Genomic DNA, 60561 nt, shown 5'->3' with positions numbered 1-60561 from the left:
TTGGTGCGATTTCAGCGATGAACACCGGAACCTGTGGAATAAACGATTTTGGAACCTGTGGTCGATCGCGTAATAATGCAAGTTTGGAAAATCAAAACAGATGGTTGTTACCACAAAAGAAAATATCCCTATGCCATATCCTGTGCAGAACCTCCCAGTATCTAGCCACCAGGCCCCCTGCATCAATATATTCGATGCCGTGAGCCGCCATTGTGTAATCATAGGCTACTAGTGTAAACTCACAATTTGCAGCAAAATGTAACTGTATATTCATCGTACGTACCTTGGCAAAATAGACAGCTAACCATCCTATGATACAGAAAGCAGCCGACATTCTCATTGCCTGTTACATAATTTTTGTAAAAAGATAAAATAAAGATCATATTTTTACATCTAAAAAAAATATTCAACTCTCTCTTTTTTTTTCTTCTTATTATTTTTTTGCATACCCCTTTTCGACCAATGAAATCTGCAATTCTGCCGCTGGAAATTGCTCCAAGCATAGCACCGATTGTGATTATTGACCCAAACATTGCGTACTGTAGATTATATAGCAGAAAACAAGAATAATTTATTGGATTGAGTTCAAAATTTGAACTAGTATCAAGCTACCATTTTTTGTAGAGTTCCATTCATCTATATGTATTATAAAAGCTCTCCGTATTCACACATCTTAATCCAAATTAAATTATAAAACAAACCAGTCCCTTTTCAGATTATCAATCATGCATAATTAAGATCGAAAGAAACTAACAAAAGAGAGCCAAAATCAAGATCACTCAACAAATATTTAATTCCGGTGAGATGCATGATCTGGAAAATTTTGTACCTGAGATAGAGTCAAGTTCAAATCTTCTCTTATTTGTGCTTGAGTAGGTGAGGAATAGCCTACCTGCATGTACAAGAACATGGCTAAAACCAAAAAACTCCTACGTAATATAATCTGACACAACAAACTTACACATGATCCGAACTCAAAAGACCCACAAACACCAACAGCTGTGCTCAACAGAACCATCGAAATCGACCCGTTTTCGAGCCCTCGGACGTCCTCGATTCCTTCTCCACGATCTACACATGAATCCTCTTCCGGAATAAAGGGTCTCTCCAAATCATAACCCTCTTTCTCAATGCGGTATTCACCGATATTAGCCATGGCTACTTAATTGTGTGACTTTTGCCAAAGATCAAATCAAGATTTTTATCGGATTAATGAATGTAGCAAAGAGGACAGTGCATGTAAACGATGTTATGTAAAAAAGCCTTACAGCCAAATCAAACTCATGTAATGTAAGTATTCTCTTCTATATATTTGTGTGGGGCGTGGTTAAGATTTAGATTAGGATTCATGTGAGCGAAAGCTGTCTCTGACGTGTAATTGTCACTATATATCGTGTATTAGAGTCCTTGTAGTAAAGTGTTTTTTAATTAATCGGTGAAACGAGCTAATTATTAGGTAGATTATTTACTTTATATGGATTTTTTTATTCATTTTTTATTTACTAAAATAACGCTTTCTTTCTGCTTTTAGGTGTTTTTTTTAATTTACAAAAATATCACCCAACTTTGTAAAATTGATTAGGAATAACAATGAATCGAGTCTAAACTCGACCTGACGGCGACAGGGTGGGTCTACACCCGGCCAAGCTGTCCAAAAGCGAGTTCGGGCCGGTCCGAGTTTGGCCAAACCCGACCGTCAAAAAATATATAAAAATCTGTGTGTGTATATTAATAATATATAATTATATTTTTAAAATATATATAATTATATTTTTAAAATATATATAATTATATTTTTTTCTTATATTAATAATTAAAAATCTATCCATAATTTGAATTTATAATATTTTTATATTGTATTGATTTTATTTTATTATGATGAATTTAATATATAGATATATCATTATAAATTTTTAAATTATTAATTAAATATAAGTTGATAAATTTTAGGTTTTAACTTGTGAAAATATTATTTTTGTATAAATATTATTAATATAAAATTGAAAAATAAATTAAATGTTTTTTCTTTGTCGTCCCTAAAATTGATATATCTATTCTGCTTGATGACCATCACGATACAAACAAACCACTTGTTTACCGAAACACTTGGAATATATATATATTCATTCTATCTATCTATCTATATTATTAAAGTTGAGGGGTTGATATGAGTATGACCAGCTCCTCTTTATTTTACCTTTGTATATATTTAATTATCAAATTTTTATTTTATTTTGTTCATTGATAAGTACTTATTTACAAAAATGTCACGTTTATAAAATTAATTAATTAATTTACCAAAAAAAAAAAAACTTTTCAAAAACGTTCTCTATTTTTTTTGGGTTTTTATTTTTAAAAAATATATATATTACATAAACACGCAACACGTACTCCCAAGTACTAGTATATACTATATAGTATATATGATGGAATGGGACTGAAGTTTTGGTAGATGAACTTTTATTTTCGGCATGCTGATTAGTTAAAAATGGTCCAAATACATAAAATGTTGTTACTTGTTACCCTCCACCCAACTGGCGTCTCATAACGCATATCATATCCACTTTTTTCTCAAAATAAATAAATAAATAAATAAATTGAAATTCACGAAAAGGTTCACATCACAAGAACATAATGTATAAATAATATTGTTAGTTGCAATTTTAAGTGATATGATTATTTAGTTTAAAATTTAAAAATATAGATAAAGATAAAAAGATATTTTATTAAGATATTATAGATACAGATAAGATGCAAAATTATTAAAGCATGTTTAATGACAAATTTTATTAAATATAAATAGAATATTTTATAATTTAATTGAAATGGATTTTTGGTTAATCTAAAAACATATCAAGATACCAATGTTTGTTATTATACACTATATACTAATAAATGTGGTACACATGATGCGTATCCATAAAATATAAAAATAAATTGAATAGAGTTTTATAGAACTACAAAACAATAAAATCAATTGTTATTTTTGGTGGATTTTTTTGTTTTGGAAAATTTTGTTGAGTATGACAAGAAAGAAATTGAAAAATGACTTGCACAAAAAAATAAAATTAAGTGTAAAAAGACAAAATTAAGAACAGTTTCGGAATATTGAAAATATGAAATGAATAAAATTCATAATTAAGTTGAAATTGCAAATGATTAAAAATATACTTAACTACTGTAATGGTATAATCTGTGTTAATAAATATAGTTTCTCTGTGCATGTGACGTGTAGGTACACATTAAATTTTTTGATTGAAATAATTTTAATAATATAGTAAGTATAGAAATAATATAGATGGTATAGATATGTTACAATTTATAAAGATATAAATAAATAAAATTCACTGTAGTGTGGATATTAAAAAAACAAAAAACAAAAAACAAAAAAAAACTGTATGTGAAACACACAAATTCTGTGAAACCATGCAAATAACGCTGGAAAAATATTTACAAGCTACACAACAAATGCATTATTCATCAGACAGAAAGAATAATGAACAAGAAATTAACTGAGAATATTTTCAAAACAAAATTTCATGCAACAAAACTAGGGATTGATTTATCCCCTACCTGGTTTCCATTCATCAGGCGGTCATGTTAGTGTCAAGACTTGTCAAGCGAACACAATCTAATAGTCGTGGCGATCTGAACGACCCTGGTACGATGGAGGACGACTACACATACTCCAAGACAAACACCAATGGCAACTATTGCCATAATAAGAGTCCGTCGGGGTACAAAATTTGCCAAGTGGCTGCAAGATTTTATCGGCCTTTCTTGAAGATTGACATTCATGACCACGTCGTCTCGGTTTAAGAGAGGAACTGATAGGCCTTCATCTGGCGAAGGAGAGATGCCTGTGAGCCCATGAATATTCTCCACTGGTCTGTGTACAAGTACAACCTGCGGAGGAAGAACGCTTACGCCATTGAATAGAACAGGGTAGACTAATAAAAGTACCCTTCTAATAAAATGCAAATCAAATTGCTATGTACAGTTTTTTTTTTTTTTTTTTTTTTCTGAAAATGTAAGTCCCTTGGCTGGCTTTTTGATGAAATTTGATGCCATCAATAAGAATATACTGTTTTTACCTGATTCGTGACTGGGACAACAAATCGACTGACGTTTTGGGAGCTTTGACTGTGAAGAGTTCCATTACTTGTAGGTGTCACCGAAAAATCATTCTCCTGTAGTTTGATCAGGTAAAGCAAGTTTTGTGCAGTGTCCATATTTTTCTGTAACAAGCTCCTATCCGCATTCGAAATACCGATAACCGAATTGTTGTCCAATGCAGATTTCAAGGAACAAAATACTCTCTCCAATATAACAGAAGACTCTTTTTCTATCAAAAACTCCAGCAAATGGTTGTATCTTAACACTGACAAAGATGGCGATGGCTGCCGTGATATGGGATTTCTCAGCAACCATGCTACATCTAAAACAAATTCTGAGAACCGTGCTCGTCTTGAGGCAAGAACCTTACATTCAGGCCTCAGACAAGATAGTTTTGGTTCTTGGGAAGAGAGATTGGCGTCAAACTTTTGTAGCAAGATCTCCATCTCCTCGCAAATTTCTTTGTCACCCACAAGAATTGGAATGAAGTTGGATAATCCAGACTCATTCTCAACCTGTTGGAAGAGCCCAATGTAAAATGAAAACTGCTCGATATTCTACATTTTTCTTGAAGCAACACACGCATCAACCCCGCATAGAAAGAAGAGTGGCGGATCTCACCTCAATAAAAGCTGGACCAAAAAGATTCATTTTAGTTTCCGGGACACGTATCTTCAGTAATTGGTGGTCAGAACTTTTGGTGCCTCCCTTTTCACAACACAGAGATGTAACGGAAATATTTGACGACAGGTATCTTCCAGCAAAGGAAACAAGAAACCTGTTATAGGAATCAGATATCATTTAAGATCTGGAAAGTATTTCAATTTCCCTACAGGCATGAAGAAGAACATATATAGAGGAGAACAGGGATTGTTAATTTGTTAGTACTATCCACGGCATGAAAAAATTCCACAAAGGGTGCTGCTTTCCTTGACGCAACATACAGCACACTAGAGTCGACTAGTCTCTTTTCCTATGTATCAATTTACCATTAAAATTAACATCTGGCATCCTAAAAGCATTTATTCAAAATTTTACAAACAATTTTGTAGACAAATCCATTATCTTTCACACCCAACAAGTATGCCACACCAAATAAGGATGAAAATGTTGAGGTTTTGGGCAACAGATCCTGCAGCAAGTGTGGTAATACCCAAGTTAAGGAACAAAAAGGAGTTCAAATCTGAATAATGATGGCAAACTTGGGAATTAGCAAAGACAATACTAGACAAGTAAAGGAAACTCAGGGAAATAAATTATATTTTAATATAGTATGTATCACATCATATACCGAAATTTTGGTTGAAGTAAATCACTTCCACAGGCAACAAATTCCATTGGCTTGCCAGACTCAAAGCAAGTTGGATAGATATAATGTAGCTTTGGTGCTCGATCCTTCATTTCCATTTTCACAATTGAATTTGCATCTGTTTTCACACAAGGATCCAGCATATGTAAAACGTATTAAGGTAAACAAAAAGGTAACCAATAAATTCATTGTAGGGCATGAGTAACAAAAGCATTCTTTCTCTAGGGAAATGAATGACCAGTGAGTTTTTCCACTAGCTAATAATTTCTTCTTCATTGCCTCGCATTCTCAGGACATGATAATACACATAAACTCTTGATGCAAAAACAGTTAACTCACAGAGTACGATATTTTGTGAACTACATAGTAATATCATTGTTAAAGGTGTAAACCGAATAAATTTGACCACACAAATTTAACTCCATAACTTGGCATTTAATCCATCATATACCATTCCAATTTTCATCAACATAACATATTAATATCTCTCATCAATATAGTTGCTTAACCACTAAGTTTACATTCATTCTGTCACCATTTTCGTTTTGTGAAGAATTGTTATTCTGGTCGAGCAAATCGACCAAAATAACTGAATTTAAATCCATTTGGTCAGTTTGATTTTGAATTACAAATCGATCAAGTTGGTAGTCTTGAAAATTATTTCACATCTATTACGATTTTTAGCTTGGGTTAGACAGAAGTTGAACTGACCAAACACTCAAACCCAATCATTGTATTAAAAATTCAAAACCGCCATATCCACTGAAAATGTTAAAATGATCAACATGCAACAATAAAAGGCTAAGATGACTTAGTCCAGAAAGAAAACAGAAACATTAAATAAAAATTAGTAGTGACCAACCAAATTTAATATGCAGTCACATGATTGTTCACAACGCCAAAAACTTATGGACACACTTATATAGACACATTCCTAATCTGTAAAAACCATGGAATTAGAATGTGAAATGAGACTAATATTGGAAGTAAAAACTGTAAGTAATCGTGCATTAAGATGCCCACTAACCTTTGGTGACACGATACACCATGTCATTTAAATAAATGAGTACGGTGCCTCTTCCAAACAAAATGCTTTCATGTGGGGAAATAAGGTCTTTTATACAAAGAGATGGTTCCTCAAATATCTGTTTGATGCAATAATATTTAACAATTAGGTCATAAAGAATCTACAAGGGAACAACAATAAAAAGTTACAAACCATGCATAACCAAGGCATATAACTTACATCAATAAGTTTTTACTGTCAGCCATATACTTAGTTGTAAATACAATGGCCAAAATGAACTAAAAGTTTTCAACTAGTATTAATTTACTCGCTGAGGTTTGTAACAGAAATAGCAAGTGAACACCCGACAGGCAGAGATGAAAAATCAGTTAAGTTTTAAGTATCATGGTAGACCATTACAAAACATTTAATTCATTTCACACACACACTTGTAACATTCAATAGATTTTCAATTATGACCAGACTAAATTCACAGTTATGAAAAGGGTAAGATCCTGAGCACCTTAATCCACATTGGCTTTGGCATTGCAATAAAAGCCGTCAAAATCGTGCAACCTGGACGAATATACTCCTCCAATTCAACAGGCATGCTAGCCAACCAGTGAAATATCTGTTGACAAACAGTTACTGGTGCGTTAACAAAAACCCATCACGATGATCATACAAAAAATATTAAGTTTTCTGCCTTATATACTAAACTGCAACAATAATCTTTAGAATACTTGATGTCGAAGTCGTCGAGGAAACTCGGCTGGGTTCCAGTTGTAGAGCTTGAAGGAGATTCTGCTAGACGGACACTGAGATGTATATTAAAGCAATACTCATCAAACCAATCTAATTTCATCAAATAACAATAATAAGAGGGCATAATACAACAATAAAGTGTTGGACGTACCAAAGAGGAAAAGGTACTCTTGTCGTCACAGAAGGACAATGATTCTTTGAATTCAGGATTCTGTTTCTCCTTAGTCGGAGCAAAGGATACAAAACTATCACTCTGGAGACTTTGGGAGTGTATGGTTGAGCATGGTGTGGAGAAATGTCCATCTAACTCTGGTAATGCCTCAAATTCTTCGTTCTGACAGCTAATGGATACGTCATCTGGACCATCAAAAAAATTGTTACAAGAGGCCAACCAAAAAGTAATACTTTCTGTCAAACGTTCAAAAATAACAAAAGGTAAACTGACGCTCTGGAAAAAATTCAAAGCCAAAAATCAACTCTATTGACTTGTTAAATGGGAAAAATTAAAGAGAGACCAAGAGGAAGATTGTTATATGGAATGTTTCTAGCAAAATCGTTCAATACATAAAAGGTAGCTACACCTTTTCCAGCAGCATCATCACCACAAACATCATCAGTCAAGATAATCTGTTGAATTTCCTTTTCTGTGTCTTCTTTGGAATCATTAGCTTTTCTTCGACGTCGATTGTGTCGTTCTAATTTTCTCCGACAACTACGTTTACCCTCATCAAAATCTGACAAGATATGAAACCTGCCGAAGTTGTTAATATATTGCGATGATAATCCCAGATACTAATTGTACATCAATTTTCATACGTACACGTTAAGGCAGACTTAACATTCTTTTTGAAACAACATAAGAAAATAGAGAGGAAGACTGTCATTGTTTCCAAATATTATCTGCACTTACAAGACTCCTGAGAAAACATGAAATGTATGATTTTTCCAGCTAGAAAGATAATTCATTTTACGTACATTGCATCAACCAGAAGGTGTGCAAGCTTCTAACTTGGCACTACTGCCTTTTATTTCATTCTTTTGGATAATTCAAAAACAGAAGATTAGTTAATAGTGACAACATGGTCACCCAAATCAAAAAAAAACATAAGCTAATTTCTCCAATTTCCATTTCCAAAAATCAAGTTGCCAAAAGTTCAGAATTCATGTACAGACTGGGTAAGATCTTCGATCATTTAACAGATGATTAGACATTAATAAGCAACATCACTAAAAACTCAAATACTGTGCCTCGAGACAAACTTTTTTCCCTCAATGAATCATAAATATTAGCTTTAAGAGATCCCAAATTTCAATATGATCTCAATTTTACCGAAATCCACCTTGTGATCTAGACCTAGGCCTAATGCAACGTAAAATACTAAATTGAGCTTCTATACACAATAAGTGCAGTAGCACTTACACCTTACTGTCCGAAGGAAAGTTATCATCCAATATGCCCCCAACACATAGACCATAAGAAACCATCCCATATAGATCACTTGCTAAAGCTAACTCAAATACTTGACCTAAACATCAAAAGGTGTTTCATCATCAACTCAACAAAACAAAACCCGAGTCTAAATGACCAACAACTTCTCTATGGAAAATCTAGTCTCAAGTCAAATAAACTCATTGAATTAGCTGAATCTTAAGAGAAAGAAACCGACTTTCGGCTATTTTGAGAGGAAGAAGCTGACTTTCAGCTATTTCCATAGACACGTGGGCCAACAAAACACCTAAAATCTATAAATATAGATTGACCAATCTTATAGATTTTAGAAACGATTGTAAACGGAAACTGAAGTTACTCTTAATCATCATGACAGAAGAATATCGGTCGATCATCTAAACATCAAAGAGATCCATGAATGCAGTGATTGATCCGGAAGAGAGATGAAAAGAAAAGCCAAGGGTTGAAAAAAAAACGAAAAGAAAAGCTTACTTTCCGCACTGCTGGCAGTACCGCTTGCTCACCCCTTCCAGCACCACCGCACTCGCATTTGCGCACTGCAAACAAACCCGGTGACGCTTATGGTACCCTTTGAGCTGACTAATATCCGCCTCGCAGCCCGGCACCTGACATCGCACCATATTCCCGGTCGGTGCCCTCACCGCCCGAAGCCGCTTCTTCCCCGGAAGCGCCGCCTCCTCCTTCTCCTCTTCTCCCAACAGCAAATCAAGTTCCGGGCATGCGCACGGGATCCTGCCCGCCAAGAAATTGGAGCACACCAACCTCGGATCCCTCTTCCTGACCCGACCCAGAATCTCCGATGGTTGACTTTGACCCGTTTCGGGCTGCGGGAAAGAGATATTGAAGCTTTCATCCAGGTTGAAGTCAAGAAGATCAGACCAATCGAAGACAGACGAGGAGGAAGGGTCATCGGCAACAATCTGAGTACTGGCGGCGGACGGCTCATACGGCATCCCGGCTATGTCGGCTGGTTTCGAGTCTCTTGGTATTGGGTTTTGCTGCATATTTTACCAATTCTTCACCTTCCACGGAATAAATCGTGACCCGGAAAACTGGAGCCGACCCAGTAAACAAAAGCAAAGAACTGAAGGGGACAGCAGTATAAAAATCGTCAGAATGTGCGAGTTTGTGCGTATGCATGCACACAGAGTCAATGGAGGTGCGTGGGTTGGTGACACGAAGCCGCAACTATAGACACAGGATGATCTTCGACCACACTCTGATCAATTTTATTTCAAAAACAAAAATTATTCGACAATCTCTCCCCTTACATTGTCCTTTGTCTTTCTTGGTAAGGATGTGCTCATATGGATGACAACATATCATGAAATTTCCCCAAAATTATTTATTATATTTTTCACTCACTTCATTCATTTCGACTGTAAATGTCACATCATTAACCTCATGGATTTCTATACGACACTGATTTCTTACAAAAGTGTGCGAAATGTGTGAAAATTACTTTTACACCCATGATCTGTAGGTGATATGGTGATTCTTTTGGAGTTAAATTTATATTTAATGAAATTCATACTTCAATCTTTTTTGGCACAAAAATAGGCACGTATTTTATTGATTTTTTAAAGGCATTTTATTGAAAATTTTTATTAAACTTGAAACGTATAATAAGACGGAGAAAATAACAGATAAGAAAGGGATGGCTGCTAATTTCCCGGCCCCATTCTATGTTTGGGCGGTATCGAGTCCATCAGGCAAACACGTTTTCATTGTTTGTTTTATTTCTTTAATTACTATAATAGTGGTCCGAAAATTTTGTGCGCTGGGAATAACAACAATTTTTTTTATTATTTATATTTTTTTTCATTTTAAATCATGTTAACGGTAAATTTGTATTTTTAATCATGTAACTTGCATGTTTTTTTTTTTTGGTCATATTACTTGAGTTTTCATTTGTAGTCATCTAATTTGTGTATTATTTTCGTTTTTTTTAACTTGTATTTTCTTTTATTTTCGGTACAGATACAAAAATCAAAAATAAAAATAACTACAAGTTAAATGACAAAAAATGCAAACAATATACAAATCACAGAACTGAAAATGAAAATTCATCGTAACATGACAAAAATAAAAAACATGCAAGTTACAAGATTGAAAATACAAATATACCATTAATAAAACCAAAAATTGAAAAAAAAAATACTTACAAAAAATATAATTATCCCGACCCAATAATCTGTATTGCTTTTGCATGATGGAAATATGTATGGATTAGGAAAAGTCCAAATGATCACATCCAAATTCTGTAATGGTGCTCGAAAGGGACACCACACCACATTCATAATCATAATCCCAATTATTCTAAAAATAATAATAACCATTATCATAATCCCAATTAATAATGTATTCAGTGCTGTCAACCGTCCATTCCATTGGATTGGCAACTCTTTGACTTTTCCTATTGTGGGCCGATGTTCTTAATAAAATTGGTTAATTAATAAAATTGGTTAATGTATGATGTTAGTAGTATCATCATACTACATCCGGGGTGAGTCTATGTTGGCAGTCGGGCACTGTCCGATCTGCCAGCTTCAAGGGCCCAGATCACTCGAAAGATTACATCATGTGATCTCCAGGATGATTCGGGTCTATGCTACCCCATCCGAGCACTACTCGGTTGAGGTAGCATAGACTTCTCCTTACATTCGATAAGAATATTATAACGTGTTATGAATTGTTATGAAACACATTATTGAATTAATCTATTTTAGTGTAGAAGTTTTGTATAAATTTACATCAGAGAAAGACAAAATAGAAAAGATATATTAATTTTTTAAAATAATTTATAAAAGTACTAAGACCAAAATTATGTTATATTTTAAAAATTCAAAAATTTTCTTATAAACAAAAACAAAAAAATAAATAAATTAATTAAAAAGTTGCTAGCACACGCGCGTGTCGTCCAAATGCTAGCAGCACCTTGTATTTATTTATATAGAGGAGAGTGATCTCTCAACAAAAAATAAACATGGTTCATATATTTTAACCATGTTTATGTTTTGGACAATGAACCCACTGCTACCAATGGCTCAGGTTCATTTTTTGAACCACACAAATTAGACCTCTATTGGAGGTGCTCTTATCTATATTATTAATTGAACTTAGGTCATGTATACTAAGGGAGTGTTTGCCATTACTAAAAAAAAGTGATTGTTAGCTTTTGGCTTAAAAAATCATTTTTGTGTGTTTCTTAAACCTAGATTATGTGTTAGCTTATGCTTAACTTAATTGAAATCCAAAAGCTAGTCATGTGGTGATTATGATTCTCCAAAAGTGATTCTAATAAGAATGTCATTGTTAAAATCATTCTAATCACTTATTTATCAAACACTATCAAACTTTGATTTTTAGATTTTCACATTTGTTTTCAAACACTACCAACTTTTGATTTTTCTTAACTTTTTTTATAATCTATAAATTAATCACTTCTACAAAAACAAAATCTATTGTAAACACTCCCTAAATCAACTTGGTTTGTCAATGCGACACAATATAAATTTATTTTTATAACGGTCTGATTCCTTTTCCATCAATATAACTTGAAACCACTATAGAAATTTGAAATACCGTTATATTAAAAACAAAAATTGCATCACACATCATGATATCGCATGTGTTGATCATTGTATATAATGTTTTAAAAATTTCTTCGATCTACTCATTTACTGAAAAATGTTTTTTTTCGAGAGTGGAAATGAAAGAGATGCACTCTCTATTTTACATGTCATAATATCGCGTGTGTCGATCAATGTAAATAATGTTTTAACACAATTTCGAACTATCCATTTACTTAAATTTTTTTTTTAAAAGTAGAAATAAAAGATATGCACTTTTTATATTACACATCACTATATGGACTCATTCTATGCTGTATCGGGTGAATTTCACCCAATGCAGCATCCACCGTTCCTGAGCTCAGGGCCCACACAATTTTATGTGTGGGGCCCGGCCCCTGTATGTGGGACCCGAGCCATGAACGGCCCAAATCGAATTTTACCCGGTGGAGCCAAGCATCACCCCACGAGATGGCTTGAGTCGATCACTCTGTATAATAATGTTTTAAAAGCCCTTTCGATCTACCCACTCACTGAAAATTGTTTCCTTCGAGAGTGGAAATGAAAGATATGCACTCCCCACATTATCTTTCTATCCATTTACGATTTCTGATGACGTGGCCCAATGGAAATCTGCCTCCTTACTGTCTTCCTCTGACGTTGATTCCATCCCCTATATAAATACTCACAAGTCGCAATGAACGAAGCGTGGCTCCTTCGCTTTATGTGCTCCAGTAACAAAGATAATTAAGACGATTAAATATCAACCAAATCGCTGTTCTGTAATAATTCCTGAATTTACTCTCGCCATCCAAAGCCTGTTCCTTTTCATCGATTCAAGGATTTCTTTGCGAGTTCTAAGTGCAACAGCCCATATCAAACCACCCATATCCCGTAAAGTTGCGTCTTTGTGAAAAATCAGAGTAAAGTTCGTTTCTTGTTTGGTAAAACCAGAGTGAAGGTTGTTTCTTGCTTGGAAATTTGAAACATTATCTGGGATTTCTTGAAATTTTAGTGTGCGGATACGTGTATATAGAAATAGCATTTATATGATGGCACTCTGTACATTTCCCTTCGCTGGTCCTGTGAGCAAGGGGGTGGGCGCAGATGGGCAAAAGCATACTATTTTAGCCTCTCAGTGGTTGGGTGGAACTGATCTGCAGTGCCACCTCGACTTCAAGAATAAGCAGGTCTGTAATTATTTTATTTTTCTGTATTGATTTGTTGATTAAAAAAAGAGAGACAGAGAGAGAGAGATTCTTCTTGAGTTTTGGGAGTTCCATGTGCTTGTTCTTGGATGAGGAAGTTCCCTCTTTTGTCATTTCTATTACAGATTGGCATTTCATTGATTTTGTCCTAGATTCAATGGATTGCTTAGCGTGCAAGAATTTGCGGTTATCTTTTGTTTTTTGCATGTTGTTTGGGGTGTAGAAAAATTAAAAGCAATTGTTTGCATACTTGCATTGATATTCGTGAGCTCTCAGCCAGGCAGGAGGTCTACCATTGGCATCTGCCGATTAAAATAAAAAGTTTTCAAATTTTATTTCGAGATCAAGTGTCAGTTCTACCAATAAATCCAATTAAGTCGGCCCGAAAATCTTAGATCCACCCTCGAGTTTGGAATTTAATCAGTGGATTGAAATGGATGGTTTGTGCTATGTTTGTGTTGAAGGCAAGAAAAAAGTCTACCGTGGTCCATGGGTCATTGTCAGAACGAGAAGAGTATCACTCACAGAAGCCCCCAACTCCTCTTTTGGATACTATAAATTATCCCATCCATATGAAGAATCTCTCCATAAAGGTTATTACAAGTGTTTGAAAGTCAAGCTATTATATTTTCCGTCAACCTTGGAGAGCATTTATTGAATACTATTTTCGGTGCAGGAATTGAATCAACTCGCAGATGAACTGCGATCCGATGTTATTTTCAATGTCTCAAAGACCGGGGGTCATCTAGGCTCAAGCCTTGGCGTAATTGAGCTCACTGTGGCACTGCATTATGTTTTCAATGCTCCTCAAGATAGATTGCTTTGGGATGTTGGCCATCAGGTGATTTTTCATTTCGATTATATCTTATGGTTGTATAAATTGAAATTACTGTAATCGTTGTCCTTGTTTTGACGGTGTAATTCTATACGCCGCAGTCTTATCCCCATAAAATTTTGACTGGAAGAAGGGATAAAATGTCAACTTTGAGGCAGACGAATGGCCTTTCTGGCTTTACTAAACGGTCTGAGAGTGAATATGATTGCTTTGGTGCTGGTCACAGCTCTACGACTATCTCAGCTGGATTAGGTATGATCCGACACAGAGATGAAAAATATAGACATGCTTCATAAATTAGAAATAATTATGTGATTTTACCCTTTTTTTTCCTCACTAAGAGTATGGAAGCTCTCGTGTTACATTGATATCCGATCAATTTAGCTTGATAAATGTTGAAATGACGATCGACATTTTGTAACCATAGAGCAAATGCTTTAAGTTATTGATGGAAAGGCGCGTCATTACTTAATTGCTGATGTTATACATCAACTTGTATGTATCATACATCTAATAACAATATATACACAAATTGGGAATTTAAATCTTTTTCAAGGTATTTTTATCCGCATTTCTTGACTGAGCAGGAATGGCAGTAGGAAGAGATCTTAAAGGAAGAAAGAATAATGTTGTGGCTGTGATCGGGGATGGTGCTATGACTGCAGGGCAGGCATATGAAGCAATGAACAACGCTGGCTACCTAGATTCTGATATGATTGTTATTCTTAATGATAACAAACAAGTTTCTTTACCAACTGCCAACTTAGATGGGCCGATTCCTCCTGTTGGTGCTTTGAGTGGTGCTCTGAGCAGGTTGCAGTCCAACCGGCCTCTCAGAGAACTTAGAGAAGTTGCCAAGGTTCTTATTATTCTTGGACTTATTAACTGCTAAAAGTATCCTTTTGTCCATGGCATTTATTTTGAATCATCGATTCATTGTGTCTGAAATTGTCACAGGGAGTTACTAAGCAGATTGGAGGGCCCATGCATGAACTTGCATCAAAAGTGGATGAATATGCTCGTGGTCTGATCAGTGGTTCTGGGTCAACGCTGTTTGAAGAGCTTGGACTTTATTATATTGGTCCAGTTGATGGTCACAATATTGATGACATGGTGGCGATTCTTAAAGAAGTTAAGAGTACTAAAACAACTGGTCCTGTTTTGATCCATGTGGTGACTGAGAAAGGCAGGGGATATCCATATGCGGAAAAAGCTGCAGACAAGTACCATGGTAAGTTATTAGCTTAAAATTTACAAAAAGTTCCAAAAAAACTCAAGTTGTTCCTCTTAAGCTTTTGATGCACCATATTCGCGCATGAACACAATATCTAGATCATCATTTAATGGTCGTACTATTTACAGGTGTGAACAAGTTCGATCCAGCAACAGGCAAGCAACAAAAATCCAGTTCCCTAACTCAGTCATACACGACCTACTTTGCCGAAGCTTTGATTGCCGAAGCTGAAGTAGACAAGGATATAGTTGCAATCCACGCTGCAATGGGAGGTGGTACGGGTTTGAACCTTTTCTTGCGCAGATTCCCCACAAGATGTTTCGATGTGGGAATAGCAGAACAGCATGCCGTTACTTTTGCTGCAGGTTTGGCATGTGAAGGCATCAAACCTTTTTGCGCAATCTATTCTTCATTCTTGCAAAGGGGTTATGACCAGGCAAGAAAATGGCAACACCCAATATTCTGTTTTCTCATCCATTGATGTTTATTACATTTTTGAAAGGGGAATTTCTTAGGATTTGGTTCCATATCCAGGTAGTGCATGATGTGGATTTGCAGAAGCTTCCCGTAAGGTTTGCAATGGACAGAGCTGGCTTGGTTGGATCAGATGGTCCCACACACTGTGGAGCATTTGACGTCGCTTTTATGGCATGTCTTCCGAACATGGTAGTCATGGCTCCATCTGACGAGGCTGAACTATTTCACATGGTGGCAACTGCGGCTGCCATAGACGACAGACCTAGCTGTTTCCGATATCCAAGAGGTAACGGGGTAGGTGTCGAGTTGCCACCTGCAAACAAAGGGATCCCCCTTGAGGTACTGAGCTCTTTTTCTTCTACTCTAATTTATGTTGAAGTAGAATATAGTTGGCCGTGATGAAATCGTACTTGCCTCAATTTTTCTCAAGGTTGGAAGAGGCAGGATCTTGATTGAAGGGGAGAGAGTGGCTCTGCTTGGTTATGGATCAGCAGTTCAGAGCTGTTTGTCCGCAGCTGCCTTGCTAGAATCCCGTGGTTTGCGGTTGACAGTTGCAGATGCTCGGTTCTGCAAGCCATTGGACCATGCTCTGATTCGCAGTTTGGCGAAATCGCATGATGTCTTAATCACTGTGGAAGAAGGGTCGATTGGTGGATTTGGATCTCATGTAGCTCAATTTATGGCCCTCGACGGGCTTCTCGATGGCAAGTTGAAGGTAACAATATAAACTGTACAACTAGTTTTGAATCTCTTTCAAGAAACATACTGGATTAACATAACCAGATCGGACATGATCTCAATTTTTTGGATCATGCTCAATGAATTTCAGGGTGAAACTTAGCCTTTCTTAAAAAATTACGAAAAAAAGCCACAACTTTAGTGTCTGACTGTGTCTTTCTAATTCTGCCCCTTGGTTTTGGTTCCACCAGATTTAAATTTCGGCATGCATGCATTCGCATTCATTACATGTTTTACTTGCAAACATCCTGCACAGACCATCTGAAACTGTCAAATTGATAGTTCAGTCGAATATAATGAAACGTGATGGATAATTAATCCATCGTCTGTGTAATTTGTTATCCTGCAGTGGAGGCCTCTGGTTCTTCCAGATCGTTACATCGACCATGGATCCCCAGCCGACCAGCTAATGGAGGCCGGTTTGACGCCGTACCACATAGCTGCAACAGTCTTTAACATACTTGGGAAAGCTAGGGAGGCTTTGGAGATCATGTCCTAGGAAGATATATATGCAATTGTAGAAAGTTAAAATACTTCATAATCTTGTTCATAAATGTCTTATTTAGCGTTAGATTGAGAATGTTTGATTTGTACAAGTAACCAGATTGAACTACACTTTGTTGTGAAACGACTGAGATTTCTTGCTGCGGCAGAAGCATTTAAGACACTGGACTTCCTGTTCCTTTGTCTGGTCCAATATATATGAGTATAAGCTTATTTATGTTTATTCAGAAATTTATTGGAACAGTAAATTTAATCTAAAGATTTTTGCAGATGATTTGAAGTAATGGCATCGTCTGATTCGTGGAATGAGAATGGGATGATGAAAAAAAATACTAGTGTATAATACAAATAAGAAAATAGTAAGATATAAGAAGTTTATATAGTGTAATCACAAAATGAGAATTTTTTACACATTTTGTCCATGAATGAAATATGTAATGATATAAATATTAGAAAATAATCGTATAATAACAACTTTTTATTACTACAAAATTTTAAAATTTTATTAAGAAAAAGCTGATAAGTGTTTCATAGAAGCTCTGTCGTACTCTGCCGAACTAATATTGAAGATGAAACTCCCACTATTTTAAAATCTAAAAAGTTATAAAAGAAATGTATTTATTTTCTGTCACGCAATGACAGAAAATAGAAATCAACATAAGTTTAATGGCATTTTCTTGATGTATTTGTTGTTTTGTGTTTCTCATGATAATTATTATTTATTCGTCACATGCAACACATTAAAAAAATGTTTGCAACCTTTAAACATAAGTGATTATAATTTTTAAAATTTTTTTTTAGAGGTCAACACCTGCTAATTATGTAAATCCATTGGCAAATATATTTCACATTATTGGGTTGGGCTGATTAAAGAGGGCAATTACAAGGCCCGTTTAGTATATTGGGCTTCTGACACGTTAGAATTTCGGTTGGCACTTACATTTATACATTCTTCTGTTCTAACAATAAACCCTTGTTTGAACTTTGAATCCTGAACCGCAAGCACTATTGCATTGCACTATAGTCAATCCGAACCCTAAGTGTTAGATTGTTCAAATTTTTGAAAATTACATATCTTTTGCTAATGCCACGGTAAGTCTATCTTCGCTCATTTGTTCCGTAAATCCGTTTTTGTTTGGTTTTGCCTGCGAATTTTTTTGTTTCAAACTGATGGGAAATGGCGTGTGGTTGTAGGTACTATTGCGATTACTGCGACACTTATTTGACGCATGATTCTGTGAGATTTCACTTTCTGTACTTTAACTTTCGATTTTATTTTGATTTAGTTGAGATTTAACCAATCAAGCAACAATTATGAGTCTCTTTGATTTTAGTAAAAGAGGGAATTATTATTCTGATGGCACATTAATTTTTCATTTTGTCTGTTTAAATGTGGAGGTAGGTGTTGCTACACTTGTCTGGATTTTTTTGATAAAGAAAGTTTATGTTTTGTTAAATAGATTAAATTTTAATAAGAGGCTTTGCCGTGCTGGAATGTGATTCCGCGAAATTCAATGCCTTCAGTTGATGAGTTCAGAAATATGGTTGGCAAAATGATTTAGCGGGATTTTTTTAGTTTATCTAGATTAATAATTGGGTGCTTGACGAAACAACTCTGGAAAGTTTTATAGTTGTTGCTGTGAGAGTATATGGATGGGTCTGAGCTTGAACTAGTTTAGAGTGGGATCTTTTAGATGTTTAGTTACCTTGCGAATCCCACTTTCTTGGCAGGGTAATAGATATGGCCTTCAAGATTTTATGTACATGAATAAAAAAAAAAACTTTAATCCTAGGATTCATTGAAGCATTGGATATATCAGAATGAAAATCCATTTATCATTCCTGATGTGATACAGATCTCTATACCCAACTTGTAACACATCAGTGTCATGGTGTGAATCGCCTAATTTGGTCTTAATTTAAATGAATGAGTGACCCGGTGCTCAAATAGGTGAGAGCTTGCCATCGTAGACTGCAAAATAAACTTATAATGATGATAATTGTCCGTCCTCAAGCGATCAATAATAGGAAAACTCGGTTAAGTTTATTTATTGAGGTAAAGTTCCTATTTATTATGTGTTAGTTTTTATTGTGACACAGATACTCCATCACTCTCACTTCAGGTTGTAAAGCAGAATGACATAACTAATATCTCAATATATCTGTGTCAAATGCTGACAACAGTGACTTGCATCTTTCATGGCTATAGTACACCATTGAGGCATTAGTGTTTCCCTGCTGGTCATTGTTATGCTAAAATCTTTTCTCAAATGCTCTATGTTGCATGATCCTTCAGAATGGATCACAGTATCTGTTTGAATATTGATATATTTCATGTCAACTTGCATGTACTAAGAAATAAGACAATCTTTTTTTTGAAATAACTAAGAAATAAGACTTTGGATTTACTTGTCTACAGTTGATTAATGGAATCAATATTTCATTTTGTGTCATTCTCATGCACAATCTTTTCGCATTTATATCGCCAAGAGGATATATTTCTGACATTTTTTAAACTCTCCCAGCCTTCTGTCAGAAAGCAGCACAATGCTGGTTACAAACACAAGGTGAAGATAAAAAATTTGTAGTAGACTATTGATTCAGAAATCTATTATATTTAATTAACAAGGGATGTCGAATGCTCATTGCATGCAGGCAAATATAAGGTCTTACTACCAAAAATTTGAGGAGCAGCAAACACAGATCCTGATCGATCAAAAGATCAAGGAGCATCTTGGGCAGGCGGCAGTTTACCAACAGATTGGTGCAGCTTATAATCAACATCTTGCTGCTTTCCCAGGGGGACGGCCGCGCGTACCTATCATGCCCCCACCGATGTTGCCTATTCCAGGCGGGGTTGCCCCACAATCTACTTTCGGTGTCAGGCCTCTGGTTCTTCCAACACCTTTTCCGGTTGCTTCTGGTATGCAGGCAGCAGGCCATACCTGTTCACATATTTTTTGTATTAAAACATGACAGGAGGAACTCTGATTCTAATCATATTCAACAACCTGGTAATGAATGCTTTAGGTTATGCAGCTACACAAATGGCAGCACCAGTAAATATGCAACCTCCATCAGTTTCACCCTTTCCCCTACCTCCCAACGGGGTACCAATACTTCCGACTATGGTTGCGCCTTCACCAATTTCAGGAGCAGGGCCTCCCCCGGGCTCAAATGGTGTGCAATCTGCTACTACACAATCGGCATATGAGGTTAATCCCTCCAGAACTGCAGCTAGTCTTGCTACACCTGCTGCCGGAGTATATTCTTATTCACAAGACTACCAAGGCAAGCAGTCATTGATAGAATGACAGATTCTAATTGGTGTGCATATGCCCACCTGTAATCTTGCATAACAAAAATACATCTCTTTCGTCGGTTAACTTCGTCTGCAAAATGTATACATCATTAGGATTGCTCCGGCGAAGAATCTGTTTGACTTAATTTATGGTTTCATTTCGAAAAGTGGGAGTTGAAAGACTTATAGGCAAAAGAATATGTTTATCAAGAGGTTTGAGGGAGTTTGATATCTCGTCGGGGCTTCGAAAGAAACATTTGTGAAATGACTTAATATTATAATAAATTTTAAATTTATCACTGAAAAATATATACTGTTTTATAGAAAGCAAATTAAAGATGATAATTGCCTTGCATTTCTCATCCCCGATGTCACATACTGCACAATTCACATGGATAATGTGTCTCAATGGGTCGAAGTCGAAGCTTGATTATATGCTGTTGGGATAGATTGATCTTTAAAATCTTAGCTTGATAGTTTTAGCCCAGCCGAGTTCACGTAAAATTTTCTCAAATTGAGAACCGATTTGAAGCTAATTATTTCAAATTCATTATGATAAATCTTTTGGCTTGTTTAATTCACTAGCGATAGACGCGTGCGTTGCATGTCTGAACATATATGAAGAACGTAAATGCGAAAATAAATAAAATTAATCATTATAATAAAAGATTTATGAATCAAATTTGAACGTTCACATCATACTACGAATGACAAACAACATAAATATTCAAAAAATTTTCTTTTTTATCCTAACCACTTTACACCTGAAAGAATAAAAAGACAAAGTCGTTAATTCACAATAGTAACACTTTGTGCTTTTATTTACTCTTTTAGATAGGTGATAGATAATATATTTGACAATGTATTTCAAATTTCTACTAGTCAAATCAATTTGAACATGAACTCATTTCCAAATCCTTCGTGTTTGCATTGAATTTGGATTTGAGGGACATTTTGAGGGAGGATTTCGAATGAGTTCGTGTTGGTCTTTGGTTGAATTTGAAATCGACTCCATAAATAACCAGTTTAGATTTGAAATCCATTTTCAAGTGGATTTTGTCAGAAAAACAAATAAATATATAATATTTTTAAAATCAAACCTCGTTTACTAATTAGTTTTGGTAAGATGGTGAAACTTTTTTATAGTTATCAAAACATATTCTAATCATCCAATTATATATACCATATTTTTCTTTATATTATATATATCTTTTCTCCAACAATTTCAATTTCAAAATTTAACAACTTTCATTTTCAAAATTTAAAACTACTTCATTCTCTGATTTTTTTTAATCAAATACACGCATCGTGCCCGTTACTTTGGTATTATGGATTTCAAATTCATCACATTAAATGTAACATCAATCCAATTTAGATAAGGTTACATTTAGATGGATGAATTTGAAGCTAATAATTTCAAATCTATTATTTGTTTAAACAAAATATGTAAAATAGATTTCACATCTCAATTAGTCATTCAAATTCAATCTTCTCCTTGGATACTTTCTTAAATCTTTGATCTTTCGACCAAACGAACATGAGGGGTCATTTAGAAATACGAATGCTCGAACAATGAATAGCATGAAACTTGCCAAACATTTCGATGAACATTGCATACCCGAATCATATTTTACTGAAGAACATGATTTTTCATTTAGTCCCCGACTGCGTAAATTATATGCTTCTTGATTTCTCCAGAAAAGATGATTCTAATCAGATGGAAGGATCTTTACCTGAAAAATGATGTAAGAAAATTTTCTTTTTGAAATGGGGAAAAATAAGAAAGAAAGAAAACGACAATCTGGGAGGATTTGGAATCCATTAGGATGATTAATACAAGATCCAAGAAACTTGAGCAATACAAAACCACTTGGGGAATAAAAAAGAAAAGGATAAAAAAAAAAAAAAGATTTCTCACAGTACAGTCGCTAATGTCGAGTGCAATCCTTGGGATGTAACAATTATGTAACAGAGAGAAGCCACTTGCTGAATTCGAGTCGACAAATCAAGTTCCAACCAGATGGCGAGCGGCCTTTCATGCTGAGGACTGTTGAACACCGATCAGAGACAAAATGCTGCTCATTTGCACGAAATAAACTAATACTCTGTTATGCCAGAATCATCAAGATAACCGAAACAGGTCCAGAATCATCAAGATAACCGAAACAGGTGTCGTGGTCGTGTAAAATGAAAACCGAGGAATGGCATGAAGAGGAAAGCTGTAATGACCTTGCCATCAATATTTTTTCGCGATTTCTTTAAATAGTTCCTTTGGAGCTGCAATCAGATAGTAGTATGTCAACAACGATGTGTTTTCTTTTATACATTTCAAATATTCTGCCATAGAACTTGGACTTTTAGTCATGAACTTGGACTTTTATGTGGTCAGAATTTCAGGAGGCATCAACTGTCATAAAAGATGTATAATGTTTCTAACCTGGTAATCCGGTAAACCTCTCATATTGATTATAGGCCTGTCCAACAAACATATCTACTCCACTTACGATTTTGGCTCCCATTTCCTCAGCTTCTCGCAAAAGCCTAGTGATTTTGGGGGTGTATACAGCGTCGAAAACAAGCTCGTAATATCTCAAAACTTCCTGAACAAACAGACAAAAGGCTAATAATCTGGCATTACTGAAGCAAATGAGTGATTACAACAATCTTCAAATCTGGATAACATGAAATTTTCCAAGCATGCGCAATAAGTTGCTTATATTCAAAAAAATTTATCGGCTCCACCTTTGCAGACAAGATTGGTGAAATAAGAAAGACACAGTTCACCAACCTTGGTAACAGGCGTCTCATCGACCTTAGGGTGCATTCCTATAGAAGTTGTGTTTGCAAGTATCATTCCACTCTCGGGATGGAAACTATCCAGTTCTGCAAAAGACAGAGCCTGCCCTCCAACAAGCTCAGCCAACTCTCTAGCTCGATCTTGCAAAATTTTAACGGGTAGAACGCTTTTATAAAAATAAAAATATAAACATGCTCAAACTTCACATCCCAGTAGTAGTCAACAGACTCAAACCCTCTGAGAATGGGCGGTTTTCACTGGTGCTAAACTCAGTGAAACACACAAAGTCCATTAATTGAAGTAGACTCAGAAGGAACTAAAAGGTTCTTTGTCAATCCATGTGATCCAACTGTAGTGTGTATTTCTAAACATAAACTAAAAAGCCTTCATGTAAAAGGGCATCTAACCATAGGTTCGATTAGCAATAACGACCCTTGCTCCCTTCTCTTTTGCACCATAAGCAAGCGCCTTGCCCGCACCACCAGCACCAATGACAATAAACAGTTTGCCCGCCAAGGGCGACTCATTGGCAATATTATGCGAACCTAAGAAATAATACAAACGTATCAAACTGAGCACTTCATGTCATGTTAAAACATCTTAGCCAGCAAATAAGGAAAGAACCTTGAAGTCCATTCTCAATAGCATTAATTGCACCGATATAGTCGGTATTACAACCAAACAGCTTTCCATCAGGTCGCCTGATGATGCAATTAACTGCACCTATCGTCTAGCAAGAATTCATGTGAAAATTTAGATGCAAACAAAATGCAATAGACTCAATGACATGAATCAGCATGATTAAGTAGGTCGGTATAGATTTCCTTAGCTACCTTTGCAACAGGATCAACTTCATCGCAACAGGCAAGTGCCACTTCCTTATGAGGAATAGTACAGCTGTGATATTCCAATTTCATTAAATTATATATTTAGACAACAAATCAACTTTAGGGCCAGATGCATAGTACTAACCGTAACAATTTAAATGAAGACGAGGAACCAAAACATATTAAGAGTTAATGTCTATGGTGGGGTAATAATAATATCAACTCTGTGAGTTGGTTTCATCTGTGAGTTGGTTTGAGAATCGATGACAGAAAAATTCTAATGATGTAGAAAATTTTGGTAATTTCATTTAGATTTAATGGAGACTCTTTCCCATACATTGTTTAATTCATAGAGCTGACAATACAGAAGTTGAATAGTTACCTGAAGCCAGTAAAATCTGTTGAGGAATAGGTTTCAAAGAATTTTGCAACATCGTCCACTAACAAATATACATACACGCCATTAAAGTTTTCTGATTTGAAAGCTCCATTGTAAAGTAATGGTGATTTGCTGTGACCGACAGGCTTCCCAATGATCCCAAATACCTTTGTATCGGGACCAATTGATCTAAAGTTGTATAAACTAACCAAGTCCTCTATTGTTGGCTGCCCAGGAGCAGATACCTTTCCTGGTTCCAGAGTACCAAACGTGAGATATCCACCAAATTTTGGGCAAAGTATCCTTGACATCAATCCCCTTTCTCCCATAACCAGCCCAATGATGGGCACCTGAAGATCACGAAACTTTAGCACATGTTTCTGGCTCATTTTCAAAGCAATAAATAAAGTTGTATCCTATCATTTGATTAGAAAAAAGTTATATTAAGTGATTAAAAAAAAAAGAGGAGAGAATAATAACAACTCGTGAAAACATCTCAAAGCAAAAAATAAAGGTGAACAGAAAGTGCATGATTTTATCTGGCTTTCAAACTTACTTGGGAATGAACAGTTATTTGAAAAACTCGTGCAACATCAGTGATATCTAGTGCTGTAGTTGCAAACTTTACTATGTCAGCTCCGGCAGCTTGTATTCTGGCAACAAGGTTCCCCAGGTCCTCTGCTGAAGGGGTAAAATCGTAGTTGTGCGACGAAATTATGACTTTGCACTTTACAGGTTTATTTCCATTCATAAATTTGTTGAACTCATCGGCAGCCTTCAAAGAAGTTGACAGTATAAGATCTTTGCAGATCTTTTAGAGACTTCAAAACTCACACAGATTATCTTGCGAACAATACTTGCATTTTTCCTTGTTTGGTTAAACAACAAGTGGTACCAGTGTTAAAAAAAATTTCAAGAAAGAAACTTTAGCCATATAACAATAGTGGCATCCTTAAATAATTAAACATTAAATAGGCAAAGGGACCTTGAGCTCAATATCAATGTGGTCAGCTCCCAACTCCATGGCAGTTCGAAGTGCACCAAAACGACTTTTTTCATCACCGTCATACTGCCCACCTTCCCACGTTGGTCTAGTAAAGACTACGAAGTCAGGTTCTTGAGATAATATTTTCTATACCCTACTAACATGCAAAAGAATTGCTTACGGCAATAAATAGACATAAGATGCAATTCTAAAATCAATGACAATGCGCATATGCTCACATCTTTTTTTTTTTTATCAGAAACAATAGTCATGTTATTAATAGGTAAAAAAGATAAAAGTTACATACAAATGTGGACCAGAGGTCCACGAGTTAGTCTAGGGGTCTCACAATCATGTTCTGCAACTTGCTGTCGAAATAACTTGTGAATGTAAAGATATGATTATGAAGTCAAACATTTTACAGCCATCGTGGCATTTTTAGTGGCCAACATAAATGAATCTCATCAAATCAAATTACATCAATGACAAAATAGACTCTGAGACACGTTTGTTTATTCACTTTTTCGTGCATAATCTTTTTTTAAGTGATTTTAAACTGGCAAGTTTGATTTTTTCACTGTTATTTTATCCATCTAATAATCAAAACAATTCACAGATCTTGTGCTCTAAATACACTTACAAACCTGTGGTACAGAAAAGTGAAGGTTCGAAGAGAAAATCTTGCCAAAAAGAATTATCCTATGCCCACATAAGTTTAAAATCTTTTCCTTTGACACAATCTCTCAATGACACTTGTACACAATGAAATTCTTAACCTTCACTCCTTTGTTTTCCTTTCCACTTATATTATTAATGAGCTGAAATTCTTCATCATTTCATCTATACACACACAAATGTGCGTGGGTATCTTATCCATAAAAATTATATATTGACTGGAAAAAATTATTCAGACCTAGAGGGAGAAGTGGCAAGTAGCAGTTAGAGGGTTGAATTAAAATTCAAAAGGAAGAAGAAAGAAGAAAGAGACATGTATGGCAACTGCAGATCAACCTATAAGTAAAGAGAGTAGGCAATGGGCACTCTTTGATTAATCTTTCAATATCGAATTGAGGGTCAAAGCTCTTTAAATGGTCCAATCTAATTTCTACAATATCAGCTCCTTTTAACTTCGCCTTGTGCATCAACTCCACCAGCTGGTCCACTGAGTCAGCCATTAATGGAGCACATATCAAAGTTTCGTTCCTCCTCATTTTCAAACCAGATTCAACTGCCAGAAAAACCCTGAAAACCGACCAAGAAAACTGAAAATCAGAATTTACAAGGATAAAATATATCTTTGAAATCAAGGGGGCAAAATAAAAAATGGGTCTTTTTTTATGTATGAAAAGTGATGGAAATAGATAGCAAAAAAAGTTATGGAAATAGTCGGAAAACTGGGATCTTGCTCGAAGTTTCCAAGTTCTTTTAATTTTGCACAATTCTTGTTTCTTGAGACGTCCAAGCACCAAAACAGGGGAAGAAAAAACCAATCTTTACAGAAAAAAATTCAATCACATATCTATATTGTTGATGGGAGGTAATCTGAATAACTAATCTATATTCTCGAATCTAACTAAAAACATCAATGACAGTCGAAACAAAACAAATTGAAGATTTGAGTAATTTTAAAGCGACTGACTCAAATTAAGTTCGTATGTTTTCTTTAGAAGAGGGGATGTTAACCAGCAGCCAAACGGGACCAAAGCAAATATAGTAACAAAGACACTAACTTGAACAAAACCCAGAAAGCTCAAAAAAGAAGCAGCAGCTAATGCACGTAGAAGTCAATGAAAAACATGGGTGTTGGAAGCTTACAGACAAATTCAATGCGGGCTGCTTATTGCACGGATGGAGGTTTGAATGCGTAGCGTATCAGAGATGGCAGAATGTGAAAATCGTGGAAATGGGGAGAGAGAAGAAAGTTTGCCAACATTTGGAGGAGAAATGGGCAGTTGGGGATTCTTGGTTGGTGAGGATCATTCCACTGCACCACAAGGCCACAGGCCCATCTACTGTCTACCCCTTGCACCTTCCAAAACTCTGAACCCCATAGTAATTGACATGTACCTGCCAAGAATCCGAGGCAAAGGCGAGGCCCAAAGTCGAATAAGTCTTGGGTTCCAGTCTAATAAGTTACTTGTGTTTTTACACATATTAAGAAAATTATATAAAAATAAGTTTTATGAATAAAGTTTTTATTCTATTTTTATATAATGTCTAATGAGTGTTTTAATAAGATAATAGTAAAAAAAATTGGAAAAAATTATATTAAGTATTGAAACTGAACTATATATATGAACGGATGAAAAATCAAATGCAGCATTATATATGGGCGGAATATTAAATTAATGACATTTTTTATTTTTAAAAAATCTCTCACTCTTGCAGTTGGACTTAAAAGTACTTCATGTGCACAAAAACTTTTGTGAGACGGTTTTACATGTTAATTTTGTGACATGGATATCTTATTTGGTTTATCTATGAAAAAATATTATTTTTAAATGTCAAAAGTAAATTTTTTTTTGTAATATGGATAGAGCGGACACATTTATGGATAAAGATCAATGAGATCGTGTCTCATACACCTGCTCATTGTTGTGAGGCATATAAAGTGCATGAAAATGCATTTGAATAAGCGTATTAACATAAAATGGTAATTTTTAAAAAAACTATCATCGTCGTCTCAATAAAATGATGATTAATTTTATATATATATATATATATATATATATATATATATATATAGTTTCTTTCAAGTGTCCACCTATCATGTCCATCAATGATGTGACACTATTCTATTGGATGTGATAAATTGTAGGTCCAATAGAATAGTGTCACATCATTGGTGGGCATGGTAGTGAGCATGATAGGTGGGCACTTGAAAGAAACTCTATATATATATATATATATATATATATATATATATATTTGACGTACGATAAGATATAGACGTTCTTTTTTCTTTTTTTTTAACCATATAGACGTTCTTTAGGGAAGTGTCGATGCTACCCTACCCTGTGGGTATCGTGGCAGATTTTGATTGTCAAAATCAATGGGTCACACGTTACATGTTGCCCACATGATAGTACCATGTGGGTAACATGTACAAAACCCGTTCTTTAGATACATTATAAATTATTATTCTACCTTCAAGTACTTCATGCAAATATTCTGAAATTCTCTAGTGAAAGGTGAAAATAAAATTTTCACGTCAGTACATGAGAAGGGAGACTTCTCTAGTTCTCTTCAATCAATACACCCCATTGACGTTTATTGGAACCAATTTAGTGATTTACCCATCCCAATCTCATCAAGTCATAACGGGTCGGGTTCTGTTTCTCCTTTAGTGTTTATTCTATCCATGAAAAGATTATGTTCTGCACAAGCTTTTCCAATTTATCGCAGCTCCGATTTATAAATTTTAAGTCACGTAGAGCTTGGAACTGCCTGTCTCCTGGTCTTTAATGACCACATCAAACCCCGTGATAGAGCAAACTTCAGAACTACAAGCATAGACTATAGCCACCTTATTTATTCCGAACAAGACATAACCAGGGGTCCAGGATAAATAAAACTTCGATGGACAAAGTACTCGGTTACACCATGAAATATGAAAATATAATGTTAAACTTTAAAATTACATGAGAAACGTGTACTTGACAACACAACATCATGTAAGTAATGAGTACCATATAGGTAGTTAACGGTGGTGAAACCTCTCGCGGGGGAAGGATATGTCAAGAATTCAGCCCTGGAGGCCAATGACACCTGCAAGGTAGTAACATAAACGTATAAACAATAGGAACTCTGAACTCCTATTTCTTGTGTTTTCGGCAGGAATCCAGTGTAATTAACTCACAAAAACGATGCAAGAAGTAAATTTCTTACCACAAGCAACTCTTCCACCAGCATTTCCAGTGCTTTTGCTAAGTTCATGTCCACCTGAAGCAACAATGGAATTCATGTTTCAAGAAATAAATAAATCTAAGAGTATGATGCTATGCATGAACTCATAACAATCACGCATATGCTAGTCAAAGAACTAAAAGATAACAGGGAAAGGATAAGTAGATGAGACTTCTGACGTTTTGCAACGTTCCCTTGAATAATCTGATTTGTGCACTACAGCCGGTTCTAAAACTTTAAAGAAGATGCTGGAAAGGTTTCAAGGGGAATACCCGGCTATTGATTAACATGTTGAATGTGCACTTAAGTATGTTCAAATATTTCTTCTTTAATTGGTCCACCCAAGTGAGAGGTAGGACAAAAATATTTTTCACACTTTCCAAATTATAACATCCAACATTACTGCAGAAAAAAAATTTAAGAAATTTTAGACACATACCCTTGCCAAGATCATCAGGATCAGCATGGACAACTACTGCTCTTCCAATAATGGAATGTGGTCCTGAAAGTGGAATCTGCACAATAACTCACAAGTCATTAAAATAATATTGCTAGAAAAGAGCAATATATCTATGGGAAATGGTAGCAAAGAAGGCCTACCTGTTTGTCAATGATGGTGAAAGAGGCAGTGCCTGAAACATTAGAAGGTGAAAGGAGCATATATGTTAGGTATATATTGATGTGCGACTCTCAAACATCCAGATAAATTGAAATAAGTCGAGAAACATTGCCAAGAAATCTAAAAGGGGAGAGGGGTGGGGAAAATGACTTCACATGTTTATTTCCAAAAGTTTACTGCCACTATATTTTATCCTTCAAAACATGACAGTATCCAGCAACATAAATATGCAGACATCTCTAGAGACGTATATGTTTTGCTGACACTGACAGCGGAGATAGGAAACTATGGTTCTCCTCTACATGATAGTTCCGAGTTCTGACAAACAAAACAACATATTTTAATTCACATGCCTAAGACTGATATAGTATGCAAGTTATATAACAAATACTACCAACGAGAGCAAACAATTTGCATGTGTGTAAATAATCGTGTTACAAGAACTTGCAGTTCAACTCATTAACTAATAATCAAAAAAACTTTCAATGAATGTTTCCAAAAAATAATAAAAAAGACTTTCTACTTAGAGGAGTTCTGTATTTAGATCATCAAATTGTCAGTTAGATTCAACTCTTAGGACTTGTGAGAAAGCAAAAATTCATTATGTTGCTTGTTTGTTGAGTGGCACTTGCGAATATGAATGTCCAAAGAAATTGAGTTCCCAACATCAGCACTTCATATCAATTCTCTTTTAATCGATGTTAAGACTATTTTGGGAATTAAAATATCCGGTGTTTCTAATGTAGTTAGCATGATGAAATCCCACTAAGTATGTAGGACATACAATAAGACTTACCGTCTTCTCCAACGGTGACATTCCCAAGATCACCAACGTGACGAACCTCTGCATCAGGAGCACCATGTTCTTTGCCAGCCGGATTGAAGTGAGGTCCTTCAAATTGAAATAAAAAGTAGGACGATTAAATAAGAATTGATAACAATTCAATCCACAAGTTCTTCACAAATAAAGTAGAGTCAATAGCAAACATTGCCAGATAAATTACCAGTCGACAAACATCCATTCGTGGTGTCACCAAGAGCATGAACATGAAATCCATGAAGTCCAGGCTTAAGCCCAGAAAGATTTCCAGTAACTGTTGTTGGACCTGGGGAATGAAACAAACAAACCATTAAACAAGAGATTTGACTCAGTAAGTTATTTGATGGAAATGAAAACTACCATCTCCTTCTTGTGAAAAGTGGACTGTGCCACTAACACCCTCGCCGCTGCTAAGAACCACGACGGCCTTCACCATGGCTATTTGTGATCTGAAACATCAAATTCATATACCTCAGTCAATAAGCAAAAAAGAACACAAATTTCACACAAAGGACAAACATCAAACAAGCGAAAAAAAATATCGACGCTGGTGGGTCGGTCATAACTGAACTGAATATCGCTTCAAGGAACTATAAACAGCATTTTAAAAAAATGAATAACGCAATCAATTACATATAACCCAGTTGGAGAATCAAACAACCCAAAAAAAAAGAGAGAAAATATCAAATCAATTCATTGACGGATGGAATGAAATCAAACGGATTCGATCCATTTCATCTTTACTATGATTTCGTTTACCTCAGAGCGCCCCTTTCGCAGTGGATCGAGAAGGATTGAGTAAGAGTGAATGGATCAAGATTCCAGTTGAAATCACGCAAAATGAAAGAAAGTGACAATGGGCTGCTGATTTTTACTAGAATTGTTGAGTTATTGACCAATGGGATTTTTTATTAAAATTATTTTTAAAAATAGCAAAAATTTTGAGGACCTGAAAATCTCGGTTGCTCTATTGTGTTTTCTTTATACCAATGATCTTACCGTATTTTTTTTTAATAAAATTTGTTTTTTATTTTTGGTTTGGGAGAAAGAAGGTTCGTTTGGGAGACATGTGAGAGAGACATGAGATGAATTTAGAATTATGGAATTTGTCAAACTGTTATTTTGCCCTTTGTTTTAAAAAAAAAAACTGTGTAGAGAACTCTCAATGAACAGGGTTAAAATGAAAAAGAAAATTGGTGTCATTTTGACATACCAAAAGTAGTTATTAAATTGTGCTCAAGTTTTATATATAACAATAATATAGATAAAAAACAATATTTTTTTTAAAAGAAAAAGAAAAAAAAACAATATATATATATATATATACAGAAGTGATCCCCTGCACCCTAGAGTGCAATAAATTTGTGTATGAGTACCGGGTTTTAGTGGTTTGTTTTTAAATTTTTTTCAACCACTAAAACCCACTAGTGGTCGCTCGCAGATTCTCTGCACCCTAAGGTGCATGAGATCAAAATTTTTTATATACTAGCAACGGTGCAGACGTATTTGCGTGTGTAAAATAATAACTACAATGTATATGAATTTTGATGCTTAACAGATTAGGTTATTTAGAAGAAAAAAAAAAAAAGAATTGAAATTGGCAAAGAGTGTTATTGGATATGTGGGGAGAGTAAGTAAAAAACATGGAGAAAACAAAAAATTGAAAAGAAGAGTATTTTGGGTATATTGAAAAATAAACCATGTTACCAAGTTAGTTATTTTAATATGCCTACACTTAATAAATAGTAATATATATATATATATATACAATGATACGTGAATCTCTTAGAATAATCACCGTGTTCAAATTAATAGATAAACAAAAATATCATTTTTTTTATATTTCGATAAATTTATTATTTACTAATAACTATCGTCTTTCAATTTTATTTTTTTAATTTAAAAATATAATTTTTTTTATTGTATTTTTACATGTAACATAAATTATTTGTTCAAATGAATTTTCGAGTGCTAGATTGCTAGTTTAAAATTATAATTATATGCTCATTACATATAAGTTCATCAATAATTTATTTTACTTTCATGAAATAGTATTTCTTTTTAAATCAATGTTATTATTTTATCTATAACTATAAAATTTTAGAAAGTTTTTTTTAGTTGATTATCACTTTTAAATAAAAAAATTATTAATCTAAAAATAAAAAAATTATCATGTTTAAATAAATATTTCAAGGGTATAAATACGCAACATATGCAAATGACACTAAAATTATTTAAAAGTTATAAATAAAAAATTTTGTATTTGAGAAGCATTAACATAGTGAATCTTATTGCATAATATAGATTATATTAGGTTTTAAATTATCACAATTTCATGTTTATATTAGATTCGAATTATTTAATTGGATTCGGATGGAATAAACTCTCTCTTTGTATAAAAGACTTGACACAAGTCTGTCCAAGACAAAAAAGGAAAACAGAACAAACATGAAGGTTCGTTACAGTAAAAAGTGCCTAGAAGGCAAGCACCCTCAAACAATAAACATGAAATCATTCAAACATACGGCCCTAAAGAGCTTTCTCATGGAGGCCACAGGCCAAGACTCAATCCCAAGCTCTTCACTTCTCCAAGAGCCTCTCGATCATATCAGCCGCTTCTTGGACCGTGGCGATGCTCTGGGCGCTTTCTTCCTCGACGCTGATCCCAAACGCCTCTTCAAGTCCCATCACAATCTCAACCTACACGCGCAATGGCATCGTCTCACATGGCATGATGAATATACAATCATTACCAAAAAAAAAACTATCAGGTTTTAAGTGGTAAAAGATTGGCAACCACAAATGCCAGCCATGAAGTATATTTAGACCTCCCTCCTGTTTTTAAGGCTCCTGGCTCCTAAGTACAAACATTAATGACAGACAACATACCTTCGGTGGTTGAAATGCTACGCTTTTGTCAATAGTTAAGAAACACAATGTTTGATCGATATCAACACTTCAATAACTCTACATTACCGTGTCAAGTGAATCGGCACCAAGTGCTGCAAACTTTGACTCTCCAAAGACGTCTCGATCAGCGGGAAGCGCAAGTTGCTTCCTCACAATTTCACACACTTTGTCCACCGTTTCAGGCTTGGCCTACACAAAAGAGTTATCTCTCTTTCTTTCAGGACTTCAGAAACATCACTATCTTTTCTACTTTTCAGAGAAGCAACAAAAGTTCGTTTATAATAAATATGAAACTGCCACCTATTACCATTTACAAGTGAACATAGAATAAATTGCAAAAACTTCATGACGATGAGAGCAAGACGCTAAGCAAATGAAGAACAAATGATTATGGATATGACGAGACATACTGCACTAGTAACTCGGAAACGAGGGGCTGAGTGTGATGTAAGCGATCGGAAGCCCTTCCCATGGAATGAAAGTGAAGCCTTCCTCAAATTTGAAACCTGTTTGATCTAAAAACATTTAAGCTCGGGGGAAACATGGTACTGAGTATAGAAGAAAGCAATTAAGATCCATAATTAATCAAATTGGAGGTGATAAAAATGACAATTAAGACAGCACTGAAATTATTCAATAAAATTTGAATTCTTTCACATTTATCAGCATTATTAATCAAACCAATGACACGGGCAACCTCCACAGAACTAAAACTGCTACATCCCTTTACGCATTATCATACAAATAAATGGTACCAAGGTCAGAATTGAATCTCCATAAATGTACTCTACATGTATACAAAATCCTTATTACAAAATACAGGATTATTTAGCTCATGCTACAATCAAAATGAAATCAACATCAGGAAATAGGAATCATGAACTCAAGCACACATTTAAGCATGTGCTCGTAGCAAATGCAAATTTGATTCTTTTTGTTTGAGGTGAGACTCCAAAATCCTATTGCCTGCATAATGAATTTGATTGTCTTCTATATTCAAGAAATATATCTGCTAAGTCCCAAGTTCTAAACGAAAACTTGAAAAAAAAAAAAAGAAAAGAAAAGAAAAACCAAAAATTGGACTTCCCAATGGAAATCAACAAGCCACAACGAAATCCAGAGTAATTATGGTAGATCGTGAAGTTCTACAGCGAATATTTATATGCCTATATCAGCCATCAAAATGACGATATGTTCAGAGTTTAAACCATATAATCAATAAACAATCAAAATCAAAAATTTCCTCGCTGTTTGTAATTAGCAAGCTTGAATTTCACGACCCAGTTAAAAAAGGTCGCTTTTTTTCAACAATAAAATCAACACAGAATTTACAACAGAAAGATCAGATTCTCAACCCACGAAAAAAAAAACTTAAAAAAAGAAACGAGCCAAAAAAATAACATCAAACCCAACAAAAGAACACAAAAGAAAATGTACCTGATTCTTCTTCAAGCTGCAAGAAACGGATGAAAATGAAACAGGAGCAGCAGCAGCGAACGAAGCCATTCTTCAGCGATCAAAGAATGAATCTGCGAAAGGGTAGAAATAGAGAGGAGGGGCGGCGGAGAGCACGAAGCTTGTGACGTGTTGGTATGGAGATTAGCACGCCAACTGTGTAGAGAAGACAGTGAAAGAGGCGACGAGCTCTCTTGCTATATACATACACCTATACATACAGTCTCATTTGTTTTTGTTTCGTTTGTTCATATTTGACCTTTCTTCGATGGTATCGAAAAAGGTTTGTCTGGATGTGATTTTGTTTGGTATTTTCAGGTTCAACTTTTTGTATTTTAATGCAAAAATTCTAGTGAAATCTTATTCCAAGTTCATTTGGTGGGATTGATCTCATGTTTGATTCGGCTTTTAAAAAAATATTATTTTTTATATTAAAATTATTTTTTTTTTGAAACAATTATTATTTTTTATTTTATATATATCAGCTTATTTTACAAATATATATTGTAACATTGTATTCAAATTTAGAATGACAATTTCTTCTGAATCAGGCAAAGAATCGATATCCGACCAGAATAGAGTATGGATTATGTAGTGATTTTTTGGACCAGATTAAATAAATAGATAATTGAGTATGATGGTTTTTGGGTTTGTGAATGGAGGCGGATGCAGTACATCCTATTCATATCCGATTCAAATATCCGATTAAATATATGTATGTATATATATATACATGCATATACATTTTTATTTATTTATATTAAATAAATGTTAATTCTAATTTACTTTTTTTGAATGATGGTAGTTGGATGAAACGAAAAAAATTATTAATATAAAGTTAATGTAATTTTTGTGGGATAATAATATTGAAATAAATTGTTTATAATATGTTATTATTTCTTATATGATCTTTAATTTGTTTATTTGTTTATCTTTAATTTTTCTCATTGTTTCCTAAAAATTTGACAAATAAACATAATTTATCGAAACGATAAAAATTCAGAAAAAAAATTATACGTGATAATAAAGTATTTGGATAGGATATGAATATTCGATCATCCAACGAATATGATGATGATGATGAATTTTGAATACCCGATGGGATGAAAATGAATACGGCGTGAATACTATAACTGAAAATGAGGATGACATAGCATCCTACCCAAACCCATCATCATCCATAGTCAAACTCATATTTAAAATTAACGTAAAATTTTTGTATTTTAAAAAACATATTTCAAACTGACGGTTGATGTCTTTTCTTTTTTTTCTTTTTTTTTTGAGTATTTTAGAATCATATTCCAAACTGACCTGATTTTTTTGTATTTTTAAAACCATATTTCAAACTGACCGTAATTTGTTTTATTTTTAAAATCATATTTCAAACTGACTAAAATTAGTTGAATAAAATATAGAGAAGATTAGTCAATCTTGTACCAACATGAATGTCCAAAGTTTGATATATGGTATTGGGTCTAATACTCAATTATAATAAACTAGCACTTTAATTCAGTGTGTGGGCAGCATATAATAAACTAGTCCTTTATATAAATGTTTTCATTTTCAAAAAATTCTTACAATTATTATTTCTTTAATTCCCCTTGTATGGACAGAACCATGGAATATTGACTTATAGTTCCTCCAAAAAAATCATTACTAAATTTAGAATGAATTTCTCTAAAATACCTCAACTCGTGGTGTTGGTTGAATGATAAATAAAATACTTTATTTTGATCTCGAAAGTATCGAGTAAATTTATCATATAGAACCAGTTTCTTATTTAATTATTCACGTTATAACAATTGTGTGAAATTTTATTTTTTAAGTAAGATTTTCTTAAATATATATTCATTCAGTTTTTTTTTTTTGGTTACAAAAGTTAGTTCTTACAAGTTCAACGGTGTCTTGGGTAAAATCTGGCCAGATTTGATAAATTGAATATTTTAATACGAAGGTTTCTTCGTGAAAAATAATGATTATGATTTATGAGAGCTATAAATTTGGTTGGTTACTGGAATGTGAATTCAATTGGTGGCAATTCGAAATCGTTGGCTGAGCAATCGATAAAGACATGGATTAGTCTATTTGATTTATACATAAATATTTGTTTTAAAATAGTATATTATTAAGGTAGTATTTGAAAATGATTAAAAATTTATCAAAATTTTATATAGAATTAAGCTCGTTCAGTTGTTAAAGCATTTCCAACACTACATAAGTGTCATTTTTCAAATAATTTTTTTCCCAAAGTACTTTTGCGCGATAAAAAACGATTTTTTAACGGAAAGTATTTTTGTTGGCTAAAAAAACGATATTTTTGATAAATAGTTTTAAAATATCAATATCTTAAATTTAAGATCAATTTTCGACAAAATGAAACAATTGTATCCCCAATCGAAAACAATTTTTTGGAGTTGGGGCATATGAATATCGTTCGTAAATTGAGCAGAAGTCATTCTTATTTCAATGCTCTAGCGTATTGAAAGAATTAGGTAATTAGGAGACCTTTTACTTCTCAATTTTTTCTTAACAAAATTTATTGATAGAATTAGGTAATATTTAGGAGAACTTTTACTTCTCAGCTTTTTTTTTTCTTAAGAAAAAACTGAAAAGTACTTCCTAAAAACTCTTCCAAACACTACCTTAATCATGCATCCAACGGTTCGTATTTTTACACATATGCGTAATTAATTATATATTGTTGACATGACAAATCATGAAGCATTAGATCTATCATTAGGGTATTACTCATATGCTAGGTTGAAATCTACCTATTAGTACATGCGGATGCGGGTCAATTGATTTCTTCTCACATGTGGGTAAGAGGAAAAAAATCATGACCCATATGTTCAAACTTTTATTTAAACTATGATAAAAAAAATTTATTTAAACTAAAAAAGGGAAATCCAAACCGAAAAAGTAAGAAATCGAACCAAAATCGATTTTTTTTTTATATATTTTGAGTACAAATATTAATGTTAAAACGAAATTTTTATGGTTTGATTTCAGATAATGTATGTTAAAACGAACCGACAAAAAAAAACGAAATTTTATTAGATTAATATTTTTATTTTTATATAGATTATATATTTTATAACTTATTGGTAAATTAAGTACAAATTTTGTTAAGTTTTAATTTATTAATATGATCATGACTTTGTATTTAAATGTTTTGTAATGAAAATTAACTAAAAAGATAATATATTATATTTTAAAATAAATTTTGATTACTAATTTACATAATTGTCGAAATCGAATAAACCGAGCCAAATTAACTCAACCGAAGTAAAACTGTTCAATTATCAAATTATATATTTTTAAAATCGAGTCAAACCCAACCGAACTTACAATGAACCCCTCTATGTGAGACCATTTTATGTAGGGGTGATCAAGGTGCACCGGTTTTGTGGTTTTTTTAAAAAAGTTTAAATCAAATTGCTCTTTGCGGTTTGTTTATACTTTATTTTTTTAATTGCGGTTTTGCATATAAAATTGGTTTTGCAGTTTTGAGCGGTTTTGAGTTGCGGTCGGTTTGTGGTTTTTTTAATGATAAGTAGAATGAAAAAAAGTTCTCAAATTATTTAAAACAATAATATAAAAAATAATGAATAGCATATTTAAAGATAACATAACCACAAATAATACAAACAAAAATTAGATAAAAATATAAAACATAAAAATAAAGCATCAAAATAATGTTAAAATAGATAAATAAAATCCTTTATGTTTCATTTTTAGTCATGATTATAAAATAACTTCGAAGAATATTTGTTGTGATAAGAAAGAAAAAAAAAAGAAAATATTGAAAGAATGTTGCGAAAGAAAGTGACGGAGTGCAATTAGAAATAAAGAATATATTATATATTAAGGTGTCATTAATAACATTATTTAAAGCAACTATATAAGCTGCAAGGCGGTGCGGTGCGGTCGGTTCGGGCGGTTATTGAAAAATTTTGATCAGCCCTAATTTTATTGTTCAATTCAATTTTGCAATACAGATTTCCAACACCCATGAAAAGTGGGCTAATTACATTCACATCCCCTGTGAAAAGTCTAAAAGGCATAAAACACTATGTGTAAAATTAATAGCATGTTAGACCCTATGTTTTAAAAAAATTAGCATAAAAACCCCTATGAGAGGGTATAAATGTGCCTGAGTTTGTATAACATAGGGGTGAAATGTGCTATATTTTAAAAAACTGAGGGATGCATTAACCTATTAATATTTCTTAGGGGGTTTTATGTCTTTTAGACTTTTCACAAGGGGTGTGGATGCAATTAGCCCCATGAAAAGTATTACTTTATATCCAAATCATTATTTTTCACTAATAAATATGATTTTTGTTCATATATATTTTGTGTAATATATGATGGTTTGAGTAAAAAATATTAATTTTCACGTTAATAATATGGATCGGATCGTCCCGACTTACGGTCTAACCGTTTCAACCTATTCAAAATAAATATGAATATGTTGGATTCACATTTGTAGCACCACCCTAAAGTCTAAAATGAAGGTTGAAATCAACCTTGTGTTACCCCTCAGTCAAAAACACTAATTAAATCAATGCCGATTACATCAAATTATATATTTGTTGTCATTAAGTCCCTTTCTATTTTTTATTTTTTTAGGTAAATGTCACTTTCTATTTTGAATATATAAGCAATTCATCCACATCATTTTTTTATTTTTATTTTTTTAGTTTTACGTCCTTAAATTTTCTATTTCGAATAACTAATTTGACACTGTAGCGATCATACCCACTCCGTTATCATTTAACTCATTTACATACATAAAAACGTTTAATTAAAAAAATCATCAAATAAACAACAAATACATAATAAATGATTATATCATCCCCATCCAATATAGAATCTTAACTGTCATATATACAACTATATCGATAGTATGCTAAAAACAGGGACGGAACTATATGGGGGGTTAGGCTGAACAGCCCATATAGTTAGTGTATATATATATATTACATCGACCCGATTTAGTCCTTCGATTTTCGTCGTGTTTTCGCAATCGGTCCATCCGTCCAATTAAACATCAAAACCAACGTGGATGACCTGCTAAGCCCATTCTAGCATTACTTTTGACTAAATGATTTTTTTATTAGTTATATTTATAAAAATATTGTTTATCTAAATAAAAATATTTTATAAAAATTCAACACATACCATATTAATATTATTTTTTAAAATTTAAGCACATAATAAAAAGTCTCGTTTATATATAATTAAAATGTGAAAGTTAATTTTAAAAATTTAAAGTATACTTAGAAAAAATAAATAAATATTTGTTAACAAAAATCAAAATTTTACAAAATAAATATTAATGATGACAATATGTTTTAAATATACATTTTTTTCAAACATAAAATATTTTCCGAATGAACTCATCTAGTGTTGTTAATATAATTGAAAAACCTTCATAAATCCAAACAAATTAAAATAAGTCAACAACTAATATAACAACTTTGTAATTAAAAAATAAAATTTATAATAAATAAAATAAAAAATAATAAAAAGATATTTGTATTTATGTTAACCAATATTTTTATAAATATAACGGATAAAAAAATTTCATTTAATGACTCTACTTTTTTTTATTTTCGTCTCCTTAATAATTTTTTAAATGAACATCAAAATCGAAATTTAAATTAAAATTTATCAATTTTGAGATAAAAAATTCCACAAAAATATTTTTATAAACTTATAATTTATTTATTATAAATGTGGAATTTTGTTTCTCAAAATTGATAAATTTTAATTTTAAATTTTGTTTTTGATGCCCATAAAAAAAACTATTAAGGAGACGAAAATAAAAAAAGCAAAGTCATTAAATGAATTTTTTTTGATCGTTTATATTTATAAAAATATTGGTTAACATAAATAAAAATATCTTTTTATTATTTTTTATATTAGTTATTATAAATTTTATTTTTTAATTACAAAGTTGTTATATCAATTGTTGACTTATTCTAATTTGTTTGAATTTATGAAGGTCTTTCAATTATATTAACAAACCTAGATGAGTTCATTCGGAAATTATTTTATATTTGAAAAAGTGTATATTTAAAACATATTGTCATCATTAATATTTATTTTGTAAAATTTTGTTTTTTGTTAACAAATATTTATTTATTTATACTAAGTATACTTTAAATTTTTACAATTAAACTTTTACATTTTAATTACATATAAACGAGACTTTTTATTATGTGTTTAAATTTTAAAAAATAATATTAATATGGTATGTGTTGAATTTTTATAAAATATTTTTATTTATAGCATTTAGGAAAAATATAAATTGATGAAAACCGTTTGAAGAAGTCAAAAGTAATGCTAGAATGAGCTTAGCAGGTCATTCAGTTAGTTTTGACGTTTAATTAAACGGATGGACCAATTGCGGAAAAACGACGAAAATCGAGGGACTAAATTGGGTCGATGTAAGAACGGAGGATCAAATCAGGAATGAGGTCTAAAATGAGGGACCAAATTGGAAATTATCTCATTTATTGAGTTAATTATATATATTAATTATTATTTGCAATTGATTGGATTTTTTTATTTATTGATATATGTGAGTTTTATTTAAGTTATTTAGGCTTCTAAATTTTGTGTTTATATAGACCATTTCATGGAACATTCAATATATTGAACATTATATGCTATTGAGTAAAAAATAACATCATAAATTCAAAGTAAATCTATAATTATGTACATTATCAAATTTAAAAAATTATACTTTATAAATATATAAAACAATTATTCAACTTATTTTAAAGAGAAATTTTTTTGATTCATTAACAATCAAATTTTCAAATTTTTTTATAAAATATAATTAATTATTAAAATACAATCACTGTTGAATATAGAAATATATTAAAATTTTGTGTCATTACTAGCATGATTGATATTCAATTTTTTTAAATCATAAAAAGTTGAAAGATATATGAATAATAAAATATTAACATAAATCTAATATGTATATTGACCCTAAAGAGTTTTATTCATATTTTTTTCGTGTAAAATTAGCTTCCCGCACCGCAAAATTCTGGTTACGTCCCTGGCTAAAAATACTAAAGCAGTAATTGAACAAAACCTCCTCTTGATAACCACTTAGCTAGAACTCACCTAGCTAGCTAGCCATTGTCTTATTCGTTTGGCCTGTCTAACTTGAGATGTGCCCGTGCAATAAGATGTCCAAGACTTGAGATGTACTCGTGCATCATTTGGTTTGACTATTTATTAATTAATAATTTTACATCAATTAAATTAAATAAATTATAATCTAATAATCAAATTAAATAGTGTATTAACTATTTTTTCTTATTTATTTTTAATTTATATTATATTATTTATTTATGGATTACTTATACTATCAAACCAAACGGCGCCTTGTATATATATACAAATCGAATCTTGAATCTCATCATCTCATGCGCAGTCTAGAGGCACTTGAGTGCGTACTTTGATGATAAATTAATGCTACTGAGACTTCATCTTCTATGCAATGTGAGAATTAAAGACTTTGTGAGTGATGCTCCGAGCTGTGTTCAAATTCTCCTCATGTTGTTCTTGTTGTTATCGTTCTTTTGTTTGTATCTTATTTTATTTTTTGCAACAAACAATATTGTCAATGAATATATTTATGATTGATTAATGCTCGAATAATTTCGGTGTATTTGCTACAAGTTGACTAAATTAAGCATTTTGTAAGTCAAGACTTTTTTGAATGTAAAAAATGGTATGCTTTTGCATATCCTTGATTTACTAGCTATCTGATTCTTCGTTGTCTCTCTGGATTTCAACAGGTTTCTTCTGATTTTACTCGAATTTGAATGATCGGATTCTGGTTTGTGCTGTTGTGCAGCATCTTAACACCTGTAAGTTCAATTAATTAGTTTCTTCTAGTTTTTCACGTTCGATTTTGTGTGAGTTATGATGGTTCCAAAAGTATAAATTCATGCTGTGATTGATATTTTTGTGAGGATCGTACTCATGGACGTTGTCTACTGCGTTGATTCCGCTGTTGTTTCAGAATACTTTGGACTTCGAAACTATTTATAAAAGTGTCCCATAAAAAGTGTGTCGTAGCTTTTGATAGAATTAGTCTACCTTCACCCGAGTAATTATCTCTGTATCTTAGCACTATTAGATCATGTGAATGAGTCTCTAAACAACTGAACGGCCAATACACCGAGTGAATGGTTAGCGTTTTTTGGGAGTGGAATATTGAAATTTTGGGGTTAATTGTCATGGATTACTGTTTTTTAGTCCACTTTAGCTGTATTTTAACGCTACGCCTTTCGGGTTTCAGCCTGTGAAGAGAATTTGTAAGTTTTGTCTTTGTTTTGGACCTCTGGTTGTAATTAAAATGTCAAGGTTTGTTTGTTCTATTCAGCAGTGAAGAAAATGAATCAAAATAAACTGATAATGTTATTGCTTTGAGTTTTTATTTTTATTTTTTCCTTCGAGTGGTCATTGCTTTAAATTAAGGTCAGTTGGATTTTGCATGTTATTTCAGGTTTGAAGAATTATGAATCCTCAGCTACTGGAGATTTTACCTAGTGAACTTAAATTCGTATGTGAGTGAAAGAATGCAACTGCTTACTGCTACTTTTTAAATCTTTTGATGGCCTTGAAATTGTATTAGTTTCCTAACTAATGTTTCTTTCTTCACTCAAAATGAAAACCAAAAAAAAAAATCCTCAATTCTCGATCCGCATGCAACCGAGCTACGTTTTCTGTTTCTGTTATTTGTTCAAGAACTTGTTCATTGCTTTATCACCTCCTGATATTTGTGAAAAACAGTTCTGAGTCTAAGTTTGTGTCTATAATCTGTTTAAACTAGTTTTTGTGTTGTTTACCTTTTTTGAAATGGTTGAGTTAACCACTTAAAAAAAAAAAATCAAGAATCCTCGAGTTCAAGCTACCCTGGCAAAGGCTTGAATTCTTCTGGATACGTGGGGGGTTCACCTGAAAAGGCATGAATCCCATGTGACCGAAAAAATTTGAGTCGTTGGATCTATTGATACCAGGGTGGTGTCTCATTAACCAGTTGAGATTGCTAAATCCTGATTATATCTTGTATCTGAACTTGCTTCTCTCCAACACTCTTTGGTCTTTTAAGTTGAGGTGAAGAAAGATATTTCATGTGGTGGTCACCTTACCAATGTCACGGAGCAGTATGTTGCTTTCAAGGTCGCGTTGTTTCCGACCCTGTACTTGTATCTTTTCTTTATGCTGCTGTGATGAATGTTTCGATGAATTGTCCATACGATCTTTTTTCCAGGTGAAGACAACATCACCCAAGAAGTACGGTGTGAGGCCAAACCGAGGCATAGTCAAGCCAAACTCGACATGTGATTTCACCGGTATTTTATTCTCTTTCCTTGCTCTTCCAATACTTCATCATTTCCCTTGCAACATATCTAGATGTGTAAGTATTTAGTTTCTTTCAGGGACACTTGTTTATGGATCCGAAACGTAGATACCTGTTGATTATTTTCATCGATTTTGGACACATCACGTTGCAAATACCATTACATTTGCTGCGTGTTAAGAGAGTTTCTGATGGCTTTCTCTGATGCAGTTACCAAGAAAGCCGAGAAAAATGCTCCCCCTGAGATGCTATGTAAGGACAAGTTCTTGATTCAGAGCACAGTGGTACCATTTGGCACCACAGAAGAGGAGATTGTTCCTAGCATGGTAGATAAGCAGCCACACTCAACTTTGAATTGTTGTCTGTACTCATTTCCTTTTCCTTGCATGTCGAACCATCGGCTAAGTCGGCGGATTGCCATTGTTATTTTCTTATTCGTGTTCTTTATCATTCTTGCAGTTTGTCAAAGAGAGTAAAAAATATGTTGAAGAGACCAAGATCAGGGTTGTTCTCACCAGTGCACCGGATTCGTCACAGAAGCTACCTTGCCTCGGAATTCTGAAGAAAGAAGCCTCTCGTGATACTTTATCCCAAAAAGTACCGATGACTACTTTTCTGGCTCCGAACTTTGAACTCGAATTTTAAGAATGCTGCCGTTATTTGAACATACTTCTAATTAGAATACATAGCGTTTGCTTCCTGAACCCGATCGGGTTATCAAGCCGTCTGTCTCTTGGATGCAGCTAAATAAGAAAGTCGGGGGAACCAAGATGGCTTGTAACACGGAATCGATATCAGCAAAGATTTTTCCCACCAAGGATGAGGAATCAAAACAAGTTAACGACGTGGAACTGACAAAGCTGCTACTTCCAGACGATGTCGAGGAGTTAAAGCTGAAGCTTAGTGTTTTGCATTTCAAGCTAGCAAAGGTTATTATTCATCACACCGTATCTGAATTTGGCTCCATATTGTTGTAAAAGAGTGTCATATCTTTTAAGAATGCGCGGCATAGACTGTAGCCATATATACGAACTCTGCGTGGTAGAAATCAGTAAAACAAAGTGATTTTCCCGTTTTGAATACAGGCTTTGCATCATTCACATGTCTAGATTTACTCAGCTGATGAATCTTATCTTTTGTCATTCTTACAGGCTGAGTGCAGCATTATGACATTGCTAGAAGAAAATATGCGTACCGTCCACGAGAAGGAAACACTGAGGGCAGAATTGGTTGGTGAATCTACATACATTCCTTATCTAATCTAGGACAAACTGAGAAATTTGCTTCTAATGCTTGCAAGTTGCAACTTGCAAGTATTGGTCGGTTTCGGTTATTATGGTTTTTCTTCCTTCCGTTTCCAGGCGATCTCAAGGAAAGGGTGGTGGAAGAAATGTTCGAGTTGGTTTTCCTCTACAATTTGTCTGCATGGCCATGCTGATTAGTCTGTCATTGTGCTTGCATGCAATGATCCGGATATAGGGCTAGTGTCTTTACTCTAAATCTTGGAATAAGAATGTATAAAGTACTGACTTCTATCATCAAGTATAAAAGGAGAAACAAAGGGGGGAGACCTTCGTTTTCCTCTTGGGATATTGTGATCGCACTAAATGTTGTATGACTTCTTGATATACAAAATTAATTTGGTATATATATTTACATATGGTAGATTAAATGGTTTCTTTTATTGACATAATTGTACCAATGTTACAAACTTACTTGAGTGGTTTCGTAAAAGTTTTAAGGATCAATTAGGTACAAAGGTAGTTTCTTTATTCTTGAACAAGTGATGGCCACACGAGAACGTAAAAAAGATGCGAGTAAAAATAAGGCCATCTGGAGTCGAGCTTTTCAACTTCATGGCTGCTACTTACTGTTCAGATATTGGCGAGACAAATGGTAGTTTTAACCGGAAATTTGGAGAGCTCAAGTAGTTATATGAAGCATAGTTATTAAAAGCGGTCGCCTGGCTGCGCCTAGGCGACAGGCGCACCCATTGCGCCTGGGTACTGACCCAGGCGCATGTATTGCAACAGGCGCGCCTTAGGCGCGCGCCTATGCAGAGTCGCACAGCAGTAGAGAAGCGCACAAGCGAGCGCTTCACTCCTGCTGCACGCAATTTAGATTTTTAATTAGCAAAAAACCCTAGTCCAACCAAGTTTTAAGCCCAATAACTAAAACCCACTTTTATTTAATAATAAAAAAGCCTCCATGCATGTTAACGGCGCAATAGTCTCTACATCTCCCTCAATCTTTCTGCTTTCAATTATAGTTTCACAATTTTCTGAATATTAGAAAGGAAAGAAAACTGCCCAAAACAACTTTTGTTTTCTGATTTCTATTGATTAAAATCAGGTAACCTTAGAAGGCAACCACAGCCCTTCTCTTTTTCGTTTTTCCTATTCCTCTTGGTTACTGCTTCCTGTTTTTCAATTCATATCATGTCATTAACATTCTCCTTCACCTTTTATCTCTTCTAAAGCTTATTCTTGCCGAAAAATGCCGAATTTTGAAACAGCAAACATTCGAAAAGATCTGGCATGGAATTACGCAACCTTATTATACTTATGCTATGCACTTATGACTTACTATTGCGTTTTAGATGATTGAAGTTTGTACTATTCAAGTTTTTCTTTAGTCATGCACTTATGATTTAAGCCAGGTTATATATTACTTAATGTTTTATTTCTATTGTTTGATATTTTTGTGAATTATATCTAATTTATGTAAAATTATAGCATACATCACTTTATATATGAGGAATTATAAAATTTATGGCTAATACGCTTTACTTCGATAAAGCGTGCGCTTCGCCTTGCGCCTCAGGCTCCAGAGCACGCTAGCGCATTTGTGCGCCTTGCGCCCTAAATAACTATGATATGAAGTCTAAACTCGATAATCGTCAAGCTGTATAATAATTAAGCTCTATTCAAAAGACATCAATATCCACAAAGAATGCCCGATAACACTTTGATTACACATACCACATAAATTGAGAACAATATACATATACAGAATACTAATCTCAACCATTGGATTGCTGCTAACAAAAAATGCACACCGGTTTGGCGTTCCTTTAAAAAGCTGGCAAGGACATTCCTCTCATCCTCCCTTCTCGACTCAATCACAGACTTCAAAACTATATCACAACAAATGAAGCTAATCTTGTCACCTATTCCAATTATATAGACACCTCTCCTCCTCCTCCACTCCACATGAACAAAATAATCGTCCTAAAGCTCAAAACTGATCATGTGCGACAAAGCAAGCACGATGCAAATAAAATTTATCACAACATGATTATTCTTCACCTTGCAGAAGATGGATGCTTTGTTCGATTGGTGAGCCTGGAACGTATGGAACAAAACCACGGCCACCAAAAACAGGACGCATGAATGCGTTGTCAAATTTTCTCCAATAGTAGTGGACTGTACGAGTTGGGGTTGTAAGTAGCATCTTTAAACTGCTTGGATGGAGTAAGGTCTTGCCACCTTGATGGGATTCTGAAGCTTTTCTGTTGCCAATGAATAGATCAGCTTCAGAATCTTGACTTTCGCCTAGAAGAGGAATGATCAAGGATTTTGGGGTGCCTGGCTCTGAAGAAACCGTTCTAGTCAGTTGTTTTGTAGATGGCATTAATAGCCTTACAAGAGGCTTCGTCATCAGCCCGAAAACCTGCATGATTATACCATACAACTTGCATGAAGTCAACTTATAGAGATCATGTAAATTAACGGCAAGGGAGGAATATCAATTGTCTCTGTGTGATTGGTAAAATAAAACTTCCCCAAAGTAAAAAAAATTGCACATATTTCATAATTAAGTTCTATTTTGTTTGCTTTTCAGAAGCATCAGTTATCTTACCACAGTGCTGAAAAGCACCACCGTTATGGTACTTGTGATGAAAATTGCATTCCCTCGTAATTGTGTGTAGCCTGCCCTAGTAAACTGCACACACACGAAAAAAATGGTTGACATATATTCCTTTGGATGCCCCCACACAGGGCAATAGAAGTGGACTGAGCTGCAACTTCACCTGGTTGTAAGCGAGAGCCATGGACACAGCACCTCGCATAAGACCAGCCCACCATATCGTAATCTGCAGTCGCAATGGACAAAATTATTCAATAGTGAACTGACTAAAGGTTTTGCACGCCATTAACAATTATTCTTACTTGCTGCTTAAAATCAATTCTCTCATCTGGAGACTTCTTGGTCAAGTTAGACAGGAACGATAAAGGGAAAACAAAGGCTGCTCTTCCAACCATGGTCAATCCCAGTAGTGTTGCACTAACTGAAACTGATGTTTTAGGACTGAAAAAAGTCCGATATATGAAAGTTATGAAATTTGCAGTTAAGCGAGACATAAATTACAGATGTATTGCACATCTCTATGATACTGTTACGTTGAAGAATGCTTGTTGTGCTTGCATATGCATCAACTTGCAGTAGAACACACGCACCATACCTGTTACTTACAACTCTCCATTTCTCAATGTCTAGAGCATCCATGCCAACATAAAGAAATATGAATATCTCAGCAACAAATGAGAGTGTAGCAAATGTGTGCCTGTAAATTGTTGAATATGTACATCATAAAATTTTGTATGAAATGTAGCAATTTTAATGGCAATAGGATTTAGAATAAGCAATAATTTCTTGCAAGTGGCTCTAATTGTAAAACAATTATCATACTTGGTGGTAACTCTCGAGTTCTCAGTGACATTATGCCAGGTGTAGTGTGACATCACAATCCCACAAAAGAACACAGTGAGGATGCCGCTTAAATAGAATAACTGCAGGATACATAAGGTCGAAAAGATGGTTCAGTCTTACGAATCACTTAATAAGAGAATGCCAAGTTCACAAAGTTTCTTACAAATATAAGAAAGACTTACTTCAGCCAACATGTATGAAAGGTAAGCCATAAGCATCATGATGGAAACCTCACGGTCAGTGGAATGGCTGCAGTTGATCAGAAAAACAATCATGGAGTTCAGAGAGCACTACTGGCTAGGGCAATGAGGCTATCAACTGATCTTAATCTCAACATTTCTATATTATATTGAACTACCGATAGACTTATGGAAGAATATCACATTATTTAATCACAATGAATAATAATCTCATGAAAAACAGCTGTGTGTGAATGTGCACAGGTGTTAAATACTTCATTCAGATGTCTGTTTTTGGAGATCTTTTAGAATCTTCAGCAACAGTAGTTCTCAAGTACTCAGAGATAAATTTCAATTTCAGTTGTATTGTGAAAAAGGACGTTCACAGGGAAGAAATTGTCACAAACCTTCCAAAGTAGAGCTTCTTAATAATGTATGCACTTAACAATCCAGCCTGCAGCAGTACACAAATCCAATGATTACTTTCAAAATATCTAAAAAGCTAACATATGAGATCCCAAGTCCCCGACCAAGAGAAAGAGAGGGAGCAACGTACGACAACTCCCAAGACAGTGCTTGTGACAAACAAATAAAAAAAGTTTCCAATTAGCTGCAAAGCTACAGCAGCATTGATATTAGACAGGTCAAAGTTCTGGACAGCATTGAAAAGCACCACAGATGTGGCATCATTGACAACTCCTTCCCCAAATACTAAACTGTAGAGTAACGGTGTCTCATCTTGGTTTAGCACCTGCAGCAGTAGATATAATGCATCAAGATAGAAGAAAGGTTTTTGGGAAATTTCAATGGCAAAGGCTGCTTAGTCTACCTGCAACGTACAAACTGAATCCGTTGCGGCAAAAATTGCTCCAATTGCTGAAATGAGAAGCATATACAGTTTTTTCAAAGCAGAAATAAATGTCACGCATATTGAAAGCAATAATAACGGAGATACCAAGATAATCCCCAATAGCAAGGTCGACATCCAATTTCCGGAAAAAGAAAATAGAGCCTGCCACAAGATGTAGGGGATGTAAGAGCAGAATTATTTGCATTTTACAAATTAAAGAAGTGTGACATGAAAGAATGAGCATTGAGCACATACTTATTGAGTAATATTGAAAAAACTTTAATTCCGAATTTCTTTCTCATCTAAATAAAAATCGAGTATTGGGATGAAAGAGATAGATAGTTTAAGTAAATTGCTCATGGTTATTGTTTTCCCAATTTGAAAATAGTTTGTTCGGTTTTGTGGCATATATAGCAACATTCAGAAAATCAGAACGTACAGTAGGACGGAATTATCAAATTGAAATTGAATAATGAGGACACATATATGCAACCTGCATGTTTCTCATCTGTGTGCCAATTGAACAACTAAAAAGTAGAAAAGGTAAGAAAGGAAACTCAAAACATAGAATGCCAAGATTTTGAGTACAAATACTGGATTTTTAGTAATCTATGCTTTATGTGGCCCATCTACTTTTGATTATCAGTGCTAATCGACATGGTGAAATAAGTTTTCTTGTTCTTGCTGAAGAGGTTTAGTTCTCCAACACAAACCAAAAGAGAAAACAGTAAATGGCTGATGCAAGGACCAAAAACATCAAACAAAACTGACTTAAATCTACATAAGAGGCGATAATAATTCTCGTTAGTAACATGGGCTACACATCAATTGAATAAACTAAAGTACAAAACAATACCCAGTGATATGATTATGAAGGATATCAAGGTGCCCAGTGCTCCAAACAGCATTATAGTCATGAAATTGCGAAAGAACTGTTTCTTCTTAACCTGAAACCTGATGAAAGATTGAGGAAAGGGAATGGAACTCAAGAATCGGTATTTTGTTAATCTCACATTTCGCTTATACCAAACACAAAATATCTTATATTGATTCAGATGCTTTGCATTTGATAAGTACAGCTACACCTAAAAAAACTTAGCATAATTTGGAAAGCCTCATTGGAAGCCTCAAAAGAACGGTAAAATTAGTCACTCCCACTCAAATAGCAAAACACTGTTCAGACTTCCCGGGTAAGACTTTCGGCAGAAAGATTTGATCCAGGAAAAGAGTGTCAACCAGATGACCTCAAACCTGATGAAAGATTGAGGAAAGGGAATGGAACTCAAGAAATCGATATTTCGTTAATCTCAAATTTCGCTTAAACCAAACACAGAATATCTTATATTGATTCAGATGCTTTGCATTTGATAAGTACAGCTACACCTAAAAAGCACAGCATAAATTTGGGAAGCCTCAAAAGAACGGTAGCATTAATCACTCCCACTCAAATAGCAAAACAGATGAGACTTCCAGGGTAAGACTATCAGCAGAAAGATTTGATCCAGGAAAAAGAGTCTCAACCAGATGTAAGTATTAAATATTTTGTGATTCTGTCTTAAATACACCTTATAATTTTGCATACCATGTTTTACAACGCTGATACGAAAAATAGTGCGACTCAGAGGAAATTTGAGTTCTGTGTAAACAAAATTCAAGGCAAATCTCTAATAATTTTTACCATTATGTTGATTATATATCATGCTAAAATTGAACTCATCATCTCATAATACCCTCATAATCTATACCAAAACAGGGAAAACATCAGGCCACTGCTTTTATGGAACAAGAGGACCAATGGACAAAACCATGGTTCCAAATACAAATAAACGCATGGATTTGTTGAAACCTAAGATTGCAAAGTAAATGTCAAGGGCTATCAAAAGACAGAAGTGAGATTGTTTTTCCTAAACAAGAACTTAGTTGAAAATAAGTGACGTACCCGGCATTGAAAATAATTGGCGGGAGGAGATAGAAGAAGAAAAGATCCTCACTGAAAACCAAAAGATGCGAGCTCTTCCCACCACTTATCAGGAGAATCACAACTCCGGTGCCTACTCCCTATCATATTAAATAAGTTGTAATCACCCAAATGCCAAATACAACTGAAGAATAAAATCACAATTGAAATAAAAATTGTCATTCTGCACACATATACTTACAATAAGAAGTGCAGTGATAGATTCATTGATCCATCTATGTTCCTCCAAAAGATGACCAATCACAATACATGCACACAGGAGTGTGACAAATAAGGAAATCGAGACCACTGAAGTGTGATCAGAGGTTAGCAACACATTCTTCGTCCCTCGCAGAGTTCCAAAGTCAAACCCCATTTCAACCAACGTTCAAATTTCGCAAACTGTAGTTCTCAAATAGCTAAAAGCAAAACAAACTTAATTCAGCTCGCAGGTGAAATCATTCCTGCAAAGACGAAAAAACAACTCAAGAATTTAAACTTTTTTTCTGTATTCACTTCATAGTACACAATTAACCAAAGATGTTTGAGACTCAGTCCTTGATGCTCAAGCGAATAATTGTAAAACACATGTAAAAACATCAAGCTACTCAAGGTCCAGCCATGACAGTTTAAATCACGTTTGGATTCGTCCATCATCAAACAAAGTCAAACACAACTTCGACCCAGATGATAACTTAAAATAAAGATTATCTTTGGGTTGCTTGCCTTGTTTCGATTCTTTATCGACAAATATCATAATACCCACTCAGAGATTAGGCATATGCGGCCACAGCGAATAAATAGAAGAGAAAAGAAAGATAAGAAACAGACACCCTGAAAAATAAATCAAAACGACATGCACACTCAATATTGAGAACAATTTAACGTGTGAGCAGAACTACATGATCGCATTCAAGAAAGTTGAAGAACACATACAAACAAACATTTCTCATCACTTCCTTAAAAGCCAAGCACCATCTCCTTCATCAAAGGCTAAGCTCCAAATCAGATCTCCGTTTCAAACGTCAAATGAAAACCAAAATCACCAATAGCTTCCCCGAAATTCCTCTCGGCAAAGCTGCTTCCTCGAAACTACTCGAAGACAACAAATTCAAGTCACCGAACCAGCTCAAATCACCCGAAAATTAACGTTAACAGCATTCAAACACGGATTCGAATCCGCCCTTTTCCTTCAACCAGCACAACAACAACCAAGCACAATAAATCAACAAAATAATACAATCACAAGTTGAAATTGAATATTCCTCAGGAACTTCCAAATAAAACACAGATTTCAGAATCAAACGTGTTTCCGAACAATGTGCTTAAAATTTTACAGGGGATCAAAGCTCAAACGGTAATTCTGGAGATTGAACCATGGGTTGTGCGTGAAAGAGAAGGAGAGGGAAATCGACAGAGAAACGACGAATTCTCGAGGGTACTTATATATAGCTTGGTGGGTGCAGAAGAAAATGACTGGACTCGTTACAGTTTAAATAAATGAAAATTAAATTAAAAGGGCTACGTGGGAGAGAAATCGACGGTTGATTGAGGGTTTGAACTAATGGCAACCGTTGATCTCCTTTTTGTGTCGTGATTGGAGCCCATTTCCTTCTTAATACGCTGAATCATCGGGTGATTATATTCCCTCGTCCCAATCTTCTGATTCGAATTTCATTTTTTTAGTTTATTTTAAATATATTTATATTTATTGTATATTAGTACACGGAGCACATGCAACGCATAAAATATATATTATTTGAAATTAAATATTATTTTATGAACTTGAATTTAATTATAATTTTTGTTTAAATATTAGAATAATGTGATAGTGGTTAGGATAATGGGGATAGTGTAATAAAATGTAGGAAGTTTTTGAATAAAAAAATTTACTTTTTTGGACATTCATTATTAAACATCTTAGAAGACTGATAAAAAGATAAATTTGAAAATACATTAAAATGACCCAATATAGTTTTTCTATGAGATTTATGTATAGTAAAGATATATTAAGGTTAATAAAGATATGAAGTCTGAAAATATATATAATATTATAAACTTAAAATATATAATGCTTGAATTTTATATTTAAATTTGGCTCAAACATTTCAATCGAAATAAATACAGTCTAATATTCTAATCTCTGTAATAATTACTCCTTCACGTGCAGCAGTCAAAAAATGGAAAGGGTCGATGCTACCTTTATTCAGGTAGTGTTTGCATGAAGATTCAATGACTTAATTTTTTTGTACGTGAAATGTTTTCGTAATGTGAGCATATCGCATGCAAAAAAAGAAGAGCCGGTAGATATAGCACATAGACAGCCACGTAGTAGCATTGACAGAATCCAAAAATGACATTATTTATTTTTTAACAATGAAATGAACAAAAAAGTTAGTTTATTCTAAAAATATCTTTAAAAATATTAATTTCATATCATAAAATTTCACTCTACCTGTACAGGCACCGTCTTAATAGTGAATCTAATAGTGAAAATTTATCAAAATATATGGGATCCATTAAAAAAATAGTGGAACCTACATGTATTGATAAAAATTCTCCTTTAGGTCTTTCTTTGGAACCGTATTTGTATATGTATGATCTAATTTAACACGCATATCATACTTGATTTGCAATGTTATCGCATAAATTTGGTGAATAAATCGACGACTTTAGTTGTAAACAAATAAAATACATATTCTGATCATTATTGTGATAAAAATATTAAAAAAAGGTCACCCTGATTTTATTTTTATTTTTTAGTGGCTCAAAAAAAAATGAAACGAGGGGTTTGTGCGTCTGGGGTAATTATCAAAAGCAAATCTTGTTTAGCTTTATTGGGTTACATGTCAAGAGAAAGACACCACCATGATGGTGGGAGGTTTTTAAAGTTTTATCACTACATTTTATAGAAACAAAAAAATATATATATTGTTCTTATGGAGTGTCCAAGTTAGTGGAGTAGATAAATTATTGGCTAGAGTTCAGGAGTTCGATTTCCTCTGCCAACACTTTCTTGGACTAGTCTGTTACACAGGGTTTGCCCAGTGTAGTTTACCTGACTAGCGTAGTTTGCAGGCTATTGCGTTAGTCCGAAGTTTACCCAGAGCGCACCGAAAGATAGCGGCTGCGGGTTCCCACAAAATATATATATATATTAAATCAAATTAAATAGTTAATCTTCTTCTTTTTTATAATCTAAATAACTAATCTTAGATTATTACTAATTACGGGTAAATTAGATCCTATTTATGTAGACATTGTCCCATAAAATTTATCAATACAATTAGAATCCACTATTTTTTTCAACCCCTAGTTATTATAATTATAAACAATCATAAAATAAGTCTTATGCGAAAAAATGATGATGCATGAAAAATTAGTGATGATGATGGAAGTAAAAAATAAATTAATTGTTTTGTAAAATAATCTTATACTGAATAGTAGATGATTCTCTGAATTCCTAAAAACAAAAAGATTCTCTGAAATAACATTATTGGTTGGTTGGAAATTTTGAAAAAAGGTACTTCGAGTAAAGCATATATATATATATATGTATGTATATATTTTGACTAGGTGTACTCCGAATAAAGCATATATAAGTACAATAATTGTTGGTTTTTTTATTTTTTATTTTTTGAAATCAATCAATAATTGTTGAATTGAATTCACTGCTCAAACAAAAACGGGCCCAAGTTTTTGGAGTGTTGATATGCATTTTGGATGTTATTCAAATAGAAGCTTTGAACAAACTTGTTTCACGAGTTATATATGATATATATTATCTTCCTTCTTTTTATATTACTAGATGTTATTCAAATAGAAGCTTTGAACAAACTTGTTTCACGAGTTATATATGATATATATTATCTTCCTTCTTTTTATATTACTAGCAGCCGGATATAATATATAAATATTGGATGTCAATACCTTGATATTAATTCTACTTATAACATGAACTTCAAATTTGATTTTGAATGAAAATGCCAATGTCAAAAATAAAATAAAAAAAAATATGGGAAAAAGGTGAAATCAGGCTTATGTAAAGAAACGTGATTTTTTGAAATTTAAAAATATTAGTTTTACCTTCTTAATTCCTTTAATTTAGCTTACTACTAGTAGGGGCATTTTAGTACATCCATTAAAAGTACCAAAAACAGTTTTCTAGGATACTTATGCATTATAATATAGAATAGATAGAATAGATAATGACCCCGTTTGGTATCAAAAGCCAAACCAAAAAAACATTTTTTTCTAAAGAAAAAAAGTGTTTTTTTGGTTTGTAAGGTATTTGGATAGTTATTTAAGTGCTTTAAAAACACTTTTTTAAGTCAAATCTAGAGTTTTTTCAAAAACAAAAAATTATAGCTTAAAAAAACATTTTTTCAAAAAAAAATGTTTATGAAATCCAAACGAGCTCAATAGCTACATCCCTTAAAATAACTTATTTGATTTTTTATGTGTTAGGACTTAATTACTCATCTCTAACAATAAGAATTACATATGTCTTTTCGGATGGAAATTCATTTACCTATGTTGAAATTCATTTACCTCACTTTTGAAAACTCGCACCTCCAAATAAAATTTAAGCAAGACACATGTCAGTTCTTTCATATATCTCAAAACTCACTATACCCACTTTCTCCACCACTACATGTTTTTTATTAATGGTAATTTGTATTGCACTTTTAAAAATTTTATTATATACACGCGTTTCATAATTTTTAAAATTTTATGTCTCATTCATTTTATATATTTCGTTATACACGCAAAAGTGTGTGCACAATGGCTAATATATAATAATTACTAATACCTTGTTATGCTTATTGTCTATTGAGTATTGACACCGCAGTTGGAATAATTATCGAAAATTCATAAATGTTTTGTTATTTTCAAATCTATTATTTTCTACATGTTTTTTACGAGTGACGTCTAAAAATTTAATAATATGCATATATATATGTTAAGATACATAAATATTTTTTATATAAATTTTAGAGATTTTTGAAAGTGGATAAGATAAGTTAGATATAGTCATATAGATAAGTTACAAATTTATTCAAATATATTTTTATGATAAATTTTTATTAAATAAAAATGTGATATTTTTGTGATTTTATAGGAATATTTGCAAAATGTTAGATTTTGATAGTTTGATAGGGTATTTTCGGTACTTTAAAAATGTTTCACCAAAGATTGTTCGTTCAAGTTTTTAATACAATGTAGTACTGGTATTTTGATGCATGTGTGCGTCCTTATAAAGCTTTTTTTAATGAAAATTTTAAAAAATAAAAAATAAATGGCAAAACTAAAAAAAGCAAGATGAATGACATTTTCGTAAATAAAAAAGATCACAAGAACAAAGTGAATGTTGTTTTCGTAAATAATAAAATGCCTAATAGATAAAAAAAGATGTCATACAAAATAATTAATCCGCCTAATAATTTTATTTTTATTGGAAATTGAGTTATGATATAATCGTAATTTCATCTCAAAATTCGACAATTAATAAAAAAACAGGTAATTAAAATGTATCTACTATAATAAAATAACATTATATATATAAGTATATAATATTTTTATCGATCGGACTAGATTTTGAAATAGTTGTGAAATCGTAATGGCTCTTACCTCATAAGTATGTCTGACGATTTCACATATATATTTATATGTACGTACTATGAATCAATTCGATTCATATATGGAGTAAAAAAAATAATATTTTATATATAAATAATAATACTTTTGTATGATTAGAATAAAAAAATCAATATAACAAAATTACCTTTAAAACGATATCACAAAAATTATGGTCATATATATCATCATCATGGATTGTCATGTACTAATTGAACACGACAACATGTGCGTGTGGAGTGTGGACGATAGCGAGGGGACATGTTGATAAGCATACCCGCCTTTCGGTATTACACATGTTGATTTGAGATTCACGGGCCACCAAATTTTTTTAAACTTCTCACCAATCTAAAACATTTTAACATGTTGCATTCGTATTTTATTTAATCACGTCAAAACAAATTAGCTAAGCGCGAGTTCATGTAAAAGAAAAAAATTCAAATAAAAAGTAAAAGACATTTATTTTTTCAAATAATGCGTTTTTGCTCCAAAGCTGCGTAATGACATAATTTTTTTTCAATAAAAGAGATGCTTGACTTCAATTTGGATTTTCGTCTCAAAGCGAGGCAGTATAAGTATAAGGATATATTTTGGAAGAGTTTATAAAAAGTACTTCAGATAGGGGTGGAGCCGGGATTCAAAAGTACCTGAAATTGGCTCCGTCCCTACATTACACAATATATGGGTGAAAACTCAATTAAAATCGAATTGAACGAACTTTCTAAAATCGAATTCACCTTTTTTCAATAAAAAGAACTGATCGAACTTTACTACGAAGACGAAAAAATCAAACAAAAAGAATCTAGCTATTATTTTGATCAGTAACCAAATTAAGCGATCTCGATATTTTAAAAATTTTTTTTAAAAAAAATCAAGTTTTACTTCAAAAATTGTAGTTAGAAATTGAATTATATAAATTTAAATTATTTAATAAAAAATATATTTTCAAGTCTATTTCGATTGTTCAATAAATTTTTATTATAAAATTTAATTATATTAACTTTTTTTTAATAAATGTTAGATTTGTTCAGTAAACAAAACTATTATGCTAAAATCCGAAATCGAAGTGACCTAACCAATATTTTTAAAATCTAAAACCGGACTTCTGAATAAGATGAACCGATTTTTCAGATGAATTCAACTCGGTAGGTTATTTCGATTAAAATTGGTATTTTCTGCTCACCCTAGACTCTAATTGATGTCTACCCATGATATATCGATATATGCTCTTCCGGTTTAAAATAACTTTTAAAATTTTATTTTTTTCATTTTCTAAAATACCGAAATAAAAAATTTCAATCGTCCAAAAAATCTACAATAAATGGTCACTTTTCAAATTTCATAATTATTGAATTATCAGATATTCGGATTAGAAAAATCGCAATACAAGCTGAATGATAATTGCAAATTAATAATTCTCAAATATTTCAATTTTCAATCAATTAATTATTTTTTCTAAATTTCGCAACAATAGTCTTTAGGGTAAAAATCCAAACTTGAAAATTTATATGTATCATAAATCAATCTCATCGCAACTAAATATTCGACAAATTTTAGAGTTGTCAAATAATCGCATTACTTCAAAACCAACAATAATAAACCAACCATAAAATATAATGATCGGAGTGACTCTAAAAAAATGTAATGGAGTGTTCTATTTTTAAATTTTTTTTTACATGGGGCTGAAATATTTTTTTTAAAATTTAAAACTACTAATTTTTATTTATTTTTAAATGGATGGTGCTTGAGCCTATCCTAATTCATAGGGTGGCTTCATCCTTAACTTCAGCATAGAAATTATTCATATAAGCTATCCAAAATATTGCCTTTGTAAGCAGAGTAGCTTCTCTAACGTGATAGATGACTATGGGGATAGTCGGGAATCGGGACCGTGTAAGGTAGTGTTTGAAAGAGCTTTTTAAAAGTATTTCTCAGCTTTTTATTAACAAAATTTCACAAAATTTTAAACTTTTGTTAACGAACAAGCTGATAAGTGCTTCTAAGAAGCTCTTCCAAACACTACCTAAGTTTGTTTTGCTTTCGCCAATAATTAACTCCAATTTTATTTTTTATTTTATAAAAAAATAAAAATCGAAACTTGTGTATTTTATGAGCTAGGTTACTTGACGGCATTAAATTAAATATCCAAAATAGGCGTCCTCTCAAAATATACTTATGTCATTTTCGCACTTTGGTACCTCGTTTTCGTATAATTTGTCACGAGGTTGACTAAATAGATTATATATAATATTATAAAATATTAAATATGAAAGTAATTCTAATTTCTAAGTAAAAGGAAATATTTCGTGAGAAGTTTGATTTTTCTCTTCTTCTTCTCTTTTTTTTTTTTTAATGAAATCCTGAATATACAAAACTTTAATGATACGTCATGACTTTAATTCAAAGCACCATTGGTACAAGTATAATTAGTACTTGTACAACTTATCATATTCAATTCTGCGTTCTTCTCGTTATATTATTTATTCATCTATTAAATATTTATTTTACATCAATCAAATCATTAATTATTTATCTTACATCAATCAAATCATTGAATTTAAATTACTATATTACTCTTATAAATAATATTATTCATA

The 60561-nt window shown here is 33.2% G+C and overlaps 8 protein-coding genes across 17 annotated transcripts in view; 3 read left to right on the top strand and 5 right to left on the bottom strand.

The window, feature by feature from the left end:
- LOC140860428 (squamosa promoter-binding-like protein 7) overlaps positions 1-9987 on the bottom strand; it is a 12463-nt gene extending 2476 nt beyond the window's left edge. Inside the window, exons 1-17 of the mRNA XM_073263444.1 lie at positions 9139-9987; positions 7778-7947; positions 7348-7553; positions 7175-7249; positions 6955-7062; positions 6453-6570; positions 5408-5543; positions 4738-4894; positions 4095-4631; positions 3614-3906; positions 3412-3416; positions 962-1158; positions 830-892; positions 450-539; positions 284-343; positions 112-177; positions 1-31 (exon numbers count right to left, since the gene is read on the bottom strand). The exon at positions 1-31 is cut by the window's left edge and continues 35 nt beyond it. Coding sequence (XP_073119545.1) covers positions 1-31; positions 112-177; positions 284-343; positions 450-539; positions 830-892; positions 962-1158; positions 3412-3416; positions 3614-3906; positions 4095-4631; positions 4738-4894; positions 5408-5543; positions 6453-6570; positions 6955-7062; positions 7175-7249; positions 7348-7553; positions 7778-7947; positions 9139-9671 — 2845 coding nt within the window. The 5' untranslated portion in view covers positions 9672-9987. The remainder of the gene's footprint in view (positions 32-111; positions 178-283; positions 344-449; positions 540-829; positions 893-961; positions 1159-3411; positions 3417-3613; positions 3907-4094; positions 4632-4737; positions 4895-5407; positions 5544-6452; positions 6571-6954; positions 7063-7174; positions 7250-7347; positions 7554-7777; positions 7948-9138) is intronic.
- Positions 9988-12946: 2959 nt separating this feature from the next.
- Positions 12947-17504, top strand: LOC140894536 (probable 1-deoxy-D-xylulose-5-phosphate synthase, chloroplastic). The gene is made up of 10 exons (XM_073303062.1): positions 12947-13429; positions 13912-14040; positions 14124-14288; positions 14384-14534; positions 14870-15141; positions 15240-15513; positions 15645-15952; positions 16051-16332; positions 16424-16708; positions 17081-17504. Exons 1-10 carry the CDS (start codon positions 13289-13291, stop codon positions 17228-17230), a joined length of 2157 nt encoding a protein of 718 aa, XP_073159163.1. The 5' UTR covers positions 12947-13288; the 3' UTR covers positions 17231-17504.
- Positions 17505-18191: 687 nt separating this feature from the next.
- On the top strand, positions 18192-20831 carry LOC140865232 (U1 small nuclear ribonucleoprotein C-like). The gene is made up of 5 exons (XM_073269798.1): positions 18192-18327; positions 18430-18472; positions 19761-19802; positions 19891-20158; positions 20266-20831. The coding sequence occupies exons 1-5, from the start codon at positions 18320-18322 to the stop codon at positions 20547-20549; spliced, it is 645 nt and encodes a 214-aa protein (XP_073125899.1). The 5' UTR covers positions 18192-18319; the 3' UTR covers positions 20550-20831.
- Positions 20832-22315: 1484 nt separating this feature from the next.
- Positions 22316-27549, bottom strand: LOC140863326 (bifunctional 3-dehydroquinate dehydratase/shikimate dehydrogenase, chloroplastic). Of its 3 annotated transcripts, XM_073266683.1 has the most exons (12): positions 27340-27549; positions 26536-26766; positions 25525-25630; positions 25096-25314; positions 24543-24889; positions 24167-24230; positions 23958-24063; positions 23741-23878; positions 23325-23473; positions 22974-23136; positions 22766-22813; positions 22316-22611 (listed from the first exon to the last, which is right to left on the bottom strand). In XM_073266683.1, exons 2-11 carry the CDS (start codon positions 26733-26735, stop codon positions 22773-22775), a joined length of 1533 nt encoding a protein of 510 aa, XP_073122784.1. In that variant the 5' UTR covers positions 26736-26766; positions 27340-27549; the 3' UTR covers positions 22316-22611; positions 22766-22772. The 3 variants fall into 3 exon arrangements, with proteins under 3 accessions (XP_073122784.1, XP_073122782.1, XP_073122783.1); XM_073266681.1 differs by having other exon boundaries at positions 22316-22813; positions 27340-27548; XM_073266682.1 differs by lacking the exon at positions 27340-27549 and adding an exon at positions 27255-27273 and having other exon boundaries at positions 22316-22813.
- A 1489-nt stretch (positions 27550-29038) lies between these two features.
- LOC140863662 (superoxide dismutase [Cu-Zn]) lies at positions 29039-31780 on the bottom strand. The gene is made up of 8 exons (XM_073267252.1): positions 31629-31780; positions 31230-31318; positions 31054-31155; positions 30846-30941; positions 30031-30062; positions 29870-29945; positions 29413-29466; positions 29039-29292 (listed from the first exon to the last, which is right to left on the bottom strand). Exons 2-8 carry the CDS (start codon positions 31303-31305, stop codon positions 29270-29272), a joined length of 459 nt encoding a protein of 152 aa, XP_073123353.1. The 5' UTR covers positions 31306-31318; positions 31629-31780; the 3' UTR covers positions 29039-29269.
- A 1463-nt stretch (positions 31781-33243) lies between these two features.
- On the bottom strand, positions 33244-35506 carry LOC140864425 (acyl carrier protein 1, chloroplastic-like). 2 transcript variants are annotated; one of them, XM_073268602.1, is made up of 4 exons: positions 35217-35506; positions 34190-34294; positions 33846-33968; positions 33244-33569 (listed from the first exon to the last, which is right to left on the bottom strand). In XM_073268602.1, exons 1-4 carry the CDS (start codon positions 35283-35285, stop codon positions 33450-33452), a joined length of 417 nt encoding a protein of 138 aa, XP_073124703.1. In that variant the 5' UTR covers positions 35286-35506; the 3' UTR covers positions 33244-33449. The 2 variants fall into 2 exon arrangements, with proteins under 2 accessions (XP_073124703.1, XP_073124704.1); XM_073268603.1 differs by having other exon boundaries at positions 34190-34285; positions 35217-35502.
- A 7180-nt stretch (positions 35507-42686) lies between these two features.
- On the top strand, positions 42687-46277 carry LOC140867803 (vesicle-associated protein 2-2-like). 3 transcript variants are annotated; one of them, XM_073272862.1, is made up of 10 exons: positions 42687-42776; positions 43058-43129; positions 43771-43831; positions 44377-44447; positions 44539-44620; positions 44839-44954; positions 45088-45225; positions 45372-45557; positions 45780-45857; positions 45990-46277. In XM_073272862.1, exons 3-10 carry the CDS (start codon positions 43783-43785, stop codon positions 46068-46070), a joined length of 801 nt encoding a protein of 266 aa, XP_073128963.1. In that variant the 5' UTR covers positions 42687-42776; positions 43058-43129; positions 43771-43782; the 3' UTR covers positions 46071-46277. The 3 variants fall into 3 exon arrangements, with proteins under 3 accessions (XP_073128963.1, XP_073128965.1, XP_073128964.1); XM_073272864.1 differs by having other exon boundaries at positions 42699-42758; XM_073272863.1 differs by lacking the exon at positions 42687-42776 and adding an exon at positions 42887-42958.
- Positions 46278-47535: 1258 nt separating this feature from the next.
- Positions 47536-53774, bottom strand: LOC140867801 (sodium/hydrogen exchanger 2-like). 5 transcript variants are annotated; one of them, XM_073272857.1, is made up of 15 exons: positions 53264-53774; positions 52530-52791; positions 52310-52428; positions 51227-51324; positions 50476-50532; positions 50350-50396; positions 50077-50271; positions 49928-49974; positions 49524-49590; positions 49321-49421; positions 49094-49195; positions 48801-48939; positions 48662-48724; positions 48490-48573; positions 47536-48300 (listed from the first exon to the last, which is right to left on the bottom strand). In XM_073272857.1, the coding sequence occupies exons 2-15, from the start codon at positions 52701-52703 to the stop codon at positions 47926-47928; spliced, it is 1668 nt and encodes a 555-aa protein (XP_073128958.1). In that variant the 5' UTR covers positions 52704-52791; positions 53264-53774; the 3' UTR covers positions 47536-47925. The 5 variants fall into 5 exon arrangements, with proteins under 5 accessions (XP_073128958.1, XP_073128959.1, XP_073128960.1 ...); XM_073272858.1 differs by having other exon boundaries at positions 52530-52746; XM_073272859.1 differs by lacking the exon at positions 50077-50271.
- Between the last annotated feature and the right edge of the window lie 6787 nt (positions 53775-60561).

This window comes from Henckelia pumila, chromosome 4 (genome assembly GCF_033568475.1).
Source record: "Henckelia pumila isolate YLH828 chromosome 4, ASM3356847v2, whole genome shotgun sequence".
Taxonomy (NCBI): domain Eukaryota; kingdom Viridiplantae; phylum Streptophyta; class Magnoliopsida; order Lamiales; family Gesneriaceae; genus Henckelia; species Henckelia pumila.
Note: the sequence above shows the minus strand (reverse complement) of the source record. Positions and strands in the feature narration are given on the sequence as shown.

Bases quoted from the DNA above. Each gene is read 5' to 3' on its own strand.
- LOC140894536 (XM_073303062.1), top strand. From the start codon at position 13,289: ATGATGGCACTCTGTACATTTCCCTTCGCTGGTCCTGTGAGCAAGGGG. The intron at 15,514-15,644 runs GTAAGTTATTAG...TACTATTTACAG, and splicing joins AGCTGCAGACAAGTACCATG to GTGTGAACAAGTTCGATCCA. The intron at 16,709-17,080 runs GTAACAATATAA...GTTATCCTGCAG, and splicing joins TTCTCGATGGCAAGTTGAAG to TGGAGGCCTCTGGTTCTTCC.
- LOC140865232 (XM_073269798.1), top strand. The intron at 18,473-19,760 runs GTGAGATTTCAC...AAACTCTCCCAG, and splicing joins CTTATTTGACGCATGATTCT to CCTTCTGTCAGAAAGCAGCA. The intron at 20,159-20,265 runs GTATGCAGGCAG...TGAATGCTTTAG, and splicing joins ACCTTTTCCGGTTGCTTCTG to GTTATGCAGCTACACAAATG.
- LOC140863326 (XM_073266683.1), bottom strand. From the start codon at position 26,735: ATGAGGAGGAACGAAACTTTGATATGTGCTCCATTAATGGCTGACTCA. The intron at 25,315-25,524 runs GTCCCTTTGCCT...ACTTCTTTGAAG, and splicing joins ACATTGATATTGAGCTCAAG to GCTGCCGATGAGTTCAACAA. The intron at 24,890-25,095 runs GTAAGTTTGAAA...CGTGATCTTCAG, and splicing joins AAATAACTGTTCATTCCCAA to GTGCCCATCATTGGGCTGGT.
- LOC140867801 (XM_073272857.1), bottom strand. From the start codon at position 52,703: ATGGGGTTTGACTTTGGAACTCTGCGAGGGACGAAGAATGTGTTGCTA. The intron at 50,397-50,475 runs GTATCTCCGTTA...TTCTCATTTCAG, and splicing joins TGCTATTGGGGATTATCTTG to CAATTGGAGCAATTTTTGCC. The intron at 49,975-50,076 runs GTACGTTGCTCC...GTACTGCTGCAG, and splicing joins GCACTGTCTTGGGAGTTGTC to GCTGGATTGTTAAGTGCATA.
- LOC140864425 (XM_073268602.1), bottom strand. From the start codon at position 35,285: ATGGCTTCGTTCGCTGCTGCTGCTCCTGTTTCATTTTCATCCGTTTCT. The intron at 34,295-35,216 runs GTACATTTTCTT...AAATGTTTTTAG, and splicing joins GCAGCTTGAAGAAGAATCAG to ATCAAACAGGTTTCAAATTT. The intron at 33,570-33,845 runs GTAATGTAGAGT...TTGCGCGTGTAG, and splicing joins GTGCCGATTCACTTGACACG to GTTGAGATTGTGATGGGACT.
- LOC140863662 (XM_073267252.1), bottom strand. From the start codon at position 31,305: ATGGTGAAGGCCGTCGTGGTTCTTAGCAGCGGCGAGGGTGTTAGTGGC. The intron at 30,942-31,053 runs GTAATTTATCTG...TTCAATTTGAAG, and splicing joins GAATGGATGTTTGTCGACTG to GACCTCACTTCAATCCGGCT. The intron at 29,293-29,412 runs GTAAGAAATTTA...ACTACCTTGCAG, and splicing joins TGGTGGAAGAGTTGCTTGTG to GTGTCATTGGCCTCCAGGGC.
- LOC140867803 (XM_073272862.1), top strand. From the start codon at position 43,783: ATGAATCCTCAGCTACTGGAGATTTTACCTAGTGAACTTAAATTCGTA. The intron at 43,832-44,376 runs GTGAGTGAAAGA...TGGTCTTTTAAG, and splicing joins TAGTGAACTTAAATTCGTAT to TTGAGGTGAAGAAAGATATT. The intron at 44,448-44,538 runs GTCGCGTTGTTT...TCTTTTTTCCAG, and splicing joins AGCAGTATGTTGCTTTCAAG to GTGAAGACAACATCACCCAA.